Source organism: Delphinus delphis, chromosome 16, assembly GCF_949987515.2.
Source record: "Delphinus delphis chromosome 16, mDelDel1.2, whole genome shotgun sequence".
Taxonomy (NCBI): Eukaryota; Metazoa; Chordata; class Mammalia; order Artiodactyla; family Delphinidae; genus Delphinus; species Delphinus delphis.
This window is the reverse complement of record NC_082698.1, coordinates 46,034,039-46,104,480: the sequence shown is the minus strand read 5'-3', so window position 1 is coordinate 46,104,480 and position 70,442 is coordinate 46,034,039. Positions and strand designations below refer to the sequence as shown.

At 51.8% G+C, this 70,442-nt stretch overlaps 2 protein-coding genes across 2 annotated transcripts; both read left to right on the top strand.

Moving 5' to 3' along the window:
• The first annotated feature begins 13,434 nt into the window (after window positions 1-13,434).
• Window positions 13,435-15,060, top strand: SLC18A3 (solute carrier family 18 member A3). The gene has a single exon (XM_060033681.1). The coding sequence runs from the start codon at window positions 13,435-13,437 to the stop codon at window positions 15,019-15,021; it is 1,587 nt and encodes a 528-aa protein (XP_059889664.1). The 3' UTR covers window positions 15,022-15,060.
• A 1,853-nt stretch (window positions 15,061-16,913) lies between these two features.
• On the top strand, window positions 16,914-67,192 carry CHAT (choline O-acetyltransferase). Its single transcript, XM_060033680.1, has 15 exons — window positions 16,914-17,175; window positions 19,187-19,289; window positions 22,254-22,445; window positions 23,098-23,216; window positions 25,545-25,598; window positions 29,343-29,523; window positions 31,419-31,596; window positions 48,487-48,656; window positions 52,961-53,061; window positions 54,030-54,158; window positions 56,748-56,870; window positions 59,823-59,964; window positions 60,100-60,162; window positions 65,053-65,190; window positions 66,923-67,192. The coding sequence occupies exons 2-15, from the start codon at window positions 19,224-19,226 to the stop codon at window positions 67,190-67,192; spliced, it is 1,926 nt and encodes a 641-aa protein (XP_059889663.1). The 5' UTR covers window positions 16,914-17,175; window positions 19,187-19,223.
• Window positions 67,193-70,442: the final 3,250 nt, after the last annotated feature.

Genomic DNA, 70,442 nt, shown 5'->3' with positions numbered 1-70,442 from the left:
TCTCCCCTCCTGCTTCTCTTCTCAAAGTCACACGTCACTTTTGGATTGGGCTGTTTTGTTTTTTTGTTATTGAGCTGCACGAGCTGCTTGTAAATTTTGGAGATTAATCCTTTGTCAGTTGCTTCATTTGCAAATATTTTCTCCCATTCTAAGGGCTGTCTTTTGGTCTTGTTTATGGTTTCCTTACTACCAAACGTAAAATAGATAGCTAGTGGGAAGCAGCTGCATAGCACAGGGAGATCAGCTCGGTGCTTTGTGACCACCTAGAGGGGTGGGATAGGGAGGGTGGGAGGGAGAGAGATGTAAGAGGGAAGAGATATGGGAACATATGTACATGTATAACCGATTCACTTTGTTATAAAGCAGAAACTAACACACCATTGTAAAGCAATTATACTCCAATAAAGATGTTAAAAAAAAAAAAAAGTCACACGCCATCAGCTCACCGTAGCCCTTCCTTCACCACCTGGCTCTGTGGACGACTCCTCCAAGTTACACTTTCCTCAAACACGCCCTCCACCTCTGGGCCTCCCTGAAGCCTGGCTTTTCTCCAGGGACACCATCTCTTTCCCACCCTCCCTCTGGATTAATTCAACAGCCGCTCAAGGTCCTTGGAGTGCCAGTGCCTGCCACCTCCAGGGCCCCCACCCTCACCTCCCAGGACACTTCAGGGCTCCCTATCAGAGGGGCCATGCACTCAGCCCTTGCTACAGGCTGTGCACTGTCACCCGAAATGCAGCTGAGGCAGAGAATGGCCAGGAGGTCTCCCATGCGTTAACACCCTGCTGGGGGGCAGTGGAAAGATTCTCCCTCCACTCCCAGCCCTCCCCAAAGAGCAGCAGAGGGGTCAGACACCAGGACGCACCCCCATGCTTCTCCATCCCCAGCTCCGCCTCCACTCCAGCTGAGCAGCCAGGGCTGGGCCCCAGGCGGGGGCAGGGGGGCGGTTAGGTGCTGGTAGGGGAAAGTGTGGCTGGCTTCTCTCTTTCTAGCTAACATTCAGCTCTGCACCCTGGCCTTGTTTCCCTTTCCGTGTGCCCTCCTGGGGCATCCATTCCAGGGAAGGGAGACAGACAGTAAACATAATCTATAAACTGTGCACATGGGGACAGGTACACTGGAAAAAATAAAGCAGCTAGGGAGGGATAAGAAGTACTGGGGTGCGGGGAGGGGGGCCGGGGAAAAAAAAGAAGTACTGGGGTACGATTTTAAGCAAGGTGGTCTGGGAAGCCTTCATTAATAAGTGCAGATGGGAGAAAGATGAGGGAATGAGACATGCAGATGGATTACTTTCCAGGCAGAGGGGAGAGCAGGTGCAAAGCACCTGAGGTGGGTAGAGCAGGCACACAGAGGACCTGCCAGCTTTGGCGAGGGTGGGGTCTAGAGTGCCTGGAGGCCGCCAGGAGGGCAGGAGGCCGACATCTAATCATCAAAGGACAGTAATTAAACAAGATGACAGAGTTCCCAGGTTAGCTTGTTAGTCTTTTAAGGTAATAAACCTGGGTGTTGTCAGGGTGAAAAGAGGCACCCTGATAGTGGGAATGGAGGCCACATCATGCTTTTAGAAAGCCGTTTGGCTGTATGAGTTGAGACATAAAGATGGTCCTACCGTTTGGACCAGTCATTCCACATCCGGGACTGTATCCTTGAGAAAAATCCCAAACATGGGGATCTTTATATTGCGCCCTTCAATTAGCCATGAAAAGCCAGTTGGCTCCCTGGGGCCCTGGCACACTGCCCCCCCCCCCGGTCCCAGGGCTCTGCACCCCAGCACACCCCACCCCTTACCCACGGCCCCCTGACCTGGCTTCCCACCTGGAACCCCTGCCTCAAAGTGTGACATTGGTCTCCTGCCCTCGCACCGCGTGGGTCAGGGTGTGCCTACCCCACCCGCTCCTTCCCGTCACTAGAGGAAGGACAGAGGCTTCCTGAGCCCATCAACTGTGCAGACTAAACACTCCACAAGGGAGGCTGGAATTTGCTCAATATCTGGGGTCAGACGAGACGAACGTTCCAGGTCATGCTGTCTGCTACCAGATGGCATCTGAGAAGTTCCCGGGAAGACATGGTGCCAATCCACCTGTCACTTATTCATTTACAAACCCACGGACAGTCCATCCTGTACCAGCCTGGACAGTCATGGAACCTGCCAATGGTCCAGCCCCAGACTGAGGCCTCACAGCCCAGAGGAGACAGGCACATTCCTTACGAGGGGTGCACACACGTGTCATCAAGAATTCGTTCTGAAACTAGCTTTAAATGGAGTGTAATTAATAGCATGTTAATTGCCTGGGCAAACAGTGCTCTGGTTAGTTTCTTGATACAAAGCTTATCATGCTTTCAACTGAGTCACATGATCTTCCCCACAGTCGGGGGCCCCGGCTGCACACCCACGTGGGGAGAGGTCTCCGCACACCTGCATTCATGTCTCTGGCTATGAAGTCTCTGTGTTCCCGTCCATGTCACCATCTGGAGCTCCAGGGATATGCAGGGGATTCCCCTCCTGCACTTAGACAGCTCTGAGTCAGGACTCACTATGGAACTTGACCCAGGTGGTCGGGATGGCCAGAGTCAGTGTCAGTCAGAGGTGTTCTGGGCCACCTTCCTGTGCCCCAGGGGGCCAGTTCTTTTCATCAAGGTAAAAGGTTTTTCTCCAGAACCTCCCACGACATCACCAGAAGCTTGGGGGTTGGAATCCCCAGCTTAGTAACCTAGACTTTCTTCGTCTCAGGGCCCCATTTTGTCACATGTCCACAGCGCAGGCCCCCAAAGTTCTTCAGTTGTACTTTAATATCTTTGTGCCTCAACAAGAAAGGGTCAGAGCTCCGCTCACTTTCCTCCCCACAAATGCCTCCAAAAAAAAAAAAAAAAAAAAAGCCACTTTTTGTTTGTTTGCTCCACAATCACGACGCCAGGTGCTGGGGACACAGTGGTGACAGATCTGAGAGGGTCACGGCTCGTGCATGAGAAGCATTGGCTGTTGTCGGTGCACAATCACGGGCAGGACCAGGGGCACCGCTGTCCTGCAGTCGGCTGTGTGCTTCGCAGCCCTGTTCACATGTCCACCAGCCCTCCCTCACACGCTGCTCTCCCTGGTCCCAGATCCCGATATCCGCACTTCAGCACAAGCTACCTGCCCCCTCACCCCTGGAGGTACAGCCATAGCTCGACCTCGGAGGGAGGAGATCACTCCAGCTCTTTTTTTCCTTCTGTCCACATCCGAAGGGTGTGTAGGGAGCTGGGAGCCACCTCTGCAGCAGGGCTCACTGTGGCCTCTTGTCCTACTAGAACCTCGAGTCCCGATCAATCATCAAAGCCACATTTGTGGGCGTTGGGAGCATGGGCTTTGGGGCCACCTAGATTCAAACCCTGGCTCTGTTTCTCCCTGGCTGTGTGACCGCGAGTGAGTTATTTCATCTCTCTGTATCTCAGAGTCATCAGATAATACATGGGAGAGAATCATAGTATCAACATGATAAAGCCGTTTTCAGGAAGAAGTGAGCCAGCGCCACGTTTTACAAGCTGCAAGTCACCAACGATTTTCTGGTTATAAATCCAGGTTAGTGGGTTATGACCAGCATTCAACATAAATATAGTGGAAACAAGATCATGTCTCACTTCAGAGGTATCGATACACACATCTGTACGTGCATGTGGCACAAACCATCCCCAGATGTTTTTCTGCCTGTGAGGCACCATTGTGGGCTTTGGAGATGTTAGATGGATTAAATACAGGTCAAGGTGGGGGGAAGACATGCAATCCAAGCCTGGAAGCCACCCTGCAAGTGCTAGGTTTGAGGTGTGTGCACGTGGGCCAGGATGCTCCCAGTGGTGAGTAACTTATTCTGCTGGGAAAGAAAACGTGGATGCCAACACGACACGGCATGTCAGACCCTGGTGTCCTGGACAGGCACCTGTGCATGTGTGGCCAGCCGTGCCAAGAGAAGCAGCACGGGGAGGGGCTGGAGTCACACACCGAGGGCCTTGAAAGCCAAGGTTACCTTTTGAGTTCGACCCTAGGCAATGGGAATTTAAAGCAGGATGACCGATTTAATAAATATCTATCGAGTGCCTACTATGGGGACGATTTATGTTGTAAAACGTTGACTGTGAGAGCAGTTTGGGGGGTCAGGAGCTAGTGGCAATACTGAAGGCGGGGGATCTGCCACAAAGCTACTGCAAGAGTCCTAGCATGAGATAATAAGGACAGAAGTCAGAACGTCTGGAGAAGGAGGAGTCAGGTACAGCCTCTGTATCTGGGGCTGTGTGGTCCCCAGCATCCAGGGGAGGATGGCAACTATGACCCTGCACACAGGTCAGGGGGAAAGAGCAGGGCTCTGGAGGTCACAGAGGAATTCCACGGCCCCCAAAAGCACAGAAGTCACAAGGCCAAATGGATAAACCCATGGGCATGAGTCAGACAGCCCTGTGACCATGCCACATTACTCAAGCCCCTGCATTGCCAATTTATACAATGGGGCCAGCCCAGAAGAACACTTAGCTCACAGGGGTGTTATGATATTGAAAGCTAATAATGGTAAAAGCCTGCCACTGTGTCTGGCACAGGGCCAGGGGTCACACTAGGACTCCTTGCTGACCTCTCTTACATCACAGACATGCCTAGAGAAGGTGCTGGCAGGCAGCCTGAGAAAGGACCAACTTCTAGCCACTTACACACAAGTCAGGGAAACGGGGCTGAGTCTGTAGCACCGCTGCCCTCTCCAGACCCATGTTCACAACTCAGACCCGTCCCTCCCCAATGACTTGGAGCCTGGGGGTGGGGGGTACACAGTATGCAGGCCCTGCATCTGCAAGGAACATCCTTCCGGAGTAATCCTCTGCCCTCCCTCCTGCTGGCCCCCAAGATTTCCCTGCCTCAAACCTACACTTTTCGGGTCTGACAATCGAAGTGACTCTGACTGATCAGTGCTCACTTTTTGGATCAAGACGAGCCTCCAAAACCAGGAGAGCTGGCTGGCAGCCTTCATAGATCTTCTTGGTTTTCCCAACAGAACCAACTCCGAATGTAAAATACAGAGTTTCCCTTAACTATCTTTTGCCTACGGAACTGGTCAACCAGGGAAGCTTTTCAGCAAGCCTGCATTGTCAATGTGCCTTAAAGCAAACATGTTTCCTGGCTATCCCCAGGGTATATCTGGGGTATTTTTCAGGAACACGTAAGCTTTTCTCTAAGTGTTCCCCTGTCCATTCCAGGCTCAACAGAATTTTGGCACAATGAGAAAGTCTATCCTTTTCAAAAGAGATAAACAGTTCTGTTCTTCCATTGCACAGTCATCTATTGGGTGTGTTGTGTACCAGGTGCTGAGCGCAACCCAGCCACCTTAGATCCTTCCTGCAAGGACACACACCCTGGTAGAGGAAACAGACACATGAACACATCCTCATGATACAGTATGACAAGTACAGTGATAGACACATGGAACTGATCCAAGGGAAGGAGAAATCAGTTTTATTTGGAAGGTGGGACAAAGAGGCTTGATTTTATTGTAAAAGATGAGAAGTCACCTAGGTGGCTAGGGAGAGGTATAATTAACAACAGCATCAACTTACTTCACAAGGAATTTCATTCCAACAATACCAAACCCTGTGAGGCATTGTCAATGCACCCATTTTACTAATGTGTAAGTAAGGTTTGGAGAGGTTAAGTAATTTTTCACAAGGTCAGAGAGTTAGAAACTTGCAGAGGAGAGACAACTCTGTACAGTTTTTTAAATGATGGAAACTAGATCCAGAGAATTGAAGAAAATTTGCTTAAGGTTAGACAGGTGATGGACTAGGAATCAAACCCAGGCCTCATACTGAGACCATAGAGGTAGATGAGTTATAGAGGACCCTTCATGTCAAGCTAAAGCATTTGGACTCTTTCCCATTGATGGTGAAGAGGTTCTGAAGGGTTTTAATTGGTGTGTCCACTTCACCACATCCACTCTAATTTATCCTGCCCAATACGTATAACTGATAAATTCTAGTAGTGAAGAAGGAACACCAGTTTTAGCCACAATGGACATGTCCAGGGCAAAGATATTTTATTTAATGATGTTAGTCTATTAAATGATGATATTCTATTTAATGAGAATTACTACAACTCAGGAAGAAAAAAGACAAAGAATCTAATAGAAAAATGGGGAAAGAAAGTAGCAGCAATTTACAAAAAAGAAAATGCAAATGGCTAATACACATATGAAAAGGTAGTCAGCCAATTAAAACAATAATATAATTAAAACAATAATGAACACCATTTTTCTCCCATCAGATTGACAAAAGGGAAAAAGGAAGAGCAAGTGTTAGCAAGGATATTTAGGACTGTGTCCTCTGTTTTGTGAGGGTATACACTTATGCAGTCACTTTGGAGGGCAATTTAGAAATTTCTTTTCAAATTTAAAAAGCACACAGATTGGTGGGATCTACCAAGTTTTGGTGTATCTCTGGGGGAAGCGCCTCCATACAACACAAGGAGATTCATTGCAACATTGTCACACCTAAAAATTAGACATAACCCAAATGGCCACCTAAGGAAATAGCTGTAAACTCTGGGGTCTGCTCATAACAAAAAATAATGTGCAACAGCTAAGAAAATCGTGCTGTTTCTGTATAGACTAAAGTGGATACATTGTTGAGTGGAAAAGGAGAGAACTGCAGAATGATACATATATAACAACATTTATGTAAAAATATACTTATGTAAACACAGAGGCTGCTTATGTTACATTTTATATGGGTTCATAGATATGTATGGAGAGCGTTTAACAAGGGCTTGGAAAATACATGCTAAAAACAGGAACAGTGGTAGTCTGAGAGGTAACAGAAGGGACCAGGGTTGGGGGCCAGAAAGAAACGTTTATAATGCCCTAATTTCTATGAGCAATCTCTGTGAGCAATTTCTATTTATGTACTACTTATGTGATTAATTTTCATTTTAATAAATGTAGAGATGGATTTCAAAACCACTGACACATCAGCTCCTCTGCAGTTTTATGGCCAGTGCTCTGCAGAATGCATAAGAAGCAAAATCTTGTTATTAGACACCCGGACGCAGATCCTGCCTTCAAGGAGCTCGCAGGCTGGTGTGGGGGAACAGGTCCACCACCACGTGGGATTAACTCCTGATGGGGAGTAGATAACGCAAGGGGATTCATGCTGGGAGGAAAGGGAGGTTATTCACATTATTTCAGGGATCAGGAAGGTATGGCAACCAAGGAGAGGCAAAGCTGGGCATGGGCCAAGAGAACTTCCCATTCAAAGTGGGACCCAGCAATCCCACTACTGGGCATAAACCCAGAGAAAACCACAATTCAAAAAGACACATGCACCCTAATGTTCATTGCAGCACTATTTACAATAGCCAGGTCATGGAAGCAACCTAAATGCTCTTCAACAGACGCACGGATAAAGAAGATGTGGTACATATATACAGTGGAATATTAGCCTTAAAGGGAATGAAATTGGGTCATTTGTAGAGATGTGGATGGACCTAGAGACTGTCATACAGAGTGCAGTAAGTCAGAAAGAGAAAAACAAATATTGTATATTATCACATATATGTGGAATCTAGAAAAAATGGTACAGATGAACCAGTTTGCAAGGCAGAAATAAAGACACAGATGTAGAGAACAAACGTATGGACACCAAGGGGGGAAGCGGGGTTGGGGGTGGTGGTGTGATGAATTGGGAGATTGGGATTGACATATATACACGAATATGTGTAAAATAGATAACTAATAATAACCTGCTGTATAAAAAAATAAAATTTAATTTTTAAAAAAGCGCAGAGGTGGGAGCTCCTGTGGCCATTAGGGAAGACAGGGAGAATGGGAGGTGGGGGGCAGGTTGTGGAAAGCCATGAGGCTGGGAGAAGAAGATAGACCCTAGTCCCAGGCATCAGGGGCCCCTGCAAGGTATGTTGGTCCCTGAGAACGTGCCTGAAACTTTACAGAGGAAAGAAGTTTGGCATCTGTGCAGGAGTGGGTTGGCCAGGTCAGGAGGCAAAGGACAAGCTGGAATGTAATTGACTGCCCCAGTGCAAAGGAAGATGCGCAGTCTGCGCCAGGGGCAGGGGTGGTCTTGATGGAGGAGGGAGATGCACCTGAGAAACTCATTCGATTGGGGTGGGAAGTGAGTGGGGGGAGCAGAGACAAAGGGAATTTTGAGGCTCTGCTTCCACTCAGTGATTTACAGGAAAGCGGGTAGAGGCCGCCCCTTCTCTGGGAGCTGTACAGAGGAGCTGTAAGTCCCACACACAGTGCAGGAGCTGCAGTCTCCTTCTTTTCCCATTGGAGCCCAGCCATGCTGTGCATAAGGCAAGTCTGGCCCCTAAGGACAGGCTGGCCAAGGGCAGGCAGGCAGGCACGTAGTCCTTCTGGCTTCCAGCCACCAGACTCACAGGCTTCCGGGAAAGGCTGACAGGGCCGCTCTGTTCCTTTGAATCTGGAAATATGTGGCTGGGGAAACCTAAATTAATTAAGTGATGCTGAGGCCCTGAGGCCCCCCCGCCGAGGAAGCACACAAGGGAGGGGTCGGCGAGGGCAGGGTAAACTGCACCCCCCCTCCCAGTATTGGAATCCAGAGAGGCTCATGGGCCTCATTGGAACGAAGCCGGCACTCAAGTGCTTTCTGGGAGACAAAGAAATAATAAATCAAGAGCAGGTGCCCTGCCCACAGACTGCCACTACCACCAACAACCTGCTTCTCCACAGATACATGGCCATTTCCCGTCTCTGGGACCAGATGTCTCAGTGAAGCAACAAATGGCAAGGCCCTGGAATTGACCCAGTCCATGACCTTCTCAGAAAAGAGGCCATGATGGACTGATGCCTCCCTCCAAAGCAGTCCCCCTCCGTACACAACTCCCCCAGGACCCCCCCAGATACACACACACACACACACACACACACACACACACCAGACCTCACCCAGGCACAGGTGCAACATGGCTATCCTTCCACCCCCTCCCTCCCTAAGCTGCCACATACCGGGACTCCCCGAGTCCCCAGCAAGCTCCACTATGGCACTAGTCCGGTGTAGAAAAATTTTTTGTTTTTCTAGCAGATTGAGGTCACAACTGTAGGCAATGGATAAAATGAGAAGGAAGATTGTCAGCCAGAAATCATCAACCTGTCTCTATTCATACAAAGCAATAATAATTAAGCTCCCACTAAGTGTCAGGCATTGAGCTAGATACTTTCAAGTAAGTCACCTCATAATCTTCATTCGTCCTGGAGCAGGATAGCACGGTGGCTGAGAGCTGGATGCTGGGGCTAGCCTGCATATGAAGTCTGTCTCCACCACTTGAGAGCTCTCTGACTGTGGATGAATTTCTATACCTTGGCGTCCTTACCTGCAAAAAGGTAGTATGAAGGTTGATAAAGGATAAGTGAATTAATGTTTATAAAATGCTTAGAACGGTGCCTGGCACTTTATAAACACATCTATGTGTCTTATAAATAAGTTCCTTGCTTTACTCATTCCACTTACTAGATATGTACTCTCTAGTAATAGTTACTACATCTGGTTGAGAAAAGAGAGAAAAAATTGCTTTCATTTTCTCCAACAGAATTGGATGGGAAGTTCCCTTTTGCCTGCGAGTTATGCTCAGATAGAGGACTCTCTGGGAAGGAATTTACCAAGAGTTCTGGTGAAGAGGAAGCCACAGGTGCAGGAAGATGGAGGGTCAGGGCCCTTGAGGGAGGCTGGTTGGCAAGTGGCAAAGCCTGTACCAGCACCCTGGACAGCTCCCTGCAGGCCAGGGCCAGAATAGCGGTTGTTCCCCTCCTGCCAAGGCTCAGCTTTTTGCTGAGGCAAGGCGTCCTGGCCTGCTGCCAACTCCTCCACCCTAGTCCTTGGGGCTGCTGATGCACAGGTGGGGGGTTGCCTTCTAAGCTGGAAGTGGGAGGGTGAGGGAATTTAGTGTCCCTGGAGCTTCCTTAAGGAGCTGGTCCTGGACCATCTTTCTTCCTTCCTTCCTTCTTTCCTGCATGCCTGCCTGCCTGCCTGGGTGAAGTCTGGGTGTGTGTGTGTGTGTGTGTGTGTGTGTGTGTGTGTGTGTGTGTGTGTGTGTTTTGGGGGGGATGTCCTGGTGAGTTTTGTGTGGAGGGCTGCTGCTTTGGAGGGAGGCATCCGTCCATCCTGGCCTCTTTTCCTTCCATGGATCTTCATCCGCCCCTCTCCTTGGCACCGACAGGGAGGGTGTGGTCACCTTGCACAAAGAGCAGCAGAGGCATGATGAGGCACAAGGAACAGGGAAGCAGCATGAGGACAACAGGACTGGTCCCCATGGCCTGGGTTTAAATTTAGGCTCTACTGCTGGAATCTCAGGCAAGTGCCCCAGCTTCTCCATGCCCAACTTCCTCATCAATAAGACAGGGGAAATAGCACCTACACTGAACCAGGATTGAGTGAGAATTAAATAAAGCAGCACACACAACACCTCTGGCACAGAGATGTGCTTAATAAACGAACCTGTTTCCTGCCATAGGGGAACAGAGGCCTGGAGAATTAGGCATGAGCCCAGAGATAACTTGCCTTTATGCTCAGGAACAGCCATGAATTCTGTGGGCCAGAGAGCTGGAAGAAGGGATCTGCATCTTGAAGGCCCTGGGAAAGTTTCTCTTCTCTAAGATTCCACTGTTCTTTAGCCACGAGACAGAAAACTTCTGCCTTAAATTCCAACCCCCCTCTTTCAGATCAGATAAGGCAAACAACATATGCATACATGATAATTGCTCAGTAGGTGGGAAGACTGTCCCTTTGAAAGCCTCATAATGGGAGAGTCAGAAGGGACCAGAGGTCTCCAACTCAAAAGACCAGAGAGCGAGGCAGGTGATGTAAATTTGTGCAGCCAGCTGGAGAAAGACTGCAATGAGCTGGAGAGGGTGTGTACTGACTAACGGCCTTCAAATAAAATTTAAAATAATCATCTCACCCAACGGAGCCCTTCTACAGCACCCATTTCCTGCTGAGGGCTGCAGCGAGTTAGGAGTCCCCTAACCCCTTACTTAACAGAGACCAAGGCTGTGACTTGCCCAAGGTCACCCAGAGCCAGGCCTGTCCCCATACTGGAACTTTTTCCCTCCCTCAGACAGAGGACAGTTTGGCCACTTCAGAGCAGGTGTTGGCAACTCCTTAAGTGGAAGTTTCTTCTCCTTCCCTGAGGTGTCTGGGTGGGTGGAGAGATTGGGCAATGGGTGGCAAGGCTGCTGCCTCTCACCCTGGCGTGCTGGTCTCCATCACCTCATCCGACAGCTATCTCAGGGACAGAAGCCAACTTTCCAATGCCTTCTGGGCGTCTCACCAGCCAAGGCACAGCCTGGAATGATAACGCCTGCTTAACCAGCGGGGCAAGCCAGGAAGCCAGGGCACCCCTGAAACTTTTATCTGCTCTTTACCAGACCCACAGCTGTAAAATGAAGATAAAACGACACATCTTACAGATGATAATAATAACCACAGCAGCCACTTACATTGCTCTTACTGTGTGCCAGGCACCCTAAGCTGTGGGTACTATTATCCATTTTACAGATAAAGAAGCTGAGGGATAGAGAGGTGAAGTGATTCCCCCCCTTCCTCCCAGGCGCCCTAACTAGTAGGTGGCAGAGCCAGGAGCCATCTCAGTCCTCTGCCTCTAAAGCCCAAGTTCTTTCCACTGTATCAGGATGCCTCCTTCGGGGTGGGGAGCACCGTAAGGGAAGAAGCGGTGTCTAATGGTAGTTTGCTTTTGAGGCCAGAAGGATGGGAAGAATCCTCTCTGACTCTGGAAGAAAGGGACAAACTGTAATCTCAACAGCACAAATCTCCCAGCCTCCACTGCCTCAGAGCCTCTCTCGGGCCAGTCCGCAGACCAGAACATGGACTCGATGTGCCATCCATGGTCAACGCTGGGGACGCATTAGGCCCAGCGCAAAGCCAGGGCGGCTCACCTTGTCTTCTGAGAACGGGGCGTCTCAGCGGGTGTGGCCCTCTTAAGGTGAGCCCCCCCTTGAACCTCTGCTGAGAGCAAAGCTGCTGGATCCTGCCCAGGAAATGGTTTCGGCGCCCACGCGGGGTCTCTTACGGCTCCAGGCGTAGACCCCGCCACATCACTCCCTGAGCCCACCCGGGACTTGGAGGCAGCTCTGGAGATTGGAGGTGGGGGTGGGGTTGGGAAGGGGGCGGGACCTCGCAGGAGCGGAGGGAGGGCTTGGTGTAGTGCGAAGACGAGACTGCCTGGGAGGAGTTAGAACGGGGAGGGAGTGAGGAGGCGGGAAGGGAGAAGAGGCGGAGCTGCCGGACCCGGACAGTTAAAACGGAAAGGGGGCGCACTGGTTAGGAGAAGGAGGTGGGGAAAGCGGTAGGGTGGGCGGGGCAGAGCTGATATTGGGGGCCCCGGGTGGGGACGAAGCGACTTCTCCCCTCAATCCCCAGATGCTCTTAGTCTGGAGTTCTCTGCTGTGACATTCTCCCGAAGGGCCGGTCGGTCGGAACCCAGTCCAGCAGTATGCGCCTCCCCTCCCCGGCGTGGAAGGGGCCAGGGGGCGGGGCCAGAGAAAGGGTTGAGGGATCTGTAGTTGGCGCCCCTCCAGTCACTGCCCCACATTCCAGCTGCGAGAACAGATGGACGTAGCCGCGGCTCACCTCGGGGACTCCTTACCCGCTGCGCGCTGAGATCCAGGCTAAGGCGGAGATCTGGAGCCCCTAGCGCCCCCCTCTCCCGCGGGGCCGGGGGAAAGCGGCCGCTGTGTGCCCCTCTCCGTGGGGAGAAGAGCGGGCGCGGACCCCACGAGTCCTAGAACTGCTGGGGCGGAGAACCCGCTTGTCGCGCGGCGCACCCATCCTCAGGGGTTTGGCCAGGACTCTTTCCGCACCGAGACCCCTTTCTGGGGCTTCCAGCCTTGGCGCATCTGGGGAGAGGACCCCCTCCCGGCAGCGCCCCGCCCCCAGCCCCCGCCCCGCCGACGTCGCATTAGCATGAGCGACGCAAGTGGCCCGGGCACCACTCGGGGGCCGAGACTCGCCGCGTCACAGCCCCGAGTGTAAAAGAAAAAAAGAGTAGGCGGCGGCGGAGGAGGCAAGAGCCGACGCGAGGGGAGGGGAGAGCGGCGGGGCGAGCGAGCCGGCGGGCGGGCGGCAGCAGCATGCCCCTCGGCCTGCTCAGGCGGCCTCTCAGCGCTGCGGGGGTGGCTCCCTGCGCGCCCGAGCCTCAGAGCGCTCAGTCTCCGGCTCCGGCGCCTTGGCACGGCCGCCTTTCCTGACCGCCCCTGAGCCCAGCGGCGGCGGGTCCCGAGCTCGGTTCCGGACAGCGGCGGCGCCTCGCCGGACAGGGTCCTTGCCTTTCCCGGCGAGCAGGGTTCCCCGAAGTTCCGCGCCCTGGTCTCTGCACTGCAGGGCGCGCGCGCCCGGCCCCGGCCGAAGCGTCCTCGGAAGAGCGGCGGGGTGCGGGTGATGGAACCCGAGGCGCCGGCGGGTCAGGCCCCGGCGGCAGCCAGCAAGCTGTCGGAGGCGGTGGGCGCGGCGCTGCAAGATCCCCGGCGGCAGCGGCGCCTGGTGCTGGTCATCGTGTGCGTGGCGCTGTTGCTGGACAACATGCTGTACATGGTCATCGTGCCCATCGTGCCCTACTACGTGCACTCGGCCAGCGAGAAGCCCACCCTGACTTCCAAAGTGTGTGTGACCACCCTGCCGCCGCCCACTCCGGCCAATGCCAGTGCAGACACGGTCAACACCTCTGAGTCCTCGACGGCCGCGATGCCGGACAGGTCTACCGCGCAGCCCCAATACCCCACCGACAACGAGGACGTGAAGATCGGGGTGCTGTTTGCCTCCAAGGCCATCCTGCAGCTGCTGGTGAACCCCCTGAGCGGGACCTTCATCGACCGCATGAGCTATGACTTGCCGCTGCTTATGGGCCTGGGCGTACTGTTCGCCTCTACAGTGATGTTTGCCTTTGCGGAGGACTACGCGACGCTCTTCGCCGCGCGCAGCCTGCAGGGTCTCGGCTCGGCCTTCGCGGACACGTCTGGCATTGCCATGATCGCCGACAAGTATCCTGAGGAGCCGGAGCGCAGTCGTGCCCTGGGCTTGGCGTTGGCCTTCATCAGCTTCGGAAGCCTAGTGGCGCCGCCCTTCGGGGGGTTCCTCCACAAGTTCGTGGGCAAGACCGCGCCCTTTCTGGTGCTCGCCATGGTTTCGCTGCTCGACGCCCTGTTGCTGCTGGTCGTGGCCAAGCCCTTCTCCGCCGCGGCGCGGGCGCGGGCCAACCTGCCAGTGGGCACGCCTATCCACCGCCTCATGCTGGACCCCTACATCGCCGTGGTGGCAGGGGCGCTCACCACCTGCAACATCCCCCTCGCCTTTCTCGAGCCTACCATCGCCACGTGGATGGAGCACACGATGGCGGCGTCCGAGTGGGACGCAGGCATAGCCTGGCTGCCGGCCTTCGTGCCGCACGTGCTAGGCGTGTACCTCACAGTGCGACTGGCAGCGCGCTACCCCCACCTGCAGTGGCTGTACGGCGCCTTCGGGCTGGCAGTGATAGGCGCCAGCTCGTGCTTGGTGCCCGCCTGCCGCTCCTTTGCACCACTAGTGGTCTCGCTCTGCGGCCTCTGCTTCGGCATTGCGCTGGTGGACACGGCGCTGCTGCCCACGCTCGCCTTTCTTGTGGACGTGCGCCACGTCTCGGTCTATGGCAGCGTCTATGCCATTGCCGACATATCCTATTGCGTGGCCTATGCGCTCGGGCCCATAGTGGCGGGCCACATCGTGCACTCGCTTGGCTTTGAGCAGCTTAGCCTTGTTATGGGCCTGGCCAACCTGCTGTATGCGCCCGTCCTGCTGCTTCTGCGCAACGTGGGCCGCCTGAAGCGCTCCCGCTCCGAGCGCGATGTGCTGCTGGATGAGCCACCGCAGGGTCTATACGATGCTGTGCGCCTGCGGGAGCGCCCTCTGTCCGACCGGGAAGGCGCGCCTCGCAGCCCGCCAGGCCCCTTTGACGCATGTGAGGACGACTACGACTACTACACCCGCAGCTAGCAGCCCCGCTTCTCCTCCAGGCCACCCGCCCACTCCCCACCCCCGGGTCAAGGTGGCTGCTCTGTGAGCACACTGGCCAGCTCAGGCTCAGGTCCCGCCTCCTGCAGCGAGTACCCCAGCCCCTCCTCTGTCTTGATTTCCCCTGCCCGAGTCCCCTCTTTATGACCCTTTCTGTGTCCTCCTCCCTTTCCTCCAATGGGGCATGGAGCACCGAGGCACGTGAACTTATGTGCTCCTGGCAAAGACGAAGAGGCGCGCGGGTCGCCACCTCGGGGCTCCCCGATGTAGAGCCGTGCCTGTTTGTCCTTCCTTCCGTTCCTCCCAGTGCCAACTTGGCCCGCTGCGCTGCGGTGCCTCCGGGCCGAATCAATAAACTATATCTGTACGAGACCGAGTCTCTTTACTGATGGGGTGGGCGGCCGGGCAAGGGGCCAGGGCAGAATGGGAGGGTGAGATGGGTCTAACCCAAATCCGGGTCTCAGTCCAGCGGGCATGCAGGAAGCCTGTTGCTCTTTTGCTACCTGGAAAAGGAGATACGAAAGAAGCAAACTCAACAAGGGCTCCCACCCACAAACACCCTGGTGCCTAGGCCGGCCTCAGCCCGCGACAGCCCCTCCCTCACGCAGGCCTAGCGCAGCGCCCCAGGGCGCCGCCCGGGGGAGCCTGAGGACCCTCTCCCTCCGGGTGCGCTGGTCCCGCCCCTTGAGGACACACCCTGAGTCTAAGACAGAGCTCTTAGGCGCCCAAGCTTCCCTTCCCTTCGAGCCTGGCAACCTGTCCCGTCCAGTCTCCGAAAGAGAATAGGGGTGGAACTGTTATGGGCAGCTGAAAAAAAACCGGCTGCATCCTTAAGGGCTTGATTTCTCGAGACGCGTGCGTGTGATTGTGTGTTCGTTAGACCACTGGACTCTATCCTACGAGGAGTGGAGGAACAGTTGTCGATGTGTCCGCTGTGTTCCAGCTATACGGGCTTGAGTCAGGGCTGGAGAGAATGATAGTGTGAGAGCTGATACCAACCCCACCCTACCCGGTCCTGAGTGCAAGCAAGCGCCCAGGGCTGCCAGAGAAGTCTCCCCACCTTGAGTGGGGGTCCCCAGAGTCCCAGACCAGCGTGTGTGCACCACTCCCAGTCCTGCAACCTGCGGCCTCCTGAAGGCTGCAGAGTCCTCGGATTCCGGCATGGAGAGGTCGCCGTGTTGGGGTACGCCTGTGTATTAGACAACGTCTGTGGGGGTCTGTACTGCTGGTGTGTGCACGTCTGTTCTGACTCTGTGTGTCCGGCTGTGTGTGTGTCTGTCTGAGCAGGGTCTCTCTTTGTGAGTCTGTCTGTGTGTGTTCGTGTGTAAGGATCTATATGGGGTGGGGGGGAATGCATTGTCTGGGAGGAATGTCTGCCTCTGGCTGCGTGTCTCTAAGCATCCCCAGGTCTGTATCCTGCATATTCCCTGTAGTGCCAGCTGGGATGAGTGGGAATAGAAAAGGACCTGCAGTGATCGATAAACAGGTTGTTTTATTTATTATTATTATTATTATATTGTACAAGGAGTTGTAATAAGGTTTGAGCCTGCCCTGGACAGTGGGGAGGCACAGATTTACCCAGACCCAACCCTCCCCCGGGTTCTGCAGAGGCAGCCGCGGCTAGGATAAAGGGGTTAGGGGAGCGCAGGGACTGGGGAAGGCTGAGCTGAGGGCGATGGGCACGGGCGGGGCCACGTTCTGCACCCCCCATCTCGGGCCTGGATTCCGCTGCCTTTGCTAGAGATCGTCCGGGAAGCCGTCAGAGCACGGGATGGGGACCGGGAGGTGGGATCCCGGAAGGCAGCGGAGTGGTGAGGCAGGGTGGAGGGGGGGGGGACAAAGGATGGAGAGGGTGAGAGGTAGGGGTGGGGCTGGGGGGAGGGAGGAAAAGGGAGAAAGGGGAGGGAGGAGGAACAGGAGGAAGGAGGGGAGGCGACTGGCGCGGCCGGCTCGCTCGCAGCCAGTCGCGAGGCCTGGGGACCCGGCGACGTCGGAGGCTCTGCCACCGACTGAGGCGGTGGCCCCCACCCCCGCACTGCTGACGCGCCCCCGAATCCCTTCCGGCTCACATTCTAGCCCCTAGTTCTGCTGGGTGCGGTGCAGCGGCGGCCGAGGCAGCAGAGACGAGGAGAGCAGGTGAGTAGGGCTGGACTGGCGGAGCACAGCGCGGGGAGCCGGGAGCGCAGGGAGGCTCCGTCCAGGGACCGCGCCGGGGCCGGGAGGCCCCAGAACCCGCGGAGTCCTCCGAGTCCCGAAGGGCAGCGGCCGTCGGGGGACGGCCAGGAGGCTGCGGGCTTCTGTGGCTCTGGTGTTTCTCCACCGAGGGTGGGGGCAGGGGACGGGGAGCTGGATGGTGCGAAGTTGGGGGAAAGGGCTTGGACAGGCTTGACTGTCAGCTTCGCGGCTTCACGTGTGTGTCCACACTTCTGAACCCCCATCTGCTAAGTGCCAAGGTCTGCACTTTCCGTGCCCAGTTGGAGGGTCTGCAGGTCTCACTCCCACCCCCTGAAGTGCTGGCATGCACCTGCCTCTCTCCGACTCTCTCGCGGAGGCGGGAGATGGGGTGCAGGCGTGGGCGCAAGTGGCAAGTATAAGCCGGGTGACAGGTAGCCCCTGGAGCACGCGGGCAGCCTGTGGTGCCCGGGCTGAGCTGGGCTTCGGCTTCCAGGGCAAAGCAGAGCCCCCTCCAGGCAGGCTTCAGAAGCCAGGCTGGTGGGAGTGTGGAGTGGAGGGCACCAAACTGACAAAGAAAGATACCGACACAAATACACCCTTTAGGCGCCAGCCCAAGGGCCAGTGAGGAAGAGCAGCTGGCCGACAGGAACAAAGCCCTCCCATGTGGCACCCATGAAACCATCCTACTTCCATCTCCTGTGCCTCTCTGAGACATGGGGTCTCTGAGGCTTGACTGGTATCTTCCCGCTATGGGCTGGCTGGGGGCCAGAGCAAGAGGAGGTATTGGCTGCATTGTCTATAGGGCCCTTACCACCTTGCCCTTGCCCTACTCGCCCCCTCAGAATTCCCGTGGCTCTGGGGTCGACTCTCATCTGGACGCCGTTGCTTCTGCTTTGCAGTGGGTCGTGGCAACCCCTGTGCTACAGGGCGCTCGCCGGTCTGGGGACCACCTAGTCCCGAGTGCTGGGGGCACAGTGCCCGCAAGGACTCTCCCTTCTCTGCCCAGCACTACCAGGCAACCCCAGGCCCCTCCACCCCTGGACCGGGATTATCCATCTTTCTGGATGCTGTGTCTTAGGGTCAGCTGTGCCTTGCACCCAGCCCCTCTCTCCCACTGTGTCTGCCTGGGGGTAGAAGGGGCTAAGTCTTAGCTTTAGGCTCTTGGGAGAGAACAGGGGATGGATGAGTGGAAAGCATGGGTGGGTGCTTATGCAGGCTTATGCTTAGGGTTAGAGGTTGGGCCCCAGTAACCTTACAAACTGGCTTTTGCCCCTCTTGGCCTGGCTCACTTCTACTGTACCTTCAGAATTAATCCACCTCCTTACAGGCCTATTCAGGGGACCCCTAGGGGCCTGGGCTGCCTAACTTGCCTGTACCATCTCCCTCAGCATTCTCATGCCACCTACACTGGCAGCCAGCCGACCAGAGACTGCCTAAGTCACAGCCCATCCAGCAGGGTCCTCCCTGCCTTGGCCACAGGCCAGTCTCTGATAAGCCTCGAGCGTCTCCTGGAGCCCAGAGCCTTAGAGGACCTTGTATTCATTCGTGTGCGCGTGCATTCCTTGTACTCAGCCACCCAACACTGATTTTACTCCATGCCAGGCACAGGGCTACGGCTCAGAGGTGAAGCACTGAACACGGCAGGTGTAGTCTTGCCCTGGAGAAGCTCACAGTCTAGTGGGAAAGAGAGGTTTTAATCTGCAAAGCACATATCTATCGGGTCCCAGGCAGGAACAACGCAAGTGCTCTGCCAGTGACCCCTCATGGATCTGGAATGAGAGGACACTGTGGTCAGTGTGTGGACTGGTCTGGAGGTCAGGAGTTTGGGACCAGGCCCACAAGGAGGGCTGTGAACGCTACTGCCCAGCTCTGGCCTCCTCACAGGACAGAGGCAGGGTACCAGGCTATGGGAAGTGAAGGGTCCGGTCTAGATGGCTCTTGTATTGATGCCTCTCTGCTTCTCGGTCCCCAGGTCCACACCTCTGCTTCCCCAATCAGGAGTCACCAAGATGCCCATCCTCGAAAAAACGCCCCCTAAGATGGCAGCAAAAAGTCCCAGCAGTGAGGAGGAGCCTGTAAGTGACGTTTGGATCCCTCTCTCCCCACTCACAAATTCTTGCTTCCAGAACAGTCCTGAGAGGGACTGACCCCCAACTTTTGCCTGGTCCCTAGCCCTGTGCCCTCCTGGGCAGGAGGCCCAGGCTGCAGCCTTGCCCCAAGTTTGCTGAGGAGCCCGGGGAGGCCTGGAGGAGCTGGGAGTGGCGTCAGGGAATACTGAGGGAATGCTGACAGCCACACTTCCTAACTTCCAAGGCCAGGGAGAGACCTTGACCTGAGCCAGGCACTCTCTTTTCTCTCAGGGCCTCCCCTCTCTCCAAGTTCCACCTCCAATGGCTGTGAGCCCAGTGGAACTGCCTTAGGATGAGGCCGAATTCCCTACTCTAAGCCTTGTCACATCCCAGCCCCAGCTGCTGTCAGCCCTGGAGCCTTAAGCGCCGTCTTCCCCACTGGTTTGAGACAATGCCACCCTACCCTGGGCAGGCATCCTCCTTCCCCACCACACTCAACCCACCTTCCAGAGTGATAGAGCGACACATCTGATCTTCAGGCTGTTGCACACAGCGGTTCCTGTCTTCTTGACACCTCTTTACCCCAACCCTAACCCCAGGGCTTCATTTGAAAACCTGATCAGAACTTTCTGGCTTCTCCTCATGAAGTTGCTCACCACATTGTCCAGACAAACAGCCTGACAAACACCTCTGTTGTTGCCTCTGGTCCGTGGCACGTCCCTCCCTTTGGACTGTGGCTGCCTTGAGAGCAGGCTCTGTATCTCCATTGTCCCTGAGACCAGCCCAGAAATGTGAGCCCTGGCTCACATAAATTGCCCAGAAATGTTTATTGATCTAAGACCCCAGGGCCCAAAGACCCTCATTTGTACAAGTCCCTGCCTCTGTACCCAGGCAAGGCCAGAAGTCCACGAGAGTCTGGGAAGAGCCCCAAGGGGCTGAGACATCTGTGCAGAGACTTCCTGCTTCACTCCTTCTTACCCATCACTGATCCCCCATGACCCAGGCTGAGTCACTGTCAGAGCTCCGAAGAAGGGTAGCCTGTTTCTAGCAGGGGCTCTAGCCAGATCTGCTGGCACTCTTGGCCAAGCCACCAGCTGGACTGCGCTTTCTGTAGATGCTTCCCCACTCACCCACCACACAGATCCCCAAGACCCCAAGAGAAGGAAGAGAGAACTAGAGCAGCTTGGTGGGGAGGCTGGACCTGGCTCTCTGGGAGTGCGCGGAGCAACCTGGAATGCTGCGCGGAGCAACCTGGAATGCTGCCCGGACCCATCCTCAAGGGTTACCCAGGGCAGGAGCAGCCCGTAGTTGGCACTGACACCCTCCTCCCTCCCCCTAGGGCAGTGAACTCTAGAGACAGGCTCAGACAGGCAGAGCCCCTTCCCTCATCAGCGCACGCGCTCCGGTTCACTCACACTTGGGGTCCTCACACTTGGGGTCTGCCTGCCCAGAGCTCCCAGGGATGCGGGTCCGCTTCAGTCCCTGCAGCAGCAGGAGCGGAGCACAGGTAAGCATTCAATGGACCCCCTTCACTCTACAGCCTGGCCGGGGTGAAAATTCACTGACCCCACCACCCCACAGAGGAGAAACCCCTGAAAAGAAGGCAGCCCACCATGTGCCAGCTTTGTAAAGTTTAAGTAGTAGCATGAAGAGTCCTGGTTTCCGATTGTGACCAGCTAAGTGAGGAAGAGGGAAAAGGATGGATGGAAAAGGGAGCAAGGGAGAGAACGCCCAAGGAGGAAGGAGCAGAAGGGCTGTCGGTGGGGGCGGGTGTGGTGGTGGCGGGGACTGATTTCAGGTCCTGGCTCTGCCACAGAATGGCTGGATGACTTTGGACTAGCCTCTTCACCCTCTGGTCCTCAGTTTCCTCATCTGAAAATGGGACAAAAATTCCTTCCCAGGCTAAGCGATAACACTGTTGAACGCACACAAGATCCCAAGGTGACAGAGCTCGTAAACTGAGAAGCCCAGATCAGGAGGACATGGGTGGCGAGTTCTACTTAGATTCTTGAGACACTTTGGGGGCCCCCAGGTATTACGGGTTTTCTCTTAGGAATCCATCTGGAGGGATAAGGATAGTAATATCATAACGTTTTATGATGTGCCTAATTGGGGCCAGTTGTTTCTCTTATTTAATTCTCTCTGTGCCCCTCTCACATAGGAATTGTTATTTATGTCCTATGAATGAGGAAGCTGAGGTTTGGAGAGATTAAGAGTGGAAAAACTTCCAGTGCATTTCCCCCCTACCTGCGCCCCATACCCACAAGGAGCTAAATGCCCCTCCCTGTGCTTCATAACTGGGAGGGATTTAATAAGGAGACCAGTGCATGAGTCACCTTCCCAGGAAATATCATGCAGAATTCTGGTCATTAGGGCAAGCAGTGAACTATACCTCACACCACCTTTCAACTGTCCAGATCTCTCCATTAAAGTCACACCCTTTGGGTCCGGAGATCAACTGGATTGTGGAGCCCCAGCTGGGAACAAGTCCTAAATTAAGAGTGGCCAGCAGCCAATACCAATAACAGGACCGTTTCATCTTACACTCATTCCTTATGGTTTGTAGGCACTTTCATATTCATGATCTCTTTGATCTTATGAGAGATAGAGGTTATTACTTCTGTTTTACAGGGTAGGAAACTGAGGCACAGAGGTAGGGGTGATTTGCTCAAGATCACACAGGTGGTCAGCAGCAGGGTTGGGGCATGAACCCATGTCTGTCTGGTGTCAGCCTCAAGGTCTTTTCCTCTGCACTTTATCCCCTCCTAGAGACCAGGATGGGGCGTGGGAGAAAGCTAACAGGAGCTTCCTAAGTTCACAATTCTGCTGAGCTGAGCCCTGGAAACAGATGAGTCCCAGGATAGGGAACAAAGATGGGGCAGATTGAAATAGACACAGGGCATCAATTTGGGGACAGGCATGGGCCACACATGAGAAGAGGAACCAAAGCCTCTGATCCTTCTCTTCCAGGGGCTGCCCAAACTCCCCGTGCCCCCGCTGCAGCAGACCCTGGCCACCTACCTGCGGTGCATGCAGCATCTGGTGCCTGAGGAGCAATTCAGGAGGAGCCAGGCCATTGTGCAGCGGTTTGGGGCTCCTGGTGGCCTCGGTGAGAGCCTGCAGCAGAAGCTCCTGGAACGGCGGGAGAAGACAGCCAACTGGGTAAGAGCTGCTGGGAGGGGGCAAACAAGGAACCTGTGGGTCAGGGGGCAGAAAGCAGTCATGGAGACAGAGGGATTTGGATGAGGGGCAGGTAGGTGACAAAGATGGGGCAGGTGGAGGGACAGGCATGGGGGAGACAACAGAGTGATAGTGAGGAGCAAGGGTGAAGGACAGACAAGATGGGGATGGGGACAGATGGGGATAAGGATGGGGGACAGACAGGGACAGAGATGGGGGCAGGTGGGGGACAGAAATGGGCGGCAGATGAGTAACAGGGATGGGAGCAGCAGAGGAGAGCGTGAGGTCAGGGGAGCAGAGAGGGGTGAAAGGCAGGAATGAGACACTCATAAGAAAGGGTAGGGGGCATGGATGAAGCAGTAAACAACCAGGATGAACACTGGGATGGAAGAAAGGAGATAGTGTGGGACAAAGCTGAAGGACAGGCGTGGTAGACGGGGAGCACACAGGCCCTAGCCCGTAAATGGGGCTCAGCGTATGTTTGTGGAATGAATGAATGAATGAAAAAAGTACATGATCTACTGAAGGGTCCCCATTTTCCCCTGGGGCTGCCAGGATGGGACTGGTGCGCTCCACAGGCGAGATGTGTGTGGCCATTGGGGGTAATGGCACCCTTCCCCACCCTCCCTGGCAGGTGTCTGAGTACTGGCTGAATGACATGTATCTCAATAACCGACTGGCCCTGCCTGTCAACTCCAGCCCAGCTGTGATCTTTGCCCGGCAGCACTTCCAAGATACCAGTGACCAGCTAAGGTGAGGCCCCCGTGACCCTGGGCTCACAGCTTGGGAGCTTGCCTGGAGGAGGGGGCCTGGCACCAGCACCAGGAAGGAGAGGTTGAAACTCATGCCTCGGCTGAGCTTTCTGAGGCCGAATAGCCCTGAGACAGTGGCATCCAGGCCATGGTGTCAGAAGGAGGTTAGGCAAGTGGCACGTGGGTAACAAACACAGGGTCTTCCTCAGAATGTATCTGTTTGGGGTGGGGTGGGGAGGTCACGGGCCCCCAGGTGTCCCCATGGCAGTCTGGGCCTGGTTGAGGCCCTGGGAGGAAGCCTGTAGCCTCTGATCCTGCCAGCACTTGAGGCTGGGGCTTCTTACTGGGACCCACGGCCCCAGGCTATCTCAGAGGGCCTCTGCAGCCCTGCAGCCCCCAGCTCTGGACAGAGGCTCTGAGGGAGTGGAAATGGTTTCTTCCCGCCAGCCACTGCCAGAGTCTCTGCCATCTGCTGCAATTTCAGAGCTCACTGAGCCCCTGGAACAGCCTCTGGGCCCACTGATGACAATGGAGGGGCCGTTTACGCAAGGGTCGGGTCGGGAGGAAGGGTCTCCCTGCCAGAGTCTCTCAGAGCCAAACCCAGGTCTCTGGCCTCAAGACCCAAAAGTGGCACAGCATGGGGACAGTTCAGAGGGAGGAAAAAAAAAACAAGAGGCAGGGCCCACCTTGGCCTCTGAGCAGGGCTCAACTATGCTGGAAGACCCCTGCCCCCCTCCTTCTTCACCAAGACCAGCTTGGCCAACCTGCTGGCCGGGGGCAGTCTTCCCCCTTCCCCTGCAGCCAGGCCTTCCCTGGGCAGAAGGAAGTGTGTGGATGGATGAACAACTTCCGGAAACAGTTCTCAAAATTGCATTGAAGGGGGCGTTTTCCTCCTGATGCAATTAAGCCAGGCTCATCATCCACGGGCCGTTAAGATGACAGAGTCCTTTAAGGAACCTCCATACTGTTCTCCACAGTGGCTGCACCAATTCACATTCCCACCAGCAGTGCAGGAGGGTTCCCTTAAAAAACTACAAATAGCACTACCATATGACCCAGCAATCCCACTACTGGGCATACACTCTGAGAAAACCATAATTCAAAAAGAGTCATGTACCACAATGTTCATTGCAGCTCTATTTACAATAGCCAGGACATGGAAGCAACCTAAGTGTCCATCATCAGATGAATGGATAAAGAAGATGTGGCACATATATACAATGGAATATTACTCAGCCGTAAAAAGAAACAAAATTGAGCTATTTGTAATGAGGTGGATAGACCTAGAGTCTGTCATACAGAGTGAAGTAAGTCAGAATGAGAAAGACAAATACCGTATGCTAACACATATATATGGGATTTAAGAAAAAAAAAGTCATGAAGAACCTAGGGGTAAGACAGGAATAAAGACACAGACCTACTGGAGAATGGACTTGAGGATATGGGGAGGGAGAAGGGTGAGCTGTGACAAAGTGAGAGAGTGGCATGGACATATATACACTACCAAACGTAAAATAGATAGCTAGTGGGAAGCAGCTGCATAGCACAGGGAGATCAGCTCGGTGCTTTGTGTCCACCTAGAGGGGTGGGATAGGGAGGGTGGGCGGGAGGGAGACGTAAGAAGGAAGAGATATGGGAACATATGTATATGTATAACTGATTCACTTTGTTATAAAGCAGAAACTAACACACCATTGTAAAGCAATTATACTCTAATAAAGATTTAAAAAAAAAAAAGATGACAGGGTCCCGTGGTAAGGTTGTCTGGTGCCTTTTTTCCCCACGCCAGCACCCACATTCCTTTTCATTAGCATTAAGGGGACCAAATGAGTGACTTTCCCCAGGAGATTGGATTTCCCAGAACCCCGGGGTTTTGGCCCAGTCCAGCCCCAGCACAGGCCTTCACCCGGAAGAACCCCATCCCTGACTGTCCAACCCCCTCTTGCCTGCTCTGTGGCCTCTCCTGGCTTCCTCTCCCTCCTCCTCCTCCTCTTCAGTCACCTTCCAGTTTCCTCTCCTCCCCCCCAGTTCTCTCCTCAGGACCATTTTTAATCCAAGGTTTGTGAAGGACCAATAGCATGGGGGTAGGGGCGGGGCAGCAGGAACCCCACCTGATTAGTGTACCATCAAGGCCAGACATCTGGTGGGTGGTCCATGAGTTTGGGAGAGACAGAGTGGAGGTGGGAGGGAGGGGCAGAGGGAGGTGGAGAGAGAAGTAAGAAGAAATGAAGGAAGAAGGGAGGGAGGGAGGAAGGGAGCTGAAGGATGGAGGGAGGGAGGGAGCCTGGGCCCTGGAGAGGAAATACTAAGGCCTCATCTCTCTCTGCAGGTTTGCAGCCAACCTCATCTCCGGTGTGCTCAGCTACAAGGCCCTGCTGGACAGGTAGGACACAGCCCAGCCTGAGAAGGGTAGTACCCTGTTCTGGCACAGTCTGTTGACCCATCTGTCCCCCTACCACACTAGCCAAGGAGCTCCCAGAGGGCAGAGAACTTGCCTTTTCCCAGCTCTGTGTTCTGGGCTCCCATCACAGAGCAAACAGCCCCCTTGAACTTCCTGAGCATCAGAATGACCTTTACCCCAGCTGGCCTAGCCATTCATGGTTACTGTGCCCAGGGTAAGCACGATCCCTCCTTGATCTCTTTAAAATGCCCCCCTCCCTCCATACGTCTTATATATACACATGCCATGATTCAGCGTGTCAGGAATATAGAGAGCATATCAAAAGGTGGGGGAGGAAAAGTTGTTGGAGCGCGGTGATGGTGAGTTCAGCCTTGTTACTCACTACGTGAAAGGAATGGGCTCCCCACTCTGAGCCTGTTTCCTCAACCCTATCAAACTTGAGAAATGGGTGAGCTGACTCAGTGGACCCAAAGGTGTCCTGACAGATGGAGAGAGCTGCATAAGCACAGTGGATCATCACTGATTTTAGGAGGAAAGTCCCTTTTCCAGCCAAGCACCAGGTGCCCAGGAGCAGCAGAAGGAGTGAGAGGGCGTGGGGGACCCCATGAGAGGGTCTCAGAGTCCCCAGAGGCAGGAAATATAAGGGCATCAGATGCTGGAAAGAAAGAAGGGTCCAAAGCAATGTCCATTGCACAGACGGGGAAGCTGAGGCTCAGAGAGGTTAAGGGTCTTGTCCGTGATCACACAGCCAGGAGGTGGCAGAGTGAGGAAGGCACAGGGGCAAACTTCACTTTCTCTTTAACTTGATCCAACTGAGTCTTACCCAGACTTGTGGGAGAGGCTTAGACCTACAGCCCCTCCAGGGTAGGGCTGTTTCCTGTGGAGAGGAGGGGGCAGGCCCCCAGACCCAAAGTGCAGAGTAGCTCAGGGCTTGGGCCCTGGGGTCAGCAGACCTGAGTCTGAATTCTGACACCCACAACACAGGACGTGTCGATCTTGGGTGAGTAATCACTCCTAGCTATATACCCCTGTCTGTCAAATGGAAATAATAATAGTAGCAGCCTCTTGGGGCTGCTGCAACTGTCCTATGAGATGATGCCTTCAAAGCTTTCAGCCCTAAGTTAGGCACACAGCAGGCTCTTCATGCATTTCTGAACCAAACGCTCCTAGACTTCTGTCTGCTCACTCCTCTCCGTACCATTCCCTCGCTGGGTCACCAGACCTTCCGGCTACTGTTACTCGTGGTGTTTTTTTGGTGTCTCTCTTCCTCGCTGGGAGAGCTCTGCCATCCCCCAGAACTCAGTGCTACTGACACTCAACTCTCTGATTTCAGAGAGCTTCATCCCTTACCTTGTCCAGCTGGACAGCAGAGGAGGAAGGGCACCACCCACGACCTTGTACCCTTCCATCGCTGACAGTCTAGACCCCAGACTCCCACGTGTGTGTGCGTGCGCTTGTGTGCATGCATGTGGGCACACTCACACAGACATGCATACCTGTACATATCCAAGTGAAGGTTCCCACATCTGATCACCGTAAATGTCATAAGGCTGGAAATTTATGCCATTGCCCAAGCACCTGTTTTAGACGCTCCATTTACTCATTTATTCATTTGCTCACTTTGCAAATTGATGTTGGGAAGGTGAAGGGAAATAAGGCCCCATTCCTGTCTTCGAAATGTTCTCAGACCGTTTGGCAAGACAGACACCTCAACAGCACAGAATACAGCTGTGTCGGTCCCCATGAGCCCCACACTCCAATATCTGACCCCCTGACGTCCCCACCAGGGCACCTCCCGGTCATTGCAAGCTGAGTCATCCCCAGTGGGCCCTTGGGGTCCCTCCCCACACCCCAGCTGGACCCTTACCTTGTCCTGCCATCTCAGTAAATGCACCACACACCCCTAGTGGTGAATCCAGGACCCTAGAAATCACCTGAGGTGTCTTTCTCCCTCGCCTGCTCATCTAGTCCAAGTGCAGGTGCATCACTCTCCCTCCAGAACCCATTCCCATGCCTCCCTTCCCCTCCTCCCACCACCCTCCCCAGGCCCATCACCTTCCCAGCAGCCCACAGCCTCCTTCCTGGTTCTTCCTTTGACCCACTTCCACCCATTCTCCACACAGAACCAGGGCCATTACAGAAGCAAAACAGATCAAATCCTGCCCCTGAAAGCTCTCACCTTCTGGGGCTTTCACTGCCCCAAGAATGAAACGGTACCACCTTTCCACTGCCAAGGAGACTCACAAGTCTCCCCACCTCTTTACTCAGTTTCAATGCACTGGCTTCCTTTCACCTTGGACGAGTGTTCCTCAAATGATCTATGGTGAAGGACCAATATATTCTTTTAATTTAGTAGTGTTTGTAAAACACCGCAGAAATGAATTAGCAGAAAAATGGCCCAAAGGTACAAAATACGACACCATTTGTTTTATCGTTAGATTCAACACACACAAACGTCCTCTGTCAGCCTGTTACAAGTTTCTGAAAGCTTCTGGAGTCCCACACTCACCCTGTCGTGAGCTGGTTGTTACAGTTCAGTTCGACACCCACAGTCGGAGCAGCAGGGCCGTGGGACACTCCACCCAGCACACCTTCTGCCTGCTTCTTACCCTCAGGGCTCAGCTCACAGGTCTGGTCCACAGTGAGGCTGTCCCTGGTCGCTCCTTCTGCCCCAGCAGTCACTGTCTCATCACCCTGTCTCACTACCTGCTTGCTGTCTTTGCCCCACTACGTACCGCAGACCTGCGCCCCATTAGAACAGGAAACTCAGGTCTTGTTTGCAGCTATATGCCCAGATGCTGGTGCCTGGCCCCGGCGAGTGCTCAGTCACATTTGTTGGCTGAAGGGGTGGAAGGAAGGAAGGAGGAAGGAGGGAAGGAAGAAAGGAAAGAAGGAAGGAAGGGAAGGAGGGAGGAGAGAAAGAGACAGAAAGAGAGAGAAGAAAAAGGAGGAAGAGGAAGAGGAAAAGGAAGGGAAGGCAGAAGGGGGAGAGGAGGAGGAGACAGAAGGAGGGAAGACAGGGCAAGAGAGAAAGTGAGAGGGAAGGAGGAGGAGAAAAAAGGAGGGAAGAAAGTACACGAGACACGCTGAGACCACAGGAGAAAGAGAACTTTCCACCTTGAACTCAGAGGAGGTTTCTAGAAGAGGTGATGAAGGAGTAGGCTCTAAAAAGAGTAGAGGGGGGCTTCCCAGGTGGCACAGCGGTTGAGAGTCCGCCTGCCGATGCAGGGGACGCGGGTTCGTGCCCCGGTCCGGGAAGATCCCACATGCCGCGGAGCGGCTGGGCCCGTGAGCCATGGCCACTGAGCCTGCGCGTCCGGAGCCTGTGCTCCGCAACGGGAGAGGCCACAACAGTGAGAGGCCCGCGTACCGCAAAAAAAAAAAAAAAAAAGAGTAGAGGAAGTTTTCTAAATACATTAGTTGAGAGCAGGAGTGAGGGTGAAAGTGTGCCAAGCAGAGCAGCAGAAGCAAAGGCCCAGAGGGCTGAAATGGCCAGATCCGCACCTGTGCACATGCAGTGCATGAGGCCGGGGCGAGGCAGACTAATGGAGGCCGGAGAACACCCCGAGGGGCTCCACGGGGCACTCCACTGCTTTAGAAAGTGGCAAATCGAGCTCTTTGACAGCCATCGTCATGCAGTTCTGGTGTTTCTGCTCCACTTTGCCTAATCAGGTTAGAGTAGAATCAACTCTGATTCCCTGCCTCCCTCCCCTCCCTCCCCTCCAGCCACTCCATCCCCACTGACTGTGCCAAGGGCCAGCTGTCAGGGCAGCAGCTCTGTATGAAGCAGTACTACGGGCTCTTCTCCTCCTACCGGCTCCCTGGCCACACCCAGGACACACTGGTGGCCCAGAAGAGCAGTGTCATGCCAGAGCCTGAGCACGTCATCGTGGCCTGCTGCGACCAGGTAGGCGGCCCCTTGCTGCTGCAGCCTCTCAGGCTTGGGGAGGGGTGCACCTGTGTTCCTCCATTCCTGCTTCTCCAAGGGTGTTCCACCCCCTCCCGGAGTCACACGGTGAGCTGGGGCAGGGTGGCCCCAAAGTGGGGTGTCTTGAGTCCTGGTCAGTCCCATTTCTCTCCGCTGGTTGGATTTTAAGAACGAGGAGAGTCATCAATTGAGAATGCCTTCAGTGGGTTCCCATTTCAGTCCTGACCAGCCAGGTCAGGTTCAAAGAACCGCCTGGACGGACTGAGAGTCGTTAATGAGACCCAGCATGTCCTTAGCCCTTCCACATGCAGTCACCCAGGCTGTGGCCTTCCTGGAGACCACATACAGACAGACAGACAGCTTACAGACTGACTGTCAGGACTTCCATGTCCAGACCATAGGCTTGGCACTTCCGTTCATCCCATCTGATACTATGATGGCCCTGCAGAGGGGACCTTGGAATCTCCATTTGACAGATGAGGAAACGAGACTTAGGTTAAGTGGCTTGTCCAAGGGTGAGAAGTCCTCCTAGGTCTGCCAGTGTCACAAGCCCACAAGGTCCTCAGACTGGGTTCCAGGGAACAAAAAAGAGTCCATGGGGGCCCAGGGGACAGGGCGAGCACGAGGACTTCTGACAACAGACAGTATATTCTATATATTGAGGCTCCACATAAATATTCCATCTGACTAAAAGCTGTTTTGTTTTCTGTCAAAACCCAAGTGTGACACCCACCCTGGGGACTCCCCTGGTATGTTCTACAGTGTTTTCTTCTTGGGCTTATCTGACATTTTCAGTCTAAGCCGGGAGCCCTAAAGTCTGCCATCGGAGGATGGCCGTTCCCAGGTTCGAAGCCCACCTGACGCCTGGCCGGCCACAAAACGAGGACCTTTCTCCATCTTCGTTCAAAAGTCAAACCCAGAATTTCCCAGCGCCCACGCACCCTAGCGTCCACCCCTTCCAGAAACGCTCTCAGGCTCCCACCCTGAGCCAGGCCACCTGTATGCTGTCCAGCGTGTGGGACCAGGCACTCACGTCAACCAGCTAACAAGCGTTCTTGACCTGGGGCTGGGAATAAAACCCTTTACAATGCCCGAGGCTCTAGCTTCAAAACTGCTGAACGACAGCTCACAAGCCTTACACACAGAGCACACGCAGGTGCACATGTATCTGTGTACACGTACGCGTAAAGCATTTTGTGTGTTGTGTCTCCATTTTAACCTTCCTCTGCATATTATTCGCTGACTTGCTTTTTTCTCCACTCACCAGTGTGTTTGAGATCTATCCCCGTAGCTGTACCTAGAGCTAGTTCATTCCCTTTAACTGCTGGATAGTCATGCACTGGATGAGTACACCACAATTTACTTAACCATTCCCCTGCTGGAGGACATTTGGGCTCTCTGTACCGCTTTGCTATTGCAAACAGGCTGATATGCACATTCCTTTATATGTCTTTCCGGGCACAAGAGTATACGTTTCTCTAAGCCTTAGGCTAGAGTATGTATTTATAAGAACAACTGCTGGATTATAGGGCATGCACATTTTCAGTTTTGATTGACACAGCCCTCCAACAGCAGTTGTATCCGTTTCTACTCAATTCCCCACAAACATAATGGTTTTATGTAATCTAGGAACTACAGAAACAAGCTTTCTTCAGTAAGTTTAATCTGACCTTCTTTGATTTGGGGCAGTTTGGAGTCCAGCACAGTCAGCAGTGTTGGGCTGGTCCCCACATTATGACTCTTCAGAACCATCACATACCTTGGGAACCAGGGGCCCGAGCATCCCCGCCCTGCCCCCACGCGGAGGCTCAGGGAGGGCCCGACGCCTTGGGCTGACCGCCCTGAGTGACGTCTTTGACCTGTTTCCCCCACAGTTCTTTGTCTTGGATGTTGTGATTAATTTCCGCCGTCTCAGTGAGGGGGATCTGTTCACTCAGTTGAGAAAGATAGTCAGAATGGCTTCCAACGAGGATGAACGCTTACCTCCAATCGGCCTGCTGACGTCAGACGGGAGGAGCGAGTGGGCTGAGGCCAGGACGGTCCTCGTGAAAGGTTAGCAGCAGTGCCCAGTACGTCTCCACGCTCATCTCATCCTCACACCCATCGGCTCCCCTCCCTCCAGGGTCGGGCGCCGTGCCTCATCCTCATTTGCCATAGCGCGGGGAGCTCAGGCCTCCCTCCAGCCCGGGACCGATGGCCTGTCCTACTGCCAGCCGAGGTGCCTTGAAACTGAAGGCACATTCTGTGCCCTTGTAATTCATCTGACAACGTGCTAGCTTTCTGGGTGAGGCTGACTAGCCCTGGAATCTGAGGATGTCCAGGAATATTGAGGGAGGGAAGGTTATGAGCTGGATGAAGGCCAGCTGCAATGAAGCAGTTGTGTTTTACCGGTGGGCAGGGATGGTACTCATTTCAAGAGTCTGAGTCACTGGGAGAGCTGTCAGGTGGGGATCTGGGATGGAGCCCACCTCTGGGAGGGTGGTTGGCTGCCTCCTTCCTGTGATTTCACGGTCCCGGAACTCTTCACCTTCAAGCTGACCTTATCCTTCAGGCTGCTGCTCTTATGAAAGTTTCTGAGCGTTCCCATAAGAAATCCAGGAAGAGCCTTAAAATTTTCAGATCATCCTTCTGGAAACGACTTTTCAAACCCCAAGCGAGCCCTATTCTCAGAAACCGGATGGAGAGCCTTCCTTTCTTGTCTACATTAGAGATTCCCAGATGAGGGGTGACGCTTCTGTGAACCTCTGTCTGCCCCTCAGGTTTTGATGCAGCCGGGTGACCATTCGGACTCCCTGAGTGTCTGTAAGCTGAGGACCTGGGATAGGCCTAGGGAGTGCAAGGGACAGAAAGGATGAACCCCTGGCCCTGAGCAGCCCCTTCGAGAGGAATCGGGGAAGGGATGACAGATGAGGGAGCAGATTTAAGGACGTAGTAACGCAGTGTCTACCCATGTAAGGCAGTAGAGCCAGCAGGTGCCCAATAAACGCTCCAGGACCTCAGAGAGGGGAGGGAGCCCTTCTAATTGGGAGGCTTTTGAAAGGCTTTGTAGGAAGAGGTGGGAATTGAGCAAAGCCCTTGACATGAGTGAGAGGGGCAGGAGGAAGGGACAGTGTCCAGGCAAGTACACCAACTGCAGGCAAAGTCGACCACCCAGCAGGGCCATGTCTGACCTGCCAGTACCATGAGGAGAGCAGTCTGGCTGGCAAAGGTGGCCATGCTAAATGTACTGAGAGAATGAGAAAGTGGTGGGGCTTGGATGTATGGCCACAGGCACCTCCCTCTCCCTAGAAAGTTCTTCCCCCAGGGCTGGCTGGCTCCTTGCACCATCCCAAACTCAGCTCAGGTGCCCCACCCTAGCCCCTCCTTGAGTATCCCCCAGCTCTCCCCAGCTCACTCTGTCCCCTTGTCCTGTTTTCTCATCTTGATTGCATTTCTCACCCTCTGAAGTCAGCTTTTCATTTGTTTGATTCGTGCTGATTATCTGTCCTGCCCCACCCCCCAAGTCTATAAGGTCCAGGAGAACAGGGGCCTTACCTGGTTTAACTGCTGAAATCTGCTGTCCCAAACACAGCTGGTCCCCAGTTATATTTGTTAAATAAAAGAATGAAGGACTGGGCTTCCATGGTGGCGCAGTGGTTGAGAGTCGCCTGCCGATGCAGGGGACACGGGTTCGTGCCCCTCTCCGGGAGGATCCCACATGCCGCGGAGCGGCTGGGCCCGTGAGCCATGGCCGTTGCGCCTGCGCGTCCGGAGCCTGTGCTCCGCAACGGGAGAGGCCACAGTAGTGAGAGGCCCGCGTACCGCAAAATAACAAAAACAAAAACAAAAAGAATGAAGGACTACTAAGAATACTGGGCCCCAGACTTACTTCCCACTTACCAATGAATTTTTCTTTCATTCGATTCTTGGGCACTTTAAAGTGTTTGGTCTTAGATCGGAGGCTGCATGGGTCACAGGGAGGTGTAAGAGTTGACCCTGTTCTCACCGAACTCACTGCCAAGTGGGGGAATTAATAACTTATGATTTGAAAGTGAGTTGATTCCCTCAGCAGACCATGGTGTAATCAAATCCCACTCTTCTCCCCTCCAGGGAAAGAGACAGGCATCAAAAGAATCGCCTCTGCTTCCAGTACGGTTCCCACTTTATTAGCAGGCCAGGCCCAAGCCATCTCTCTGCAGAACTGCCCGGGACTGCCTTGGGCTTTGAGTGCTTGGGTGCGCTAATCGGAATTAATTTGTTAATGGCACTTGATCTGGCTTTCTGGATGGAAGTGCTGTTTCTAAAGGAAGCACCGCAGAAAGGAGGGGGCGCAAACACGCCTTCCCTTTGGAAATCTAATTAATCCAGTTAGCACTGACTGTGTCATCTGCACAGCGGGAGGCCAATCTTTCACAGAACTCTCCTCTCTGGAGCGCCCCTTCCCATGGAGGGAAAACAGGGAAACCACTTGGATACAATTTTGGTGTAAAAATGAAAGATTAAGGCAGCTTGGGCTAGAGTGGAGAGTGAAGATGGAAAGACACAGATGGGGTCTAGATATGTTTCAAACTAGAAGTGACAATAAGGAAAAGAGGAATGAGCAAGTGTCCTAGGTTTTTGATGTGAGCAACTGAGTAGATGGTGGTACCATTCACTGAGATGAGAACCAGGTGAGGGAAGTGGCAACAGAATGGAGAAGTCCTTTCCAAGTATGTTTGGGCTGAGACGCCTTGAGTCGTTAGATCTATGTGTCTGGTGCTCAAGGGAGAGGTCGGTACAGAGATATAAATTTGAGAGCCATCAGCACAGAAGTGATATTTAAAGTCATGGACTTGGATGAGATCATCTGGAAACAGAAGAATGGGGCCTTGGAGGTCAGGTAGAGAAAGATGCAAAGGGGATTGCAAAAGAGCAGCCTGTGAAGTCAAGAGGAAACCAGGAGATGAGTCACGAAAATCCAAGAGGGAAGGAGAGAGCTGCTGACCACGTGGGATGCTGCTGAGAGCTCATGGAAGAGCAAGACAGAGAGGAAACCCTGGGCTTAGCAACCCTAAGTCATCCGTGACCTTCACCAAAGTCAGACTAGAGTGCTAGGAAGGGTGAATTGTATGCTGATGGAAGCCACCCAATAGCAGGAGGGAATTGTTGATGAGACGGTCACTGAGTAGTATCTTGAAGCGTGGGTGGTTCTTTTCAGACACTTTGGTACTAGAAGGAGCAGGAAAATGGGAGTGGTGGGAAGAGGATGGGGCTCAAGGGCAGTGTGTTTAGTAGGAGAGGCAAGTGCATGGAAGTAATCCAGGAAGTGAAATTGTTAATGAGGAGAGAGGAGACAAACAGAGGGGTGGAATTCTCGCAAAGGCAAAAGGAAATGGAACCCAGAGAATCAGAGGCCTTTGACTGGTACAGGGAAAACAGGAGCTGGGTCCGAGGTCCACGGGGATGTGGCTGTGGTGGCAGGAATAAGAGGAGGTTCCTCACTAGAGGCTTCTGGCTTCAGATCCGCAGAGCCACGGCTATGCACCAAGAGAGGCGAGGGTGGGACACTGGAGGCAGAAGAGAATACATGGAACAGCCTCTTGCAAAGTGGAAAAGACAGCCTACTCAGGAAACTTGCTAAGATTCATGGACTATGTCGAGCTTGTATTTGAGGGCTTGGGGTCATACATTTTAGAAGAAATTAATTAGCATTGTTTTGCATTCCCCCCCACATAGTGCTCAGGTCCTGAGGTTCAGGAGAGGAGAAGGTGGGTTGCTGGGTTCATCCAAGGTTGGTGAGCATAACGGAGGGAGTGGGGGGCAGGTGTGGCAGGGGAATGACTATAATGTTGGAATCTGAACTGAGTAAGGAGATTCGTTAGTCTGCTCAGGCTGCCATAACAGCGTACGACACACTGGGGGGCTTAGACAACAGCCATTTATCTTCCCCCACTTCAGGAGGCTAGAAGTCCAAGATCAAGATGTCAACAGAGTTGGTTTCTTCTGAGGCCTCTCTCCTTGGCTCATGGATGGCCATCTTCTCCCTGTGTCTTCACATCGTCTTCCCTCTGTGTGTGTGGATGTCTGTGTCCTCATCTCCTCTTCTTATAAGGACACCAGTCATGTTGGACTAGGGCCCCATCCCAGTGACCTCATTTTAATTTAATTACCTCTGTAAAGATCCCCATCTCCAAATATGGTCCCATTCTGAGGTAGAGGGGGTTAGGACTTCAACTTGGGAATTTTGGGGGGACATAGTTCAGCCCATCACAGGACGGAAGTGAAAGACAGGGGAGGGTGGTGGAGAGTTGAAATAGGCAGTGGGGCCCAAGGGTTTTGGGGGTGTCAGAGAGGTGAGACGTGTTTCAGTGGGAGGTAAGAGAGTGTGAGGCAGGAGTCAAGAGTGTGGTCAGGGTGCGGCATGCTTGAACTAGGCTTCAGAGGGGGTTGGCTCCTGGTAGAGGTACATCCCCAGATGTGATGGTGGGAGTGGGTACTGAGGTTAGACCGTCAAAAGTGAGAAGTCAAGGGGCTGAGAGAGGAGTATGCCAGCCAGGTCACACACACGGGGACGTCCAAGCTACCGGAAGGACGGCCAGAGTGCTGATGGGGAGGAAGAAGCTGAGCCAGGAGCCCAGGTCATCATGGCCGGGCACTGTGAAGAAGTCAGTGGAGCCCAGCAGCAAGGAGGAGGGTGTGATGGGAGGGGTGGACGCCCAACAGCTGCAGCTCCAAAGGGAAAGGGAGGAGGAGTCATTTAGGAGCAGGAACAGAGAAGGGGAAGCCCCCTACCAACCTGGCCCCCTGGTGAGTGTGAGGGGACACAACAGTCTCTTAGGAGGGGGTTCAGGGAGGTGGGTCCTTGGGGGGCCACCCTCCAGTTGAGGCAGAAGGTGAATAGAACACTTTCAGAAGAGGTTAACAACACAGGGAATAGCCAATCAGTCACCGTGAAGAGTCCAGGAAGGAGGAGAGGGGGAGGGGGGAGAGCTGTGTCCACACAGGGGACACTGGAACAGCAGGGGATGGTGGTCATTGTTGCAAATGATGCTCCCAAAGCCCTAACCTCGGGGAAGCCTCTCTCCTGGTTCCAGGAGCAGCTGCTGGCTGTGGTTGTGAGGCTTGGGGGTCTTTCTGGCTCACAGTAAAACCACAGTTAATTCTGTGAAATGGGTTGAGCTTTCCGGGGTATCTCAGCTGAAGTCCCAAGGGCTCCACCTCCCTTACTGGGACCCAGGCAGAGACCCAGTCCGTGGGCACTGGGCCCAGGCTGGCACTGTCCAGCAGGAGGCTTTAGCCATGCTGAGCTCCGCTCGTCCTGATGGAGGCCTGGACCAAGGAGCCTGAACTCAGACAAAATCCACCCCTGAATTCTCACAGGGTCAGCTGAGACCCAGAGGGGCAGTTGATTTCATCAACCCACTCTCTTTCCAGAGATGGTTCCTTGATCCCCCAACCAGGATGGCTGCCTCTGTGAACCCCCAGGCTGCCCAGCCCCTGACCCTCTGCCATGACATCAAGAGGGTGGAGCTCATGGAGGTCCAGTAACTGCCAGTGGGGCACAGCCCACATGGAGTGCCCTCCGGGGAGGCCAAGGGCTACAAGACCTGCTGGTACCGTTACTGCCCCTGAGGCCTACCAACTTGCTGGGGAGACCAGAATAAGCAGAATCGTGAGGGCAAGAGTGGACAGGATAAAACCAAATGAGGGTCTCCATCAGGAGTCCTGCAGGCGTCTGGAGGCCTCACCCCTCTGCATGTCATAGCCCAGGAGGCTTTCCTGTGTCAAGTGGGACTAGAGGTAAACCCAGGTGGGTTGAGGTGGGTGGGACTGGGGCTAGCTGACAGTATCAGGATCATCTAGAGAGCTCGTAAAAAGAACCCCGAAAACCCAGATTCCTGGGTGCTGGTGATTTTCAGTGGGACTGGAGTGAGGCCAAGGAATTTGTATTCTTAAAGCACCCTCAGGTGTAGCGCAGGTTGGGACCCACTTATTCGGATATCAGCGGCTACTGTGCATGGAGGTTCCCCTTGGTGCTGAGCCCTGTCCTGGGCGCTTTCTGTCCCTTGTTGCCATCAGTCTTCATAATAGCCTATGAGGCGAGAGTTTCATCCCCACAGAGTAGAGGAGGCTGTCTCCCACAGTTTGAGGGAGTCCCCACCCTTACAGGTGGTGGGCGGTGGAGCCAGGACTGAATAAGGAACATCTGTCTCCCCAGCCTGAGATCTGCGGGGCCCGGTGGGCAGGGGTGGGATTCAGGCCTCAGGAGGGCCGTGCACATTCTCTCAGTACCTCCCACCCCGCCCAACGCGAAGCTATGGCCTTCCCGAAGCCAGGAGGAGCCAACACCGTTATCCTGGTCTGGAAATTTAATTAGACATCCAGCCCTGAGTCTGGAAGACTACAGTGCTTGTCAATTTGTAGGAAAAGGATAGCCAGCTGGAGACACCTCCACCCCACTCACCCACCGCAGCCCGCTGGCTTGCCTGGGTGCTGCCGTGGAGAACCTGCAAGCAGACTCCGGAGGCATATGCCGCCATTTACGCAGTCCCGTAAATATTTATCCCCAGCAGCCAATTAGAGCTGAGCCACTGCTTTCAAGGAGGGAGCTGACAGAAGGTAGCTGTGTCTGCAGAAGGCCTCCTCGGTCGTGGTTTACAAGAACCGCTCGGGATGGGGCATTTCGCTCTTTAAATATTGTCATCCAGAGATAGGCAAGTCTGCTGATTTGAAAAACAATTGCACATTAGCAATCACAGCATGTCTGATTTAACTGGCCCAGAAATACCTCCTGGTCTCTTGAGGCTGAAAGCTGTTTCTTGGGGCCAACCCCTCCCTCCCACAGTGGAAGCATGAAGGCTTTTATGGATGAGAGCATCCAGGCAGGGAGAGGCATGTGGTCCCAGGCAAGAGGCCTGAGCTTGACCTGTGCCTCACTGCTGTCCCCTGGAGCCTGGCTTCCTAGGCCAGGATGCGGAAATAGCAGCCCCACCCGTGGATAGGATCAAGGGGATGCAAAGCTGGTGGCCTGGTGCCAGGCACACAGAGGGTGATTGCTAAGGGATAACTCTTATTAGATTGGGGATGTTTTGCCCAAGCCCACAGCCTCTCCGGAAAAATCCGGTGAACTGAAAATGGACACCTGTTGATGGGCACTGCCCTTGCAGTCAGTGACAGTGGCCCACGGCCTCAGACTGAATGGCCTATAGGCCTTGCGTGGAGCCCTAACCCTTATTGACTCTGGGGAGCTCTTTTGCCTCCCCCAGGCTCCCCACATACCACATGCTCTGTGTGCACACACTCCAGACACCTGTCCTCTTTCATTTCTTGCTGGGCGCCATCTCTCTGGCCCTCACCGTCCATTTCATGACCAGCACTATGATATTTGGTTACAAGGCAGCTAAGAGGTTTTGGGGGTTTTTTGTATCTCCTGACCTTCTCCACTCACCACCTCTCCCCTATATTCTGGAAGTATGATAGCTCTTTAAATCTGCCTTTGTGGGAAAGGTGGCTAGAACCCAGAGGAAAGAAATTCTTGGCTCCTGACTTTTAAAAAAAAATTAAATTAAACTTATTTGGAGATAATTGCACATGCACTTGTAAGAAATAAACTCACCTGTACCATTTTCCCCCCGAATGGTAACATCTTGCAAATCTTACAATATCACAACCAGGACATTGACATTGATACAGTGAAGATACAGAACATGTCCAGCCCCACAAGGATCCCTCTGTTCCCTTTATAACCACACCCACCTCCCTTCCAGCCCCATCCCTCCTTAACCCCTAGCAACCACTAATCTATCCTTCATTTCTATGATGTTGTTTCAAGAATGTCATATAAATGGAGTCATGCAGTATGTAACCTTCGGAGATTGGCTTTTTCACTCAGTATAATTCTCTGGAGATTCATCCAAGTTATTGCATGTGTGAAGTTCATACTGCATTCCACAGTATGGGTATATCACAATGGGTGATATAACCATCGAAGGATATCTGAGTTGTTTCTACTTTTTGGCTATTACAAATAAAGCTACTATGAACATATATGTATAGGTTTTTGTGTGATCATAAGTTTTCATTTCAGAAAAAAATGTTCAGGAATGAAATTGCTAGGTCATATGATATTTGCATGCTTAATTTTTCAAGAAACTGCTAAAATGTTCTTCAGAGTGACTGTAGCATTTTACATTCCCATCAGCAACGTATAAGTGATCCAGTTTCTCTGCATCCTTACCAGCATTTGGGATTGTCACTATTTTTTTTTTTTTACCCTTCTGATAGGTGTGTGGAGATCTTACTATAGTTATAATTTACATTTTTCTTATGACTAATGATGTTGAATGTCTTTTCATGGCTAATTTCCCTCTAGAGCTCATCTTTTGGGAAATATCATTTCATGTCTTCTGCTCATTTTCTAATTGGATTGTTTGGGGTTCAGGTTTGGGGTTTTGGGGTTTTCTTTTTACTGTGAGTTCTAAGAATTGTTTCTATTTTCTTTACTAGCCTTTTATTGGATATGTGGCTTTATATTTTCTCCCAATATGTAGCTTATCTTTTCATCTTCTTAACAGGGTGTTTCACTAAGGAAATGTTTTTAGTTTTGATGAAATCCAATTTATCAATTTTTTCTTTTATGGATCATACATTTGGCATCAACTCTAAGAATTCTTTGCCTAGCCCGAGATCCCAAAGATGAATTTCTCCTATTTTTTTCTAAAAGTTTTATAATATTACATTTAGTTGACTATCCATTTTGTATTAATTTTTTTATAAGATATGAGATTAAAAAATATTTTTTTTATTTGGGTATAGTTATTTTACAGTGCTGTGCTAGTTTCTCCTATACAGCGAAGTAGAGTTCCCTGTGCTGTACAGCAGGTTCTTATTAGTTATCTATTTTATACATATTAGTGTATATATGTCAATCCCAATCTCCCAGTTTATCCCCCCGCCCTGCTTTCCCCCCTTGGTGTCCACACGTTTGTTCACTACATCTGTGTCTCTATGTCTGCCTTGCAAACCAGTTCATCTGTACCATTTTTCTAGATTCCACACATATGCATTAATATACGAGATTTTTATCTAAGCTTTTTTGAGGAGGGGTGCCTATGAGTGTCCAATTACTCCAATAATATTTGTTGAAAAGGCCATTCTTCCTACACTGAATTACTTTTGCACCTTGGTCAAAATCAAATGGACATATTTGTGTTAGTCTATTTTGGGGTTTTCTGTTTGCTTCCATTGATCTATGTGTTCATCTCTCTGCCAATACCACACATTCTTGGCTATGTAACTATGTGGTAAGTCTTTAAATTGGATACACTGACTCCTCCAACTTTATTGTTTTTTAAAATTGTTTTAGCTATTCTAGTTCCTTTGCCTTTTCACATAGATTTTAGAATAATCTTGTCTATGTCTACAAAAAGTCTTCTGAGATTTTGATGGGAGCTGTGTTAAGCTTGTATATCAATTTGGGAGAATTGGCATCTTCACCCTGTTGAGTGTTCCAATGTGTGAATATGGTATGTCTCTCCATTTACTTAGATCTTTGAAGTTTTGCATTAGTGTTTTGTAGTTTCAGTATACAAGTCCTGTATGGTTTTGTTAGATTTACACTGGAGTACTTCATTTGTTTTGCATGATTTAAATCACATTGTATTTTTAATTTTGGTGTTCCTGCCTTGTCACTGGTATGCAGAAATATGATTTCTGATTTTTGTATGTTTATCTTGTACCTTGTGAACTTCTAACTCACTTATTAGTTCTATGTGGGTTTTTTTTGTAGATTCCTTATAATTTTTTCTACATAGACAAATCATGTAGTATGAAAATAGGCAGTTGTTTTTTCTTTCTTGTATGTTTCTTTTTTATTCCCTTTTCTTGCCTTTTTGTGCTGGCCAGAACTTCCAGTACTATGTTGAATAGCAGTGGTAAGAATGGGTATTCTTTCTTGTTCCTCATTGTAGGGGCAAAGCATGCAGTCTTTTCACCCTTAAGTATGATGTTAGCTATAGACTTTTTTTGTAGATGCTGTTTATGAAGTTAAGGAAATTACCTTCTATTCCTAGTTTTCTGAGATTTTATCATGACAAGATGTTGAATTTTGTCACTTACACTTCATCAATTGATATGATCATGGGATTTTTCTGTAGTCTGTTAATACAGTGGATTACATCAATTGATTTTCAAATATTGAACCAGGTTTGCATCCCTGGAATAAGCCCCACTTAGTCACAGTGTATAATTCTTTTTATATGTTGCTTAATTCTATTTGCTGATATATCGTTAACTATCTTTGTATCTATACTCATGAGGGTTATTTGTCTTGTAGTTGGTTGTTTTTTTCATGTGTTTGGGGGTGGTGGCAGTGGTGTACTGTTTTATCTGGTTTTGGTGTCAGGGTAACATTGGGAAGTGTTCCCGCCTTTTACATTATCTGGAAGAAATTGTGTAGATTGAAGTTAATTCTTCCCTAACTGTTTGGTAGACTTCTCTAGAACCATCTGGGCTTGGAGATTTTGGTGGGGAGGGGAAAGTTTAAACATACAAATTCAATTTCCTTAATAATTACAGGGTCTCCAAATTATCTGTTTCAGATGTGGTGCATTGTGGTAGTTTATACTTTTTAAGGGATTGGTCCATTTCATCTAAGTTGTCAAATTTATGTCTGTTGAGTTGTTCATAGTATTTCTGAAAAGTTGTCTTTCTGATATCTGCAAGATCCATAGTGATGTGCCTGTTTAATCCCTGATATTATGTCTTTTATCTCTTTTGTTTTTCTTCGTTAGTCTTGCTAGAGATTTGATTGATTTTTGAAAAGAAACAGCTTTCTTTTCATTGATTTTCTTTCTTTTTTCCCCTGTTTTCAATATCATTGATTTCTGCTCTTTGTTATTTCTTTCCTCCTCCTTGTTTTGGGTTTATTTTGCCTTTTTTCCCTAAGTTTTTGAGTTGAGAGCTTATATTATTCATTTGAGACTTTTCCTCTTTTCTGATGTCAGCATTTGTGCTATACATTTCCCTCTCAACAAAGCTTTAGCTGTGTCTCACAAATTTTGATATGGTGTATTTTTATTTTCATTTATTTCTATGTTTTTTTTTTTAATTTCCTTTAAGATTTCCTCTTTGACCCATGGATTATTTCGAAGAGTGTTGTTTAGTTTCCAAATGTTTGGAACATTTATTTTTCTGCTGTTTTTAAAAATCTTGATTCCGGTGGTCAGAGAACACATTTTGTATGATTTCAATTCTTTTCAATTAGTTGAGGATGTTTTATGGCCTAGGATATGGTCTACTGTGGCATATATATTCCAAGGGCACTTGAAGAGAATGTGCATTCTGCTGTTGTTGGGTGAAGTGTTCTATCAATAGATCCTGTTGATCGATGGTGTTGTTAAGTTCTTTTATATCCTTGCTGACTTTCTGTAGCTGTTCTGTCAAGTATCAAGAAAGGGGTGTTGAAGTCTCCAATACACTTGTGGATTTGTCATTTTTCCTTCAGTTCTGTTAGCTTTTGCTTCACATATTTTGAGGTATGTTTGGTAGATACACATTTAGGATTGCTATGTCTTCTTGGTAGATTGACCTTTTTTTTTTATGTAATATCCCTTGACATCTCTTGTAATTTTCTTTGCTCCGAAGTTTACTTAATCTGATATTAATATAGCCACTCCTGCTTTCTTTTCATTAATATTTGCTGGATATGTCCTCTTCCATTTCCTTTCACCCAACCTATATCATCATATTTGATGTGAGTTTCTTGTAGATAGAATATAGCTTGGACATACTTTTTGTTGGCCTCCTCATAGCCTCTAGGGCCTGGGAGTATAAAGATCACCCCATAAGCCATAGAGTAGAGAAGAATTTGAGAGGTGTGATGGCAGACTTCCCTCCCAAAAGGAGCTATGATTCCTTTATCTGCGGAGGAAAGATGCTCAGATGTGATTGACAAATATTTAGAAGCTCTAAGTGTCTGAGAAGGAACCCAGTGCCTCCATCTCCCAGACTATCTATTCCCAGGGAATAGATCCCAGAGGGCTGTGTGTCTATCTGTGTGTGTGCGTGTGCACAGGTGGATGTGTTGAGGAGCAACACCTGAGGGGTCTGCAGCCCTCTAAAGGCAGAGGTGCTGTGTTCATTTTATCTTTGCTCACCTTAGTCACAGTCTGGATGCTTTCAACCTCTAACAGAATCTCCAGGGCCCTCCAAGGCCGCTTGGCCTCTGGAATTTCTGCATCGCGGAAGCTGTCAACCCCCCAGGCGTGGGTGGCAGCTCCTCCTATTACTCAACTCCGACTTCTACCTATTAAGCAGGGGCTCCTTGAGGAAGATTGATTTACCACATTAAACGAGCCTCCATGTGCTCGATGAGGATGTCACAAGACAAATGGCTCCTGCCGTGTGCCTCCAGCCCACTGCCCCGTGTTTCCATTACGTTTGGGCCAGAGTCATGGTGAATGAGTTTGGGTGTAGTTCATTTTCTGCCTTACACGATAAACTTGTCAGCATTTGACCGATCAGCTGCTTGTATGCAAGGAGTTCATTTGCAAGGCGACCTGGCATCCCAGCTCTGCTGTCCTGCTCCCATTTCACTCTGTCTAATGAGCTAGGACCCAGTTCCCGTTCGTTGGTGCTGCGCTCCGGGGCGCTGCTCAACCTGCACCAGTGGTGATAGTTCAGCCCCTCCTCAGGGGTCCCTCTCTCCTGCCTGGAGGTGGCTGGGGCACTGATGCCTTTTTTGCTGCCAGCCTCAAGTCACCCGGCTGGGAAGGAGAGTGCCAAACTCCCATTCTTCTGCATAGAGGCGGCATCAGACCTGCTCCCCAGCCTCTGAGATGGACAGGTCTGCCGTGGACTTCCTGGGGAGCTGCAGCCTGCCCACTCCACATTGGCCTTGGGGCTGTTTCATAGGCAAATACCAAGCCTGGGCTCTCAGAGCTCACTGAGACATGGACCAACGTGTGTAACATCGGGGTTGCCCATGGTCCCCAGGCCCAAGCTCTCCCCAAGTGGCTAGGCATCACTGACAAGCTCCACCCACAAGCCTGGGTGTCTACTGCCTAGCCTCAGAGCCTTTTCCAGCACTGTTATCTCCCTTCCTCTCCGCCTATTTGAATCAGACCCAGGCCTAGCCAAGGCCTCCCGTGCTTTGAAGCCCCCAGCCACCCTGATCCCAAAGGACCCCCAGAATAGCACACAGTGCAGGGCCAGGCACCATGGCCATTGGCAGGGACTCCTATAGGAGCAGAGAGGGGCAGGGTGGGAAGCTTTGCAGAGAGGGAGGAATCCCTTTCCTGTCTCCATCTCTCCCCCATCCCTTCCATCCCATGAAGCTCCATGCCCCAAAGGTAGTAGTTTCCTGACTTTCAAGGGGCTGGCTGGGCTCCTCTGAGCTCCCTCTCTGAGCTGTGCCCACAGATCTCAGCCTCACCTATCCATGCACACTCAAGTCCATTGCCAGCCACGGACACTTTCCTGTGCCCACCTGGGCTGGGGACTCAGGCCCTGCTCTCTGTGAGCTCAAAGGCGTGGGAAGAGGGGGCCAGATCAGGGCTCCTGGAGCTGGACTGTCGGTGACAGGGTTTTGGGGCGTGACAGGGTCACGCACTGTAGGGTCATGCACAGAGCGCTAGGAGGTGATGGTTACATGGAGCGAGCAGAGGGTCCTCATCTGCCCTGAGCACGCAGCTGAGCCGGCTTGTTCCCGGTGTGAGGTGTCCTGGAGGGCAGGAGCTCTCTGGGCTGCTCCCACCCACGCCGGGCGCAGGGTCGGTACCATGAGAGGATTAGGGAACTTGGGAGGATTTGACCAGTAGGGCTTTGCTAGGCAGAGAAGGAGAAGGGCCCCCATACAGGGGGCAGCCTGCGCGATGGTGAGGGGATGAATGTGCGCAGGCGACTGGGAGTGACAGGAGGCTCCTGTGAGGTCCATGCAGGGATTCAGGGCAGGCGACCTGGAGGGGCAGCAGACGCGAGCAGTGGAGCCCAGGAGCCATGCTGAGAAGTTTGGATCCTTCCTTGTGGGCCGTAGAAGTTGTTTCAGGTCGAAGAGGGTGATGTGGTGACTGTATCACACTTAAGGAAGGGCGGAGGGGAGTTCTCCACCCCCCAGCCCACCCCCAGCACAATGGTGTCTCGTTTGCCGTTCAGTCCCCAGGTCATGGCCCAAAACCTTGATGTGGATCAGATGAGGCAGGAAAGTCCAAGAGGCCATGTGGAAGGTGATGAGTCATCCTGGACCCACAGGAGTCAAGAGGGATCCTGAACTCCCAGGGCTCCCCAAATCCATATTCTAGACAGGAAGTGGGGAAGGGAGAGCCGAGGGTGGGCTGGCTTGCTGGTTAGCCTCGTTCGCAGACTAGAAGGTCTCCTCTGAGAGACATCTCCTTCCCCCAGGATTTGCAAGAGGAGGGAGGAAGGGGATAGTGGGGACTGCAGACTCCTTTCACTCGAGGACGTCTGTGGACCCCTCTCACGAACCTGGAGAAATCGCCCTGGCGTAGCGGGGACTGCACAGGTGGCCTTAGCATCTGTGTGCCCAGTAGGTGTTGAGGAGACCCAGGGGAGGGTCTCAGGGATTGCCTCACTCGAGGCTGCCTATGCCAGGAAGGAAAGCAGCCCTGAGAGCCTGGGGTGAGGCCAAGAGGAAGGAAGAGCAGACAGGACTTTCTCGATGGCCGTTCCAGGCCCCTAACTGGACAGAGGAAAGGATGGGCAGAGTCCGGCTGTGGTCCTCACTGGCAGCGTCAGCTGTGTACTCAGCCTCCCACTGACCGGGGAAAGTGCTGCTGTGCCTAGCTCAGCCCATGGGCAGGACCTGGCTGGTGAACAGCACAGGGAGACCTGAGCCTGAGGGTGTGGAAGCCGTACCTGCTCCCACACATTCCTTGGACTTCAGGAAGGCAGATTCCAGGCGACTATGACACACGATGGGGATATTTCTTGGCTTCAGGCTCTGGAAGGAAAGAAGGCGCCAGAGCTGGGGGCTGGGGTGGGGGTGAGAGCTCTGAAAAGAGAAGTTCTGATTCAGCAGTCCCTGGGGTTCCAGCGGGAGGGGCAGGAGGGGAGAGGAGTTGTGGCTGCAGAAGCAGAGGGCTGCGTGTCCAGGCTCAGAATCGAGGGGCACAGAGCTGACTGCAGGAAAGAGCAGAGCCAGCACCCAGGACCAGGGCTGCCCAAGGGTCTGCATTAATGCCGAGACAGGAGGGAGCTGGGAGGGGGCTCGACTGCCTTCTTGGAGGGATCTTCAGCCCCCAGAGTGTTTCTCTCTGACACAGAGAATAGCATTCTGGACAGGGATCTTGTACTTAAATGACTGCAGGGACAAGAGGGTTAAATAAATGAGAGAGGACTGGGGCAAACCAAGGGCGCAGCTTCTCAGCTCCAGCTAATTCCTGCAGTGTGAAGATGTGAATCCAGTGTAACCAGACTGTATAAGTTAGTATTAGATTTGGCCACATGTGACTGAAAACCCAAAATAATAGTGGCTTAAAAAAAATAGAGATTTCTCTCTCTCTTCCTCTCTCTCTCACATATATGAGAACTGAGCCCTCCAGAGCTGATAGGTGACTAGGATTCTTCCATCTCACCCCAAGGGTGTGGCCCACAGCCTCCTGGCCCAAAACGGAGGCTAGAGCTCTGGCCATCACACCTGTGTTCCAGGCAGCAGGATGGAGGAAGGTGGAAAGAAGGGCAAAGAGCATGCGCTAGTTGTATTTAAGGAGGTTTCTTGGAAGCTGTCATATAGTGTTTCTAGATTTTGTTGGCAGAATTGAACACATGATTTCCCCCAGCTGTAAGAGGAGCCAGGAAATGTAGCTGTAGTGCTGCTCGTCCCTGTGCCAAGCTAAAAACCAGGAGTTCAATGACTAAAGGGGGTATGGATATTGGAATACGCCACGTAATGCCCCTTTGCTTCCAAATAACAGGCACTCCATCTTCTCATGCATAGAACACACTGGGGCTGGGGGAGGGCTGTAACCCCGCGCCTCATCCAGCCCAGAGGTCAGGAGGTCTGGGTGATGTTCATCCCTTGCCATCGGGTCCTGATGCCCGCACACCCTGTGTGGGATGGTGGAAAAAGAATACTGTCACCACAGTAAAGACTCCTGACTGGGAGAAGGGATACACAGCAGCACACAGTCAGGTCCCACTGGGCAGCCTTTGCGAATCTTCCTGTGCTTATTGGAGGAAGCTGCCTGGGGCAGCCCATCTGGCTGGCCCAGCTCTATTCCTGGAGGAACTCCATACCCAGTGTCCCCCATGGAGGAGTCAGGCTCCCTTGGTGACGTGTCTCCTGCACAACTCAGTGGCTTTTAGATGAGTTCTACGTGTCTGAAACTGCCCCAATGATCTCATCTGGATATAGGTTAAGGGGCAACCTGGCCCTTCCACTTACCCTCTGCGTGGAAACAACAGCTGGGGTGATGGTGGTGGGAGGGGTCTGGGAGAACAACACCCTCACTCCCTTACTTCCGATTTTCATGTGAAATTGACTAATTGAAATATTTTGGCAACTAATGTTTGAAAATTATAGTTCAGGACAAATGAACTTGCCTATGTGCCAGATATGGCCCTCGGGTGTGAGTGGAGGGTACCGCTGGGTGGGGGAATTGGAGCTCCTTCTCTGGCACAGGCTGGCCCGAGGGTCTAACATTTACAGGGAAGGTCCCACACCACCCCTTTTCATCCTGGCAGGCAGGACCAGTGACCTCACATCTGGGGTCAGAACTGGCTACAGCTGAAGGGCAGGACTCTTGCAGGGACCCTGACGGTGAGCTGGCCCCTGGGGTTAGCATAGAAGCTCAGGACAGTCAGGCTGACTTCCCAGCCCAACCCCTGGGGTGGTGGGGGACTCAGGACTGGCTCAAGATCTGGGTGTCCATACGTGTGTCCGCCTGTGGCATGTGGGGCTCTGCAGAGGGGACCCCGGGCCCGGGGCAGTGCAGGTGCTAAGTAAGGCCGTGCTTGCCTTCCCTGCAGACTCCACCAACAGGGACTCTCTGGATATGATCGAGCGCTGCATCTGCCTGGTGTGCCTGGATGCCCCGGGAGGCGTGGAGCTCAGCGACACCAACAGGGCGCTCCAGCTCCTCCACGGCGGAGGCTGCAGCAAGAATGGGGCCAACCGCTGGTACGACAAGTCCCTGCAGGTAAGCCTCCCCCTGGCAGGGCCAGTGGCCGGAGCTGCCTCGTGCTTACATCCAGCAGGCTCTCTTGCTGGCTTCTGCTGCCTGGGAGGTTGCATCTGGGGCTGAGGGAGCGGAGGACATGTGCCATTGGTGTCAGGTCCTGGACTGGCCAGAACTCTTCTCAGGAGCAAGCGGCCAAACCCAGCTCCAACCCCCCTAACCTTCCTGCAGCCCAGCCTAAGGGGCCTCTGGGTCAGGCCTGGGGCTCATTCCCCATCTTCCATCACACACTGTAAGGTGGGGGCATACCAGGGGCTCCCATCAAACAAATCCTCAACACATTCAGCAAGAAGGCACATGAAAAGATGCTCAATATCACCAATTATTAGAGAAATGCAAATCAATACTACAACAAGGTATCACCTCACACCAGTCAGAATGGCCGTCATCAAAAAATCTACAAACAATAAATGCTGGAGAGGGTGTGGAGAAAAGGGGACCCTCTTGCACTGTTGCTGGGAATGTAAATTGATACAGACACTATGGAGAACAGTATGGAGGTTCCTTAAAAGACTAAAAATAGGGCTTCCCTGGTGGCGCAGTGGTTGAGAGTCTGCCTGCCAATGCAGGGGACACGGGTTCGTGCCCCGGTCTGGGAAGATCCCACATGCCGCGGAGCGGCTGGACCCGTGAGCCATGGCCGCTGAGCCTGCGCATCCGGAGCCTGTGCTCCGCAACAGGAGAGGCCACAACAGTGAGAGGTCCGTGTACCGCAAAACAATAAATAAATAAATAAAACTAAAAATAGAACTACCTTATGATCCAGCAATCCCACTACTGGGCATATACCCTGAGAAAACCATAATTCAAAAAGACACATGTACCCCAATGTTCACTGCAGCACTATTTACAATAGCCAGAACATGGAAGCAACCTAAATGTCTATCAACAGATGAATGGATAAAGAAGATGTGGCACATATATCATCTAGGGTGTTGGGCCATGGACCCGTGTCAGGCTGCGGCCTGTTAAGAATCGGGCTGCACAGCAGGAGGCGAGCGGCGGGGGAGCTAGCAAAGCTTCATCTGTGGCTCCCCCTCGCTCCCCTTACCGCCTGAACCATCCCCCTCTCCCCCCAGTCCATGGAAAAAATGTCTTCCACGAAACCAGTCCCAAGAAGGTTGGGGACCGCTGATATATACAATGAAATATTACTCAGCCATAAAAAGAAACAAAGTTGGGTCATTTGTAGAGACGTGGATAGACCTAGAGACTGTCGTACAAAGTGAAGTAGGTCAGAAAGAAAAAAACAAATATCGTATATTAATGCATATATGTGGAATCTAGAAAAATGGTACAGATGAACCTATCTGCAAAGCAGAAATAGAGACCCAGACGTAGAGAACAAACATATGGACACCAAGGGAGGGAAAGGGAGGGTGGGATGAATTGGGAGATTGGGATTGACATATATACACTACTATGTATAAAACAGATAACTAGGGCTTCCCTGGTGGCACAGTGGTTGGGAGTCCGCCTGCTGATGCAGGGGACACGGGTTCGTGCCCCGGACCGGGAAGATCCCACATGCCGCGGAGCGGCTGGGCCCGTGAGCCATGGCCACTGAGCCTGCGCGTCCGGAGCCTGTGCTCCGCAATGGGAGAGGCCACAACAGTGAGAGGCCCGCGTACCACAAAAAAACAACAACAACAACAGATAACTAATGAAAACCCACCATACAGCACAGGAAACTCTACTCAGTGCTCTGTGGTGACCTAAATGGGAAGGAAATCCAAAAAAGAGGGGCTATCGGTATACATGTAGCTGATTCACTTCTCTGTACAGCAGGAACTAACAAAATATTGTAAAGCAACTATACTCCAATTTAAAAAAAAAAAGAATCATGTCTGATGCCTGAAGATGTCAGGCACCCTGACATCTTGTCCGTCACCCTGACCTGGCCATGTCGATATACCTCCCTTCATCCCTGAGGAGTAGGGTAGCCCAGCATCTCCACAGAAGAGAAGTCATAAAATGAAACAAAACCATTCATATATATATACTTTTTAAATTTATTTTTATTTTTGGCTGTGTTGGGTCTTCGTTGCTGCACGCGGGCTTTCTCTAGTTGTGGCGAGCAGGGGGTACTCTTCGTTGCGGTGCGTGGGCTTCTCATTGCGGTGGCTTCACTTGTTGCACAGCATGGGCTGTAGGCGCACGGGCTTCAGTAGTTGTGGCTCGTGGGCTCTAGAGCACAGGCTCTGTAGTTGTGGCGCATGGGCTTAGTTGTTCCGCGGCATGTGGGATCTTCCCGGACCAGGGCTCGAACCCGTTTCCCCTACATCGGCAGGCAGATTCTTAACTACTGCGCCACCAGGGAAGTCCCTGTTTATATATTTTTCATTCACGTGACATCAGCCCAGAAACAAGACATTCACTTTGGCCTGGAGAAAAATACTCACACAGATGACGATGAAGATTGGGCCATTCATTCCCGTCCCCCATTCTTTTACCCCAGCACGCCAATCCTGTATCTAACCTTATTTGTAAAGCCCCCGCACTTTCACAATGACCATATTAAGTAGCACGCGGCCATCTTTATGTTTTGATTTAGCATCACTCGCACTGGTAAGCATTTCTAGGCCGCCTCTCGTTGTTCTCCCTCTCTGTACCCTACATTCTGCAGGTTAGCCTTTTTATTGGTTTGCATATTGATTCTGCTATTTCTGCTGAGTTCTCTCCCTGCTGCGCTGGCTACTTAGCCTCCACCAGTGGTGCTAATGGCTTGTAATCTTTCATGGAGCAGCTGTGGGATTGAAATGATATAATGGATGTACAGGACCTGAAATATAGTAAGCCTTGGTAGTGGTTTTTAAAAGATACCATTTTCCTCCCTTTCTTTTAGCGACAGGGACAGAAAAGCACTAATGTGTGAGTGGGCACAGCCCTCCCCTCCTGCCTCACGTGGATGACCATGCCCACCTCTGGGCTCTTTTTGCAGACAGGACAGATTATCAGGGGAGCCGGAAAAGCCAAACAGGCTCCATGAATGTGAACTGTAAGGTTCAAGAGTGAGTCTCAGGACAGAAAGGCAGGGGACACAAAGGGAGAGAGCAAAGAGCCTACAAGGGATGAATCTTGAGAGAAACTCTGTGGGAAGTGTGTTTGCTTGAAGAATGGGAGAAAAGGTTCGGGCAGCTATGAGATTGGAGGAGACAGGGAGACAGCTCAGAGGTGTGCTGTGCCACGGTTCCCTGGAAGGTCTCATAAAGATGTCAGTAGCTTGTTGGTTTGTTTTGCTTATGGATGACAGGCTAGTACCTCTTGAGTGTGATGCTGTGCTGAGGTGGACCTCAAGGCAGCCCCACTTTATTCGCGTTATGCTTTAAGAATCAGATCTCATTCTTCTCGTTATTTTCTCCTAGTCCTTTTGTACATACTGAGTATGTCCCTTTTCCAAGTCAACTAAATCCAGCCTTTGTACAGTCATAAAAATCATAAGGAATCTTCACAGTTCCCGTGGGCCTTTCATATGCTTTCTCTAATCCTCACATCGATCTGGTGAACTGGGCCTTATTGGATCCATTTTAAATGAGAGCAAACTGAAGCCAGAGAGTTGAAGTGTCTTGTCAAAGCTCTCCCAGCTGGCAGGCGGCAGCCACAGAGCTGGAATCAGGGTCCCTGACTTGAAGCCCAGGCGGCAGTTAATGGGGCATCCTCCATTCACCTTTCTTTCGCTCCCATCAAGGGACATTTTATTTCTCCCTAGGAATCCGCACACCATCCAAAATGGATCATTATCTTTCGTTACTCATTTAACAAAATTATGAAGCACCTACTATGGGGCGATCCTGGGAGTAGTATCAGGGGTGGCCAAACACACAGCGTCCATCAGACACATAATCACACAAAGCAGACCAGGATGGTGGCCCTTATGTGCACCGTGAAGGGGAAACAGGGCTAACAGGAGCCTAAGGAGCTTGCCCAGCACCCGAGGAGAGTGTGTACAGCCTCGGCGTGAGCTCTTAGGAATCGCTGGGCTGCTTGAGCCAGGGAGCTCTGGGCTCCACCTTCACTGCCTGGGGCATTTCTGGGAAGGAGGTCACACAGTTTAGAGCTGTCTTGAAGCTCCCATACTCTCAGGCCGTGGCAATGGCATGCAGCGTTCTTTTCAGGAAATGATGTGCTTTGGTGTCCCTAGAGGAGAGTTTCCCCCTGAGAGGTGGGGGCAGAAGGAGAATGCGGGGTTCCTGACCTGGGGCCAAGGTGCTGGTTTGAAATATTGACTGTCCCAGAGGTCCACTCACTTCTCTTTCCTATTGCAGTTTGTGGTGGGACGAGACGGCACCTGTGGCGTGGTGTGCGAACACTCCCCTTTCGACGGCATCGTCCTGGTGCAATGCACAGAGCATCTGCTCAAGCACATGTGAGTCTGGGAGCAGGGCCCCTCCCGAGCAGCCAGAGGAGGCAAAGCCAGACTGCCAAGCAGCCCCCAAGCTAGGCCAAGGAAAATGTGGGCGGCCGCTGGGGGGCCGCACTAGTCCGGAAAGTGTCTTAGCAAAAGGTGAATCTGAAAACCAACCTGAGCAAGGCATCATAGGCTCTATCGGTCATGGACAGAAGGGGCAGACTGAGCGACAGGTTAGGGGCAGACTGAGCGACAGGTTAGGGGCAGACTGAGCGACAGGTTAGGGGCAGACTGAGCAACAGGTTAGGGGCAGTTAGGGCAAGGCTTGGCCAAGAATTCTCAGCTTTAAAGGAACATCTGCTTTGGTCCAGGGAAGTCCAGGTCGATGTCTTGCTTGTCCAGAGTCAGGGCTGGGCCTGCTGTTGACCCAGCACAGAGGGGAGGTCTCTGAGCTGCACCTCTTTCCTCTCCCTTGGGCTGGGTCTCTCTCTCCAACTCCCATCCTGCACAGACTGAGTACTTCTGTGTCCCTTAAACACACCATGTTCGTTCCTCCATTCACAATTTTGCTCATCTCTCCTTCTAGGATCTTCTCCCTGAATCTATAAGTTCTTCCATGATTCAGGAACTCTTCAGGATCACTGAAAACCCAAACCCGCCCTCGTAAACAGAACAACACAATTTGCTTGTTCCATTTGCACCCCCCCCCCGCCCCAGAGTGTTTTTTAAGGGTTAGTGGTGTAGCGTGGTCAAATGGAAAACGTGAAAAGGAATACTGGGCTTTGGAGTCAGGTGGAACCGGATGGAATCCTAGCTCTGCCACTCACTAATTTAGGTGGCCTCTCTCAGCTTCAGTCTGCTCATCTGTTTCATGGTTTGGGGGGCAAATCAAACTCCAACAGCTAAGATGACTACAGCACAAAGAAACAAGCTGCCCGCAGCCCCCCAGCTTGCAGGCCACAGGAGGTCACCACTTTGTCCTGCAGGGTGAAGACCAGCAAGAGAATGGTCCGAGCCGACTCGGTCAGAGAGCTCCCAGCACCCAGGAGACTGAGGTGGAAATGTTCTCCGGAAATTCAAGGCCTCTTAGCCTCCTCGGCAGAAAAACTTCAACAGTAAGGAGAATCCCAGGTCTTTGGGGGTGATGCTCTGGGGGTCACCCTACAACGCCCCCGCCCCTCCAGCTACCAAGGCACCCTGGAAGCTTCCAAAGACCCCAGCCACTCTGCCTCCTCTCACCTGCCTCCGCCCACCCCCTCATGGAAATGTAGTCAAACAGAAGGGGAGTTATAACTCTTGGGGAAATAACCTTGCTGAAGTATCCATCATTTCCATAAAATGCAAACGTGGAGCTATTTTTTTCCCCGCAGGTTTCACCTGACTGAGCAGAGTCAAGGCGGGGAAATCATCCTCTGCTTTCGGGGGAGTCATAAACAACTGGTTTGAATAAGTCATTTGAATCCAAGCTATTTCAATTTGCTTGAATTTACACTGCAACTTGACAAGGGGCCTTTTTTCCCAAGGGCCATGCTGGCCCTAATGGGACCTAGGCAGGAGGGCCAGGGATGGATGTGAGCCCTCGCTGACAGTGGCAAGGTGTGCTGGGAGCCACGGGCTGGACTTTGGTTGTTCATTCCCTCATTCAATAAGTGAGCATGAGTACATTGATTCATTCTTACATTCATTCATGCATCAAACACGTGTAGAGCTCTGGTGTGTGCCAGGCCTCTGGTAGGGCTCTGGGGACACAGAGGTCAATGTGCCACGGGGCCTGCCCTCCATATTTTAGTGGAGGAAGTGGACCCCCAACACAAAAATATCAGATGCAATGAGCACCAAAACCAGAGAGAGGCATTCGAACCTGAACACACAGAGGACACGGGAGCTGGGTTCTGCCAGGATGCTGAGGGAGGGCTTTACAGAGTTGGGCCTTGAAGGATGACTAGGAGTTCGTGGTACAAGCAGCTGGGGGAGAGTTAGGTTCATAAGAGATCAGGCTGGTTTGGAGGCCAGCAAGTGAGAGAATGGCCAGAGTTGGGGCAATAATAAAGGGAAGTCAGGGTCACATTGTGAAGAACTTCATGTCCTTAGGTTATGGGCACTGGAAGCTGTCCTGTAGCAGTGAGGAGCCCCTGGAGGATTTTGTGCATGGGTTTTGGGGAGCCAGTGAGGAGACTGTGGGAATAGCACAGGTGAGCAGGACAGAACGTGGCCGGGCTCAGAGGCCGAGGGATGGCGAGGATGAGCCCACAGTGAGCTGCTGGGGAGGTTGAATGGCTTTCCACGGGGAGGAGGAGAGGCCTCAGGTGTTCATCTGTAAAGCTGTGCTCGTATCTCAACCCTACGGGGCTGTTCTTGGGACACACAGGCTGTTAGGAGAGTGAACTGGTGGGCTGGTGAACCCTGGGCCGGGGAAGGAGCCCCTTTACTTTCAGGGATTCAAGCAGGAGTCACGCGGTCCCGAGACCCCCAGCTTCCCTTTCTGGAGGACCAGAAAAGCCAAGAGAGGCCTGTGGGTGGGGAAGCAGCAGGAGCTGAGGGGGGTCTTGAGCTGCCATGGAAGGCAGGTAGGGTCTGATGGCCAGGGCTTGGACAAGAGGTTCCCAGGTGTCTGTGGTGACTGTAAGCTCAGCCTGTTGGGGGACGGTGGGTCAACAGTCCCGACTGAGCAGTGAGTTCCCATGAGCACTGGGCCCTCTCCGAGTCCTGATGGGTCCCCGGAGCCTGGCATGGCCCACCGAGAGCTGAGCTCACATGGCTGGAGGGATAATTCAAGGCAAAGCAAGCAGGGAACAGAAAATCCTGAGGGAGTGTGGGAGGAGGGTCAGGGCTGCCCACCTAGGGCTCTGCGCGCGCGCACACACGTGCGGCTGGTGGATGGGTGGCGAGGACCTTGCTGGATGTTGCTTCAGGCAGCAGTCAGCCCGGACCCCAGACTCATTATGAAGGAGGAGACTGGTCAATATGTGAGGGTGGGCGTTGGGGGAGACCGGCGCTGGAAGGTCTCAGTGTGGACTCAGGGACTCTTCCTGCTGCTCTGACAATGATTCGTGAGCAGCAAAGACCTACGCATGTCAGGGGAGGCTCAGCAGCCCTTTCTGGGTAAAATGGGTTTTCAGTCACCAGCAAAGCCCAGATGAGCAGCTTTTGCTGTGGTGACCGTGACCAGCGGCCAGGCTCCAGGCCTTTCTTCCATAGCACGACAGGGACGAGTCTCAGTGAGGAGATGCTGCTTGCAGCCATCAGAGAAATGGGCTTTTCCCTGGATATAGGGGATTTGCAGGTCTGGCAGGATGGCCGGGATGCCCAGAGTCCATGGGGATGCCAGGCACACCTTCCCAAACAGATCGAACGCATGGCCTCTTTCAGGCTTTCTTCTGTGGGCAATTTAGGCCTTTGTTTGTGGGCAGTGTTCTCCCTGCCCATGCAAATGTCCCTCGTGCTTCCACGTCCTTGCCTGCAGCCAGGCCCACCTCCCCTACCCCCAGAGCAGGGCCACTACCCAGCCAAGCCTCACCTTTAGCTCAGAGTCACCCTGCTTGGCATGCCTTCTGCACTTCCAAACCTCAAGGCCTGTCTCTGACAGTGCACTGGATATCTAGCATGCTGGGATGTAGACCAGGATCGAGAAACTTCTTTAGACCCTGTGGTGAGTGCATTCTATCTTGCATGCGATGAATGCATCTTTTCTTTTTCTTCCACAGAATAGTAAAGAATCTCGACTTCACCGTTTACAAATTTGATGACTATGGGAAAACATTCATTAAGCAGCAGAAATGCAGCCCCGATGCCTTTATTCAGGTGGCCCTCCAGCTGGCCTTCTATAGGTAAGTGCAGCCTGCTAAGGTGGGCTGACTGACAAGCTACTCTAGAGTCTAGAATCATCTTGGAGGGAGAGATGACTTTCTGTGGGCCTAGAGGATGGGGGTATGATCAGGGCAGGCTGCATGGAAGGAGGTGTCACCTAACTGGGTTTCAAAGTGTGAGTCCAACCTCAGAAATGAAAAGAAGGATATTGCAGTCAAGGAGCTGGCGAGCGATGGCCCAGGGGCACAGAGCTCACGGGGAAGGAACGCAGAACTCACAAGGGCCAGGCAGGTGATGAGGACGTCAGGTAGGGAGGCTGCTTCTCCTGCTGATCTCACCCAGCCCACCTGGGTCCCTGTATATTTGTGACCTGTTCCTCTCCACCTTTCCTGGCCTTGATAAGGAAACAGAACTAGCATCCCCACCCTGCCCACCCCGGAAAGGGGGTCAAGTCAAAGATTTGGGGCTTGATTTTTCTCTGTCTCTCATTCCCCTCCTTCCCATGTCAATTCTCCTCCAAATGTCTACCCTCCATCCTCTTCCCTTCACCTCCACTGCCATCGGCCCCTCCGAAGCCCCCATCATCTAGTGCTTGGTCAACTGTAGCATGCCCCGGGGGGTCTCTGCTTCCACTCTTGTCCCCTCTAATCTTGTCTTCATGAAGCATGAACTTTGAAATATGCAAGTCAGTCTTTATCACCTACCATGTTTCCCTTCATGCTTAGAACAAAGTCCAGCTCCCTGAAGGGCTCCCTGTGAACCAGCCTTCCCTGGGGCCCTGCCCCAAGCTCTCTTCCGCCTGCAGATCTTTGCTCTGGCTCTGCCTCTGCCCACCCACCCATCACCACTGCTCTTCACGTACCAGCTCCTTCCCACCGCTCTGGTCTCAGCCCAGGTGTCAGCCCTCAGAGGCCACCTCGGGGCTCCTTGCCACCCAGTTCTCTGTCACAGCACATTGTGCTTTTTCCTTCATGGCAGTCGTTATTCATGTGGACTCCCTTATTCATTGATTTGCTGACTTTGTTTTCTAGACTGTCTCCCCCAGGCATAATGTTCTGGGTATCTTGCACACCTGGGACAGAGTAGGCATCAGGGACTGTCACAGACATGAGAAGACACTGCAGGAGTTTTAGCCCAGGGTGGCACAGTGAGGTGTGTGGTTTAGAAAAATCTCTATAATGGTAGCTGTGTGTTGGGGAAGGGATGCAGCGTAGAGAGGTAAGGGTTGAAGGCAGGGTTGGGAGCCTAACTGGTCTTTTATAGGAGGCGAAAAGTAAAATGCAAAATAGATCTTCCTCAAGACAGGGCTGGCCCCTGTTGGTTTCAGCGCCCCAGAAGCTATAGCTCATAAACTGGCACGGGCAGTAAATAGCACTATGCCCCCACCAGAACCTGCCTTCGGTTTGCAGCCGGGGAGGCATAAAGCGACCTTGGAGAAAGCCGGGGCAAGGAGGTGTCACTAACGAGCAGGCGGCATCCCAGAGCCCAGTGTCCCATGCAGGGGGCTGTGACTCAGGGGGAAGGGAGTGCAGCCACTCTGTCATCTGTCAGGCTGACGCCACCCCACACAAGGACTGTGCTCGTCACCAGGACATGGAGACCTCACCGGCAGGACCTGGCCTCTGGAACTGCAATCAGTGCCGTTCTGATACTCAGATGGTATGTGGCTAAAATGGGCCACGAGGTCAGTGTTCTGCTGGTGCCATAACTGGGGACACTGCTGCCCTGGTGCCCCCTGGCAAGCACTTCAGAGCTTCAGATCCAAAGCCCAGAGGGGCTGGTGGACACTGCATAGAGCCTCCCAACTCCACCCTCCAGGGATCTTTGCTGTCACTGGACATGGCCAGGAATAGATGTGGCCAGAGGCTCCCGGGCTCATTGAACAGGCAAAATACGACCTGCTGCCCGTGGAATGCATTCTTCAGAGTTTCAGCTGTAACAAAACAGACAGTTTTTAATCTGCTCCTACATTCAGCAGAAACCTGGAAGCTACCTAAATTGGGGTTGATCAGCGACCAGCCAGTGATGGCGTCTACTTCTGTGCTCGGCATGGCATTTGCCCCCAGGGGCTAGAGAGATACAGGAAGTGAGCTCCCTGCCAGAGTCTTGGGGAAATGAGACATAAGTGTACAGAAAGTGTCGTTCGCTTGGCAAGCCATACAGTGCCAAGCACTGTGCCAAACCAGACTCTGCCTTCCCTCCTCCTGGAGCTCACCCAGGGTGGGAGAGACGTGCCCTGAGAAGGCCAAGATACAGGGCCCCAGCTTGCTGTGTGACTTCGGGGTGTCACTGCCCCTCTCTGAGTTCTGTGTCTTTCCCCTCCCTGACCCCAACACCAACAACTTTCCTGACTGGTGAGAAGGGCGTGTGCCAGCCTGGTGTGCAAGGGGAAGAGACTTGCTCTGGCTGGTCGGGACAGCGGCCACTGCTCTTCTGGTCACAGACGTGAGGGAGGAGAGGCACAGCCCTTGTGCCCATGGGTCTGTTTGGAAGCCCTGCTGCCCCTGGACGGTGAGCCTCTGCAGCAGCTGACACCCACGGCCACTAAGGCCCCCTCCCTGCCTCCATCCATAGATCATGCTTGAATTGTTTCTAAATAAAACAGGATTCCCTCAAGAGTGCGAATGATGAATTAGTCCATGCTGTGCTATTAATCAAACACTAATTGGATCTCGCAGAAAACTCTAGGTTTCCCACCAGACTGGGACTTTAAAAAAACTACCAGTCACGTCTTCCTTATTTTATATCCACACAATATCACCCACGCAGGAAAGTGTGCTCAGCTCTTCGTATCCGAGGCTCCCCGACATTCATCTTTGGGGAATCTCCTCCAGAATTCTATTAGCGTTAAAATGAAATACTGTGCAGAGCGAAGGCAGGATTGTAAAAGTAAGGGCAGCCAAGGCTATTTCAGCATTTATGACTCCCTGAGAAGGCAGCACCGTCTGCCATTCCTCCTTCATCCTGTGCAGGCTCCACAGGAGACTCGTGCCCACCTACGAGAGCGCATCCATCCGTCGGTTCCGCGAGGGACGGGTGGACAACATTCGATCAGCCACTCTGGAGGTGCTGCGTTTCGTGAAAACCATCACTGACCACACGGCCACCGTGCCGGTAAGTCCTGCTGGCCCGAGGAGTCTCAGGGGGACCGCCTGTCCTCTCGGCCACGAGACAACCAGCTCCTTTAGCTTGTCTGCCGCTGAGCACCCTCTTAAAGTCCCATGCGCTGTGTCTCTGGTCCATTTACAGGATTCAGAGAAGCTACTGCTCCTGAAGGATGCCATCCGAGCCCAGACCGAGTACACAGTCATGGTGAGTGACCTCGCCTCAGCTCAGGACTGTGGGCTGTGCCCAGTGCTGGGGCCTCGGCATGGGCTCTGGGTGACAGCCAGGCCACCACCTGTGCAGCGACTTGGTGAGAGCACCTCACCTCTCAGAGCCTCCTCTTCCTTATTTTTAGAACCTGGGTAACACACCACTCCTGGTTTTTACACAGATTTTACAAGAATGCAATGAATGGTCTTTGAAACAACAACAATAATAATAACACCAACATGTATAGCACTTTACAATTTATACAAGAGAGTCAGATGTGTGGTGGTTTGCACACTTGGCACAATCTCAGGTGAGGCGGTATTTATTCCCACTCAGGACTGGTTTTGTCTTCTTATTCTCCATGTATTTATTTATACTGCCTGTGAATTAAAAAAATATATTTGCTGAAAGTTAACGGTGAAATCGAAATTGTAAGGGAAATGTTTCCCTAGTTTAGGGAAATAATATATTTTCTAGCACTGCAAAGCCATCATTTGCATACAAACAGAGAATAAGCTACTACTTGGGCTGGTGATCCATGTATTAATTGCAAATCATTCTGATACAGTCTCTGAAGGATCATATAATCTCTGAAACGGAGTTGACTGATTTCACTCTATATACTCGAAAGCAAGCACAACACATATCTGGGTTTTAGAACTAGCCAATGTAGGCTTTTCTGTAATTCAGTTGCTAGGTCCCTGATTCATCGGAATAGTTAAGTGTTTGTTCTGTTTGGGGAAAATCAAGCTCGCTGTCGTGTGTTCAGTGGGTAGCCTTTGTTTTCCCACTTTATGCCAGGCAAGGCCCTGGGTACTAGGAAATAAGAAATGAAGCCCTATGCTTGGGGAGTGTACCGTGTAGTTGGGAGAAGAGGTCTTACATGCTTCAGGAAGTAGCAGAGAACATGAAGTAGCAAGCTCCTTCTCCTGCTTGGGAAAGCCAGGAAGACTTTTCAGAGGAAGTGGTGCTTAATATGAGACTTGAAGCATGAAGAAGTGCTTGTCAGGTGGGTATAGAAGGGAAGGATGGCCCCAGAAGGGAACAGCATGTGCAATGGCAAAGAGTCTTGAGAGAATAAGACCTATTGGAGGGAAAGCAAGTAGTTCCGTATGTGCAGCTTGCAAAGGACAGAAAAGCAGGAAAGCTCGTGATGCTGGATTTCCCTGTCACAAAGCTTACCCTGGTGACCAGGTAGAAGGACTGGTTGGAGCGTAGGGTGGTCTGCCAAGAGATAGAATTAGGGACCTAGATAATGTTTAGGGAGAGCTGGTAAAAGGACTGATGTAGAGCAGGGGCAGGGGGTGTTGAAGAGGAAGACACAAACTTCTGATCAAACACGGTGAACTGAACACAAGGGTTTACTGTCACTCCCTCTAAGACCCTCAAAAACATCAGCAAAGGGGTTTTTTAAAGCCATAAATACACTAGAGCAAAGAGAATGGGAAAGGAGGTGACAACAAAGTTTCAGAGCTGGAAAGCAGAACAGATGGCATCTGACTTAGCAGACCAGAGAAAGCTAAAATGCAAGCAAACAGTAAGGGAGACCCAGGAGCCCAGTGAAGTGCACTGCAGAACCTCAGAACAGCTCAGGTGTTGGAGGCTCCACCAAAAGTAGGAGTGCACGTGGGACTGAAAAGAAGAGGATTCGCTGATGATCTATGTGAGAAGCAGTTAGCCCCTCAATTCCTCCTTTGACCTTAGTGTTGTCCAATTTCCTTGGTATGAAAAAAAAAAAAGTCTGAGAGGAAAAAAATCAAATACAAAGATAGGAATAAAAACATAATTGGGCTTAACATCACTGGAAGGTGGAAGATACTGAAACAATACCTTCAGATTCTGAGGGAAAATGATTTTTAATGCATATTCTATACCCAGCTAAACTATCAAATTTGAAGCTAGAATAAAGACATTTTATACAGATAAGGTCTTAAAATTTTTACTTATTAAGCTCTCTTTCTTGTAAAACTATTGGAGGATATAGACCACTAATGTAAGAGAATAAAGCACGAAAAGGAAAGTCATAAGCTCAAACATCAGAAGATTCAACACAAGAAAGAGGTAGAGAAAGAGGATGAGAGTAAAGGGAGATCCCATGTTGACAGCTGTTCATCAGACCCAGAGAACAGATGGTCCACAGAGAAGCAAGAAGTGAAAGGAGAAATTAAATTGATAAATTATCTGATACATTTTAATGTACTAAGGGAAGTTTTACACTTCGAGCTAAGGGTTTAGGAATCAATTAGTTACAGATACATAGAAAGGTAAGCAAGTGGGAAAACCATAGTTTAATTATTTACAAATTGTCATTTCTAGGGAAAACAAAAAACTGAATAAGAAAGGAAATCTGATTCTAATACACTACAGGACTCAGCTGTGAGTACCTGTATAATTATAACCATGTAAACACTGAATATTGATCAAGCAACAAGGAGTTCAAATGTAACTCTATTTGGGAGCATAGGAGAGTGGAAGTGTATTTGGGGAGTGGGGATATAAAAGAACCAAAGTTTCATCTTCTATAATAAGAAAACTGAAAAATGCAGTAACGGCAGTCTAAGCATGTTGTTTAGAACTAAGAAAGTCAGTCGCTAAAAGGGTTCCAAGTGATTGCTTCTGTGGAGTGAGACTCAGTGCTGGCAAAGTGACATAAGCCTTTGGCTTACTTGGTTGTTTTTTTTTTAACTATAAATATACAACTTTGATAATAATTTAAATTTTTATGAAAAATTTAGAAAAATATCTTCCAAAGCATTGCCATAGGCTTCTGTTGTTTTAACTATTTTAAGTTGGTGAAAACGACAAAGTAAAAGAGACAAGGGATGGGAAGAGGAGAGCTATAAAGATGCTTTGTAGGTAAATCTGGTACCTGGTTGGCCGTGCAGGGTAAGGGACAGAGGAAGGAAGCCAGGAGACCTCCAGATATCTGGCAAGTATATTTGGTAGTGGTAGTGGAGAAAGGAAACTCCAGGGAAAGGAGCAAATGTGATCCAGACTCGCTATCACATACTCTCACAGCACCTTATGCTTTTCCTTCCTGGCATTTACTCGGTTTATGATCACAAGCTTATTTGTATGGTTGGTTAACATCTGTCTCCCATCACACTCAGCCTCCGTGAGGCTGAGTCTGTGACTGCTTTGTTCTCTAGCAGCTGCTCAGGCACATAGTAGGTGCTCAATTAAGATCCCTTGAATGAAACGAAAGACTGAATGCTGAGTCATTTTACTCATTACTACTCATGGCTCTGATCCAAACAACCTGTTAAATCAACCCCAATTGCTACAGTGACTTCAGAGATGGTGAAAACAGGGGTGGATTGGCTGCTGCACAGAATAGCTGCTTTGATAGATCTACACAAATCAGTCATTAAACAGAGGCAACCAGAGAAATTAAAAGTGCATCTACTTCATAGCTGGTCTGTCTCACAGTTCTTCCCCTCTGTCCTAAGGGGGCACGTCTAAAATGAGCGGTGGTTGCATAACATGTCTTTTCAGCCCATAATTAGGGGCATTTGGAGAGACCGGGGGCCTCTGAGTCATCTTTATGCATTCATTGGCAACTGAAAGAAAACAGCTGTCAAATTCCAAAACGTGACTTGTAAACCTGAACAAAGTTCATTGTGATGGGAGGTTTCCTCCTAGGTGGGGCGTTAACAGCTAAGTGGCCATCTTACGTAACCGTGAAACCCCCAAGAGTTACTCACGATTACCCTGTTGTTGATCCAGAGGTTAATACGAGAGACCAGATGTGGCCCCCATGTCTCCATCAGCCCCCCGAATTGCCCCAGATAAGCATGTAATCCAAGCAAAACCCATGTGCGTGGCACACATGCAGCCTCCAGCTGGGAGTATGAAGAATGAGTGCCCTGGCCTCACTGCCACACTTCCAGCCACACCACCACCACCCCTGGGCTCCTCCTACACAGAAATTCTCTTACCACTGCTTCCACTGCTATTCTCTCACCCGCCCTTTTTTTAAAAGATTTTTTTGATATGGACTATTTCTAGTCTTTATTGAATTAGTTACAATATTGCTTCTGTTTTATGTTTTGGTTTTTTGGCCACGAGGCATGTGGGATCTTAGCTCCCCAACCAGGGATTGAACCCGCACCCCCTGCATTGGAAGGCAAAGTCTTAACCACTGGACCACCATGAAAGTCCCTCTCTTATCCTTTGATAAGAGTTCAAATACCTGTGACAAAAAGGAAAACCCTTTCTTCATCCAAAAACCCTTGAAAATGTGAGCTGAGCCTCTGCTAAGCTGTCTAGTTCCTGTCTCAAAATTATTCTTAGATTACGAACCCAGTTTAGTTGAATTGATTCTGAGCCTACGAAACAGCAGCCAAGACTCAGGAACAGACCTCAGTGCTCTCTACCCCTCTTTCCTTGGGCTCCTGCTGGAGTATGAAGTGTTGGTTGTGGTGAGAGTCTGTCCAGTGATAGCCCGGGGCAGCCCTCCCCATGCTTGGATGGGGCCCAGCACCCGTGCTCCTGCCCGGATTCCTGCCCTACCTGAGAAGGCACTGGGGATGGCCCAGCCGACCCCACTCTTTCCACTTAGAGCACGGAGTAGTTATACACAGTGTACGCCAGCAGGGACCATGCTGTTGGGAGGACTCAGACTCACTGACTTTTAACGGAGGCATCCTCGTGTTAGAACCCAACCTGCTCTGGCTCATCCTGTGTACGGAGAAATGCACAAGGGCCCAAGGAGCAGAGACCGTGTAGTACAGTGGTCGGTCCTGGGCGGTCACCCACACACGTGGTCTGCAGCAAGTACTGGGTAGGCGAGAGCAGTTAGAGTCCCCTTTAGCACTGCGGACTAGAGAGGAGGGGAGGAGGGGGAGCCCATGTCTCATGTCCTGTTCTTTGTCCCCAACTACCCAGGCCATAACGGGGATGGCCATTGACAACCACCTGCTGGGGCTGCAGGAGCTGGCTCGGGAAGTGTGCAAGGAACTGCCCGAGATGTTCACGGATGAAACATACCTGATGAGCAACCGGTTTATCCTCTCCACCAGCCAGGTACAACCCTAGCACGGCCGTCACCCAAGAAGCCACTTAGTGGAAGCAGTGGGCTCTCTAAAGAGCTCGGTGTCTACAGCCCACTGCTTAGAGTCAGGCAAGTCCTGGCTCTGCTCCCAGTGAGCTGCGTGGCCTTCAACGGAAGGACCTGAATGCTCAGAATACAGGTCTCCCCACCTTCTAAATGGGCATAATCATGAATGCCACCTTAGCAGAGGTGGGCAGGATGGGAGAACACCCATTCTGGTGTCCTAACCATTAGGCTTACTCCTTCCAATGTTGCCTGAGACGTGGTGTTCCACCATGGTGACCACAGGCTCTGAAGCCCGACAGGCCCACAGCAAGGTCCTGGCTCAACCAGATGTGACAATATCAGTGGAAAGCCCAGCCTAGCGGCTGGCACAGACAGGGTCCTCCAAACAGGTCACAGCCATTATTCTAAGGGGCCACTGCTGGCCCAGCATCTCCTAACCAGTGCTACAGGCTTGTTCTGTTGGAGGACCACTGACACAAAAACAGAATGCAATCCATTAGAGAGAGGCAGCCATTTAGGAGAGAAATTACCTATTCCCCCCACCCCCGCCCCCGCGAATGTCAATTTACTAAAACTCCACCTCATCTGCGAAAAGCTGGACGCGGGCAATAAAAAGGGCTGATAAAGTTGTGTTTGAGGATAAAAGCACACTCAGTAATTTCATTTTGGCATTATGGCAGTGAGCTTGCAGACGTGAATAAACGAGGGCAGAACACAGCAACATAAATTCTTCAGGAAACCATCCATGGGCAAAAAGTGCTTGGGAACGGCTTTATGGCCTTCGGCTGTTACACGGCAAATTTATCTGACAATGAGGTGACTCTATTAGCAAGACTAATGGTTGGTTCTGCCCCATTAAAATGGCCAGTGTCATTTCTGAAGGCTCGAGCACACAGAGCCTGTGGGTTTAAAGCAAACCCCACCCTGCACCTGCTCAAGAATGTGCTCTATTTTCCCTCTAAAGCCAGCTAATAAAATTAATTTAGGGTGTGGTGACTCATTTTTCCAACTGGAATGAACATGTATGGCTTGAATGCCTTCAGAAACACTTCCTTGGTTTGTGATCCAAATTACAAAATCTCTGCCCTCTGAATTCAAAACATGTCAGGTACATAACTAACACCCCAGTCGGTGGCCAGCTCTGAAACGCCCAGTGCCAGGTAATTGTGCGTGGCCAGGCTGTGGGGAGAAAATCAGACCAGCCAGGCAATACTGACAGTAATTAAGGATGTGGGAAAAATCGACAGAGAAGACGAGCCAGATTTCCTCCAGTTCATAAATTACTCCCTCTGGGAAGCCAACTAACTGTTGGGTGCCACCAGGGTACCATTTAGTAAATTGCTCTGATTGCCTCGGTGATTCAAACAGCCCCCAGGTGAAGGAGAGACTCGGCTGAGACCCAGCACCAGGTCACTCTGGGAGCTTCTGACTTCTCAAGTAGAGCAGATTTCACACCAGGGAGGACCTTACGGCCCTTCTTCTTCTGATTTCATGCAGTTAGATGGGTTTGTTTGGACGACTCTGGCTGTGGCCATCCATGATGAAGCAATCAGTTGATGGGGTTAATTCAGTCAAACACCCAGGTGGAAAATAGTCAAAGAGAAGCAAATATCCCATCGAGGCCCCCGGGTTGTTGGAACGCCATGCTTTATAGCAGACTTTCAGAACAAGCAGCTTCTGACCTGTCCTCTCCTCCAGGTGCCCACCACCATGGGGATGTTTTGCTGCTATGGTCCTGTGGTACCTAATGGCTACGGCGCCTGCTACAACCCCCAGCCAGAGAGCATCCTTTTCTGCATCTCCAGCTTCCATGGCTGCAAAGAGACCTCTTCAACCAAGTTTGCAAAAGCTGTGGAAGAAAGCCTCATTGAAATGAGAGGCCTCTGCAGTCGGCCACCGTGTGCCACGGGCAAGCCACTGGTGACAAAGGAAAAAGTAACAAGGCCCAGCCAGGGGCACCAACCTTAACTGCTGCCACTAGGTTTCACCTCCTCAAACCCAGCATTCTGCAGCTGCCAGACCCTGCCGAACCCCTGTCCCAACCCTTACCCCAGCTTTCTGTAGCTCCCCTGTAACTATGGACCCAACACACAGCCCACACTGAGGCATCACACAAAGCTGGAGTGTTAGGAGGAAAGCGTCCCTCATGATGCATGGGAATCGTCATCATTGATCAAGGTGCCCTCAGGCCTGCGCACTGGGATATAAAGCCAGCCTGGCCCAGAGGTGGCCTGGGCGAGATGGGGAAGGCACCACTGACTTCCCTCCATGGCCATGGAAGCTTAATATTGGTTTGCTTCCCAGCAGGACCTAGCGTGTCCAGGTGATGATTCTGCCCAACGAAAGAGTCACCTTATTATGTGCAATGTACCCAAATGAACCACAAAGGAAGAGGCTAACTCCAGGTCATTACCTTGTGTCTTTTTGGGAGGAGTAGGGGGCTTTGTTTTCAGATTCAAAGCAGTCTGATCACGGCATTCAGAATGACCTGCCCCGAGACACACAGGCCTGTAAGCACTAACCCACCCCCCGACATACACACATACACACACACACACACACACACACACACACAGAGCACAAGTTAATTTAAAATATAATGATCTGGGCCTGCAGACACATTTCTCCTTTTGCCTCCCGGAAGCAGCCTTCCATTGAGTTCAGAAAATCTGGTCCAGCTAGTCTAAAAGGGAAAAGAAATGGTCTACCGTTGCCCTGGAGTAGCTGCTGCTCCCTGCTTTCCCCGGGGACGTGGCAGGGACCACTTCCCCAGGGATCCTGCCACTTGCATTTTTTCTGGTTGCATTCCCACCCGCCTTCACAAGAAACATGCCCTGGTAGGTGATCTGTCTCTTAGAGGAGAGAGGGATGCTTCGGGGGTTTTCTGCTGCTGTTGTTTATTTGTTTTGTTCTGTTCATTCTTAAGAGAGGCTTTTAAGAAAACCACTGTGACGTTAATTTCAGATCTCAGCGGCCTAAGCAGGGCACCCTTGGACAGCTGGGCTCCTTTATGTGGAGGATGTTATCTAGGGATTCTGCCTAAAAACTCGTGTGGAGGAGCCCAGAGCAGGGCTCTCCACTGGCCTGGGGGCTGAGGGCACAGCTGGCAGAGAGAGGGGTTGGGAGAAGGGAATGGCCACATGAAGAGCCAGCCCTGACAGAGGGGCAGACAGTCCACAGAGCCGAGGTGAGATTGTCTGGGGAGGCTGTGATCGTGGAGGAGATGTGAGAGGCACTTTCTGCTGGGGCATACTTTTATGGGAAAGCAACCAGAAAAATCAAAACTGCAAAAAGCTGAGGCAGCCTGCCTCTGTCCAGAGGAGGTGCAGAACTGGGCTCCCATCACACTGAGTTCTGCCATGCTCCCTGCGGGGTTTTCTGGAAGAGCCCCCCTGCCCCTGCCCATCCTGCTCTGTATCACTCTGAGCCCTCCACACTGGCCCAGGGACCCTGCACGTGTCCCTTCTTCAGACCACTGCGCCACCTCTCTGCACTTTGACCTGTATGGAAGCCGGCAGGGCTGAGATGGGATGGGCATTTTAACTTTTACTGGGCTCTTTGTAACACAAACAGCCCAATGTAGTGAATTCCTTAAACCCCTGGTTTTAGATTGCAGATTTCTACTGGATGATCTGGGAGATTCTGGCACTGCCCTTCAGAATTATTGGTCTACAGGTCCATGCTCCTCCCCTCACACGTCCACCTTCCTGCTCCCCCTGGAAAGGTGCAGCCCAAGAGTTCTGGGAATGTTTGGGGAACTGCTGTCCACCTGCTGTAGGTTGACCCAAAGCCACTTATCTGTTCTCATCAAATGACCACGGTGAAGATCCGAGTTCTCTTCTGGTTTCTCTCCATGGATTTCTGGGCAGGCAGAGAACTCTGGTTTGGGGGATCAGGCAGACCCACTGACCTTGGCCAAGAAACTTAAAAGCCCAGAGACTCAATTGCCTCCAACATCAAATGGGGAAAAGAGTGTCCCGGCCTTGTGAGGTTGTCAGGATTGCATAGCACGTGTGTAAAGGGCTTTCCACAAGCAGGTGGGCACTGGTGCCTGCTGTCAGGATGATGTTACCCCAGCAGGCATTGTTCAAGTGATGTTTGTTTCAACCTTTCTACACTGATTTGACAGAACCAAACTCATATCTGCCGTTCTCTGAGCATAGGGAAAGGAACCTGTCTCTGTATATTCGGATATCAACCATGTGTGGATGGCAGACATTTGGCTGGAGGGAACACCTCCTCCCTCTGAGGAAGGGGCTGGAAGCTGGTCTTCCCCCTCCAAGAACTGGTGGGTGCACTGAGCCTTATGTAAAGGCAATGCTGAGCCATGGCCATGGGCATCTCTGTGGGGACCCTGGTAAAGGAGACTGTTCCAAGTGTCCCCAAAGGGATGGAAAATGAAACTTGGAGACAGACATTTGGGGGACAGTGATGCATAATAAAAATGTATGTGGCCACCTTACAATATTGCTAAGTTTCAAAATATATAAAGTTGATATTTGAGTTCTATTTTTATAAAATAGTTCTAGATTTATGGCGATATGTACATGTGTATTTATAGCCTTTCAATTTTAGGTTACAGTTTTGTGCTCTAAAGAAATATATGTATGACTAAAGAACTGTATATTGAAAACACTATATTCAAATAATTTAAAGACTGTAAGTCTGTATTCAATAAAATGTAATGCCAAGAAAGATGGTGTTGGCTATTGTTTCTACCCAGAAATGCTATAAAAATCCTGTAGTAAATTCTGTGAGCTGGGTCAACAATTCATTCGCCTCTGAGGTCTGACAGCAGCAGTGGCAGCTGTCTAAAAGACAGGGGTTGGGAGAGAAAAGGGGGGAAGGAACTTAGTCTCTCCTAGTGTGTGGCATGCCACCATGGGGTGGGGGTGAGGGTCAGAGAGGCTTCATGGGATGTTTGTGATCAGATTGGCAGAAACCTGGGTGTAGAGATGGGTGTTTCCACTCAAGCCTGCACGAACACGCATAAGCAGAATGAAGTGGAGGGAAAAGCATCAAGCTCAGAGGTGGGATGCCTAAACTGGAGCCCCAGGTCTGTCTCTAGCTTGCTGTTAGAGACAGAGTGACTTTGGGGATGTCACTTTCACCTCTCTAGCCCTCAGTTCCCTCACCTGTAAAATGGGGATGTTGATATCAGCACTACCCATTTCCAGGGTTGTAGCAAGATGACAGAAGATGGTCACTGTTCGAAAAC

Excerpts from the sequence above, each read along its gene's own strand:
- SLC18A3 (XM_060033681.1), top strand. The coding sequence starts at position 13,435 with ATGGAACCCGAGGCGCCGGCGGGTCAGGCCCCGGCGGCAGCCAGCAAG.
- CHAT (XM_060033680.1), top strand. The coding sequence starts at position 19,224 with ATGCCCATCCTCGAAAAAACGCCCCCTAAGATGGCAGCAAAAAGTCCC. Across the intron at positions 31,597-48,486 it reads CAGGACGGTCCTCGTGAAAG|ACTCCACCAACAGGGACTCT; the intron begins GTTAGCAGCAGT and ends CCTTCCCTGCAG. Across the intron at positions 54,159-56,747 it reads TCGGCAGAAAAACTTCAACA|AATAGTAAAGAATCTCGACT; the intron begins GTAAGGAGAATC and ends TTTCTTCCACAG.